Source organism: Ailuropoda melanoleuca, chromosome X, assembly GCF_002007445.2.
Source record: "Ailuropoda melanoleuca isolate Jingjing chromosome X, ASM200744v2, whole genome shotgun sequence".
Lineage (NCBI taxonomy): Eukaryota > Metazoa > Chordata > Mammalia > Carnivora > Ursidae > Ailuropoda > Ailuropoda melanoleuca.
Genome location: NC_048238.1, coordinates 96,903,539 through 96,974,927, shown reverse-complemented (window position 1 = coordinate 96,974,927; position 71,389 = coordinate 96,903,539). Strand labels below are relative to the sequence as shown.

At 44.6% G+C, this 71,389-nt stretch overlaps 2 protein-coding genes across 4 annotated transcripts in view; one reads left to right on the top strand and one right to left on the bottom strand.

Annotated features, from left to right (window-relative positions):
- Positions 1–30,190: 30,190 nt before the first annotated feature.
- Positions 30,191–52,174, top strand: MOSPD1 (motile sperm domain containing 1). 3 transcript variants are annotated; one of them, XM_019799177.2, is made up of 7 exons: positions 30,201–30,324; positions 37,145–37,354; positions 42,534–42,789; positions 42,900–42,975; positions 44,752–44,969; positions 49,502–49,663; positions 51,710–52,174. In XM_019799177.2, exons 3-7 carry the CDS (start codon positions 42,636–42,638, stop codon positions 51,739–51,741), a joined length of 642 nt encoding a protein of 213 aa, XP_019654736.2. In that variant the 5' UTR covers positions 30,201–30,324; positions 37,145–37,354; positions 42,534–42,635; the 3' UTR covers positions 51,742–52,174. The 3 variants fall into 3 exon arrangements, with proteins under 3 accessions (XP_002918789.2, XP_019654736.2, XP_019654737.2); XM_002918743.4 differs by lacking the exon at positions 37,145–37,354 and having other exon boundaries at positions 30,191–30,324; XM_019799178.2 differs by lacking the exons at positions 30,201–30,324; positions 37,145–37,354 and adding an exon at positions 32,080–32,243.
- Positions 52,175–66,063: 13,889 nt separating this feature from the next.
- LOC105237425 (protein FAM122A-like) overlaps positions 66,064–71,389 on the bottom strand; it is a 63,534-nt gene continuing 58,208 nt past the window's right edge. The window contains exon 11 of the mRNA XM_034649464.1: positions 66,064–66,380. Coding sequence (XP_034505355.1) covers positions 66,363–66,380 — 18 coding nt within the window. The 3' untranslated portion in view covers positions 66,064–66,362. The remainder of the gene's footprint in view (positions 66,381–71,389) is intronic.

Here is a 71,389-nt window from a genome sequence, read left to right as displayed (position 1 = left end):
TTGGACTTCCAACCTACAAAACTGTCAGATAATAATTGTTGTTTGAAGCCACCAAGTTTGTGGTCACTTGTGACAGCAACAATAGGAAACTAATATAAATGGATATTGAGGCAAGAGGACACACCGGGATATTTTTACTTTTCAATTCATACCCTTCTTTAAGAGCAAAAGAAACAAATTCCTCAAGTTTAAGCGCTAAGTGGTGACCTTAGACAAATGATTTTCATCCAAGCTCGGGAGCCTAGTAGGAGAGAAGGCTCTGGGTGGATGGGGCTCTAGGTGCACTCAAGCCTGCTGGAGCTGAAGCATTTTCACTATTATCTGTTATTTATATCGGGCTTTGGTGGCTGTATGAGTCCAGGTTCTCTAGGGAGAGAGAGAGAGAGAATTGGAAAAACCTAGTGTTCTTCTCTGTCTTTCCTTTACTATCATACAGAATACTCACTGCCCTTTCTGACACCACAAATGGTGGAGGGTTCCGCTACCAACCAACTCTCTGTGACACCAGCTGGGTGTCCTACAATGTAATTCAATTCTGACACCATCTGCCCAGAGACGGCGTTTTACCTCGCAGGTGAAGGGCTTATTCCTATAGGACTGCTCCAATCCCACTTCAGATACTGATAGCAAGTCTTACAAGTCACCTGTACATCCGACCAATGGCTTAGAAATTAGGGATTCCAAAGACCCCCCCACCCCTTGAGTTTGATTAATGTGCCTGAGTAGCTCGTAGAGCATAGGGCCAGGTTGGGGAGAGTCCTGAGCACAGGGGCTTCTGTCCCCGTGGAGTTGGGGTGGGTCACCCTCCCGATATGTGGATGCGTTCACCCACTTGGAAGCACCCCAAAGCCCCTACTACTGGGATTTTATGGAGGCCTCCTCATGTAGGCAGGATCAATAATTGACTCCATTTCCAGCCCCTTTCTCCTCTCTGGAGGATGTGGTGGGGGTGGGACTAAAAATTCCAAGCTTCTAATCCTGGCTTGGTCTTTCTGGTGACCAGCCCCCATCCAGGAGCCCAACCAGAGTCACCCCATTAGAACAAAAGATACCACCAGTGTTCAGGAGTTTCAGGAGTCCTGTGTCAGGGATGGGGGACAAAGACCAAATACATATATCTCATTATAAATCATGATGTCAGAGAAAGAGAGAGAGAGAGGTTTGTCATAAGAAATTGGCTCACATGATTATGGAGGCTTGTAAGTCCCAAGATCTGTGAGTTGGCAAGGTGGAGACCCAGAGGAGCTAGGTTTAGTTCTAGGGCGCGTACAAAGGCTTGAGAAGCAGGAGAGCCAACGATAGAGTTCCCAGTTCAAAGGCCAGCAGGCTGGAGGCACAGGAAGAGCAGCTCTTTCAATTAGAGTCTGATGGCAGGGAAAAAGCCAATGTCCCAGTTCAAAAACCATGATGTAGGAAGAATTCTCTCTTACCTGGAAAGGGCCAGCCTTTGTGTTGTATTCAGACCATCAACTGATTAGGCGAGGCCCACCTGCCCTAGAGAGGACAATTTGGTTTACTCAGTCTACCAGTTTAATATATGTGCTGCTGAAGCAAGCACTCAGTTTATCAATTTAAATGTTAGTCTCATCCATAAACATCCTCATAGCCAGCATTACCTGGATCCCCAAACCAGACAAAGACCCCACGAAAAAGGAGAATTACAGACCAACATCCCTGATGAACATGGATGCAAAAATGCTCACCAAGATACCAGCCAATAGGATCCAACAGTACACTGAAAGGATTATTCAGGGGCACCTGGGTGACTCAGTTGGTTAAGCAACTGCCTTCGGCTCAGGTCATGATCCTGGAATCCCAGGATCAAGTCCCCCATCAGGCTCCCAGTCTGCTTCTCCCTTTGACCCTCTCCCCTCTTGTGCTCTTTCTCTCTCTCTCTCTCTCAAATAAATAAATAGAAATCTTTAAAAAATAAAAAGATCATTCACCACGACCAAGTGGGATTTATTCCTGGGCTTCAAGGGTGGTTCACCATCCACAGGTCAATCAACGTGATACATCACATTAACAAAAGAAAGGACAAGAACCATATGATCCTCTCAGTAGATGCAGAGAAAGCATTTGACAAAATACAGCATCCTTTCTTGATTAAAACTCTTCAAAACAGGGGCGCCTGGGTGGCTCAGTCGTTAAGCGTCTGCCTTCAGCTCAGGTGATGATCCCAGTGTTCTGGGATTGAGCCCCGCATCGGGCTCCCTGCTCAGCGGGAAGCCTGCTTCTTCCTCTCCCACTCCCCCTGCTTGTGTTCCCTCTCTCGCTGCCTCTCTCTCTGTCAAATAAATAAATAAAATCTTTAAAAAAAAACCTCTTCAAAACATAGGGATAGAGGGAACATACCTCAATATCATAAAAGCCATATACAAAAAGCCCACAATGAATATCATTCTCAATGGGGAAAAACTGAGAGCTTTCCCCCTAAAGTCAGGAACATGGCAGAGATGCCCACTCTCGCCACTGTTGTTCAACATAGTATTAGAAGTCTTAGCCTCTGCAATCAGACAACAAAAAGAAATAAAAGGCATTCTTTTTTTTTATAATAGTTTTTTACTATGTTAGTCACCATACAGTACATCCCTAGTTTTTGATGTAATGTTCCATGATTCATTATTTGCGTATAACACCCAGTGCTCCGTGCAATACGTGCCCTCCTTACTACCCATCACCGGCCTATCCCATTCCCCCACCCCCTCCCTTCTGAAACCCTCAGTTTGTTTCTCAGAGTCCGTAGTCTCTCATGGTTCATTCCCCCTTCTGTTTACCCCTCCTTCATTCTTCTCTTCCTTCTCCTACTGATCTCCCTGCTATTTCTTATGTTCCATAAATGAGTGAAACCATATGATAATTGTCTTTCTCTGCTTGACTTATTTCACTCAGCATAATCTCCTCCAGTCCCGTCCATGTTGCTGCAAATGTTGTGAAATCATTCAAAAAGAAATAAAAGACATTCTAATTGGCAGAGAAGAAGTCAAACTCTCACTCTTTGCAGATGACATACTTTAAGTGGAAAATCCGAAAGAGTCTACCCCAAAATTGCTAGAACTCATACAGGAATTCAGCAACGTGGCAGGATATAAAATCAATGCACAGAAATCAGTTGTATTTCTATACACTAACAATAAGACAGAAGAAAGAGAAATTAAGGCATCGATCCCATTTACAATTGCACCAAAACCCATAAGATACCTAGGAATAAACCTAACCAAGGAGGTAAAGGATCTGTACTCTAAAAACTACAGAACACTTATGAAAGAAATAGAGGAAGACACAAAGAAATGGAAAAACATTCCATGCTTATGGACTAGAAAAATAAATATTGGTAAAATGTCTATACTACCCAGAGCAATCTACACATTCAATGCAATCCCTATCAAAGTACCATCAACATTGTTCACAGAGCTGAAATAAACAATTGGAAAACTTGTATGGAAGCCAGAGGAATGTTGAAAAAGAAAAACAAAGCTGGTGGCATCACAATTCCGGACTTCAAGCTCTATTACAAAGCTGTAATCATCCAGACAGTGTGGTTTGGGCACAAAAACAGACCCATAGATCTATTGAACCAAATAGAGAGCCCAGAAATGGACCCTCAACTCTATGGTCAACTAATCTTCGACAGAGCAGTAAAGAATATCCCATGGAGGAAGGACACTCTCTTCAAGAAATGGTGCTGGGAAAATTGGACAGCACCTGTAGAAGAATGAAACCAGACCATTTTCTTACACCATACTCAAAGATAGACTCAAAATGGATGAAAGACCTAAATGTGAGACAGGAATCCATCCAAATCCTGGAGGAGAACACAGGCAGCAACCTCTTTGACCTTGGCCACAGCAACTTCTAGCTAGACACGTCTCCACAGGCAAGGGAAACAAAGGCAAAAATGAACTATTGGGACTTCATCAAGATAAAAAGCTTTTGCACAGCAAAGGAAACAGCGGACAAAACCAAAAGACAACGGACAGAATGGGAGAATATATTTGCAAATGATGCTACAGATAAAAGACTGGTATCCAAGATCTACAAAGAACTTCTCAAACTCAATACGTGAGAAACAAATACATCATAAAATGGGCAGAAGATATAAACAGACACTTTTCCAATGATGGCTAACAGACACATGAAAAAATGTTCAAAATCATTAGCCATCAGGGAAATTCAAATCAAAACCACACTGAGATACCACCTCACACCAGTTAGAATGGCTAAAATTGACAAGGCAAGAAGCAACAAATGTTGGAGAGGATGCGGAGAAAGGGGATCCCTCTTACACTGTTGGTGGGAATGCAAACGGTGCAGCCACTCTCGAGAAAAGTATGGAGATTCCTTGAGAAGTTAAACGTAGAGCTACCTTATTCCCAGCAATTGCACTACTAGGTATTTACCCCCAAAATACAAATGCAGTGATCCAAAGGGGCATAGCAGCAATGTCCACAATAGCCAAACTATGGAAGGAGCCGAGATGTCCATCAGCAGACGAATGGATAAAGAAGATGTGGTCCATATATACAATGGAATATTACTCAGCCGTTAGAAAGGATGAAATCTTACCATTTACATCTATGTGCATGGAACTGGAGGGGGTTATGATGAGCAAAATAAGTCAATCAGAGAAAGACAATTATCATATGGTTTTACTCACATGTGTAATATAAGAAACAGTGCAGAGGATAATAGGGGAAAGGAGGGAAAACTGAATGGGAAGTAATCAGAGAGCGAGTGAGAGAAACCATGAGAGACTCTTAACTCTAGGAAACAAACTGAGGGTTGCTGGGGGGGCGGGATGGGGTAACTGGGGGATGGGCATTCAAGAGGGCACGAGATGGAAAGAGCACTGGGTGTTCTATGCAACTGACCAATTACTGAACTCTACATCTGAAATAAACGATGTACTATATGTTGGCTAATTGGATTTAAATAAAACAAACAAAAACCATCCTCATGGCAACGCCCAGAATAATGTTTGACTAAATATCTGGGCACCCTGGGGCCCAGTCAAGTTGACACATAAAATTAACCATCACAGTGACTAAAAAAAAGATTTGAACATCATTGGCCTACTCAACATCCTCCATTTGACTGATGAGAAATTTGAAGACAGAGATGGGAAGGCCCTTGCTCTTCTGATCTTCCTTACTGGGTTTACCTTTGCTGATTCAATTTAGGTGGGGGGCTTCGTTCCCTTGCGAAGGTTCCAGGGTGGAATCTGCTTTCTTGCTTTTTCCAGCGTCTAGGGCCCACCACATTCCTTAGCTTGTGACCCTCTTCCTCTATCTTCAAAGGTAGCAAGATGGGTTGAGTTTTTCTCACATCAAATCACTCCAACACAGACCCTCGTGACTCCATCTTTCACTTCCAAGGACTCTTGTGATTACTTTGGGCCGACCTAGATAATCCAGGATAATCTCCCCATCTCAAAGTCAGCTAATTAGCAACCTTAATTCTGTCTACAATCTTAATTCCTCCTTGCCAAGTACCATAACATAGGCACGGAGGCTGGGGATTAGGAAATGGACATCTTTGGGGGGACATTATTCTACCTACCACAATTCGACTACCCGAAGTCTCTGAAACAGCTTGTCTCTTCACACTGCTGACCTCTGTCCAGAGGGACACCGGCTCCGTGGATCAAGGCAGAACCCTCCCAGCTCTCTGGCATCCAGGTCCCTACTTAGCCAGTGTTATTGTCTCAGAATTTCTTCCTTTAGCGATTGCCTGCCTGGAATGTGGTTGTTTCTTTTGGGGCCAGGCGTATAGAACTCAAACGAACCAACCAATCTAAGGTCAGCTTCTCGTTTTTAAATGGCACATCTAGGGGCGCCTGGGTGGCTCAGTCAGTTAAGCGTTGGACTCTTGGTTTCGGCTCAGGTCATGATCTCAGGGCCATGAGATCAAGCCCTGTAACGGGCTCTGTGCTGGGTGTGGAGCCTGCTTAAGATTCTCTCTCTCTCTCTCCCTCTGCTCCTCTCCCCACTTGCTCTCTCTCTCCCCCTCTCTCTCTCTCTCTAAAAATAAAATAAAATAAAATAAAATAAAATAAAATAAAATAAAATAAAATAAAATAAATGGCACATCTAATCAAAACCTTGGCACTGAAGCTCTCCATAATTTGGTCCCTGTCTACTTGTCATTTGATCATGAAATAAGCAGTTCATGAGCACCTCTTCAATGCCAGATGCCATTCTAGATTCCGCAGGCACAAAAGTCAATGTGACAGAAAGCTCATATGACCAGCTCATAGGTCTTGTAATTGACAGGTCCCGGAAACTGAGAGGGTTGAGGGATGGAAGTGGGAGTGGAATAGCTGGGACAGAAGGTGTAGGAAACAGCATTTGTAACCAGCGACCACCCCAGTGACTGCTTTCTTAACAATGCAGAAAATCTACCTGGGGGGGGCAGGAATGAGTGCTGGAACAAGGGAGGGAGGCAGAACAGAGCCCAGGGTTCAGTTCTGACCTCCACAGCAGCCCCAGAACTAAAGAAGGGGAGAAAACCACGCCCAGGGATAAAATGCGCTAAGAATAAAGTTCACCATGCATCAGCAATGGGGGTGTTGAATGAGCTAAGCTGGCTCCTCTACCCGTTACCCAAAGGGAAGCCTGCTTACTGGGGAACCCCTTTACTGATCCAGAGGCTGCAGTCAGGTGGTCCATTCAAGGACAAGGATCTTGGGGTAAATAGTTCTATTCAAAGGCAAAGCTGTATCTCCTATTCATCGAAGTCCTCCCGTTATAAATATAAACGGCCAACTGAGGAACACCAAGTATTTGAAAGAAACAGCAACATAGAGAAGTCCAACATGAACAAAGAAATATCCTGAAGGAACCAGATCAAAGGCTCCAAAGGATCAAAAATGATCTTTAAAAAAGATCCTTTATTTAGTACCCCAGAAAGATTAGGAAATATATCACACACATAAAAGCAAAAAGAGCAGTCAGGAAATGAGAAAGGTCTTAAAAAAGGGGGGGGGCGCGCCTGGGTGGCTCAGTCGGTGAAGTGTCTGCCTTCGGCTCAGGTCATGATCCCAGGGTCCTGGGATCAAGCCCCGAGTTGGGCTCCCTGCTCAGTAGGGAGTCTGCTTCTCCCTCTACCCCTCCCCCTGCTCAAGATCTCTCCCTTTCTCTCTCTCTCTCAAATAAATAAATAAAAATCTTTAAAAAAAAAAGAAAATGTGGAAGTTCTTAGATAAATAAAGATATGATTAGAAAGTACAACAAATAACGGGACACCTGAGTGGCTCATTAGGTTAGGGTCCAACTCTTGATTTTGGCTCAGATGGTGATTTCAGGGCCTGCAGTCGAGCCCTGCGTAGGGCTCTGTGCTTAGCAGGGAGTCTGCTTGAGATTCTCTCTCTCCCTCTCTCGCTGCTCCTTTCACACCACCCTTGCACTCACGCTCTCTCTCTCAAACCAAACAAGCAAGCAAACAAACAAAAAACCCCAACAAAACGAATATGAAGGAAACAGCACAAGAGCTAGATTATATTCTCAGGGAGACATAGAAAGTATGAGACAGGCTTTACTTGTAATATCAAGCCCATAAAAAGGGAAAACATTTTCCAAGCCGTTGCCACGACTGTTCAGAAAATTCCGGCTTCTGCCTTCGGTGCTGACGGACTCTAGCAGTTCGGTGTTAGGCCTACAACTTGTTTCCACATCTGGCCCCGCAAGCACATTGTCACGAAACCCAGCGTCCCTTAAATCTGGAAGGTCTTTTTTTTTAAGATTTTATTTATTTATTTGAGAGACAGTGGGGACAAGCGGGGTGGGGGGAAGTACAGAGGGAGAGGGAGAAGCAGACTCCCCGCCGAGCAGAGAACCTGACATGGGGCTCGATCCCAGGACCCCGAGATCGTGACTTGAGCTGGAGACAGACACTTCACTGACTGAGCCACCCAGGCGCCCCTAAATTTGCAAGGTCTTTTTGAAAGTTTTGCTCTTCATATCATAGACAATATTTACCTTTTTGTTCCATAGGCAATATTTAAAATTAGTAACTTACAAAATAAAAATTAGCCCTTTCTAAGGAGTAGAATTATCCATATATCTAAGAGAATCCAGGAGTATTTCAATTTATACCATTAGAGCTGGACAGAATCTTATCTCAATGTTAGGAAAAGAAAGCTGAGGACCACGGAGAGTAGGTGGGCTGCTCGAGGTCACCCACAGTCTTAGTGCTGAGACTGGCCTTCTAATTTCTAGCCCACTGCGGACTGGAAATCAGTTTAAGGTCAGCTTAAAACTCTTCTCAGAGTTTCTAAAGTTACATGCTTTTCGAAACTTCGGGCATTGCTTCAGTTGAACAGAATTTTAGTGATAGAAAAACAATAGCTATCTTACAAAATAACTTTTATTTTATTTTATTTTAAAGATTTTATTTATTTATTTGACAGAGAGAGAGACAGCCAGCGAGAGAGGGAACACAAGCAGGGGGAGTGGGAGAGGAAGAAGCAGGCTCATAGCAGAAGAACCTGATGTGGGGCTCGATCCCATAACGCCGGGATCACGCCCTGAGCCAAAGGCAGACGCTTAACCGCTGTGCCACCCAGAGGCCCCAATAACTTTTATTTTTTATTTTTTAAAAGATTTTATTTATTTATTTGACAGAGAGAGAGAGCACAAGCAGGGGGACCGGGCAGGCAGAGGGAGAAGCAGACTCCCCACCAAGCAGGGAGCCCGACATGGGGCTGGATCCCAGGACCCCCGGGATCATGACCTGAGCTGAGGGCAGACACTTAACCCATTGAGCGACCCGGGCACCTCACAAAATAACTTTTAAAAAGGACCCATACAAATAGTTTTAGAGAAACACAAACAATTCAGGTCGACTGTTGTCAGGGTGACAGAGAGGCAGCAGTCTCGACCAGGATTTAAATGTGCCCATGGCAAATGACATTCTAGGGCTTTTAGACACAGCTTCCTATGCAGATATGATGGCCTATAGGAAATCCCTTGTCAGGGACGCCTGGGTGGTTCAGTCGGTGAAGCATCTGCCTTTGGCTCAGGTCATAGGGTCCTGGGATCAAGTCCCACATCGGGCTCCCTGCTCAGCGGGGAGTTTGCTTCTCCCTCTGCCCCTCCCCCTGCTTGTGCTCTCTCTCAATAAATAAATAAAATCTTTAAAAAAAAAAGACTTTGGACAAGTGACCTCTCTGAGGTCTTAGACAGTCATGATGTCGTTATATTATTATGACTATTATTACAGATTCCCACTTGAATATCAGAGTTCCAGATGTGAGCGTGCTACTTACAGGCCCCTCTGTCTGTCACTGTGTTCACAGGCGAAGTGACAGCCCATGCTGTCTGCTTTCCAAAGTTGTGGAAAAGACCCTCCTTGACAGTAACTATCACAGTAAAAAGACCAGTAATAGCTAACATGTAGCGAAAATGAAGTTATCTCATTTAATTCTGACAATGTTCTTGATTTATTTATTGTTTTTTTAAAAGTAAGCTCTATGCCCAACGTGGGCCTTGAACTCATGACCCAGAGATCAAGAGTCGCATGCTCCCCCGACTAAACCAGCAAGGTGCCCTGAATTCTTACAATACTTTTGAATATGGTAGTGCCTATAATTATCTCCAATTCACACCCAAAGAGCCTGGGACACCAGAGGGCGTGTCCCAGCACTTTGAAAACTTGACAGTGTTCTGGAAGTGTGGGGGATGATGACTGGGATGGACATGCTCAGGGATGGAAATACAAATGGGACCTTGGGCAAGTCTTATCCCCAAACTGGGCCTAGTGTTCTTATCAGTAGAATAGGAGGGTTGAACTCTTTCAAGTTCCATCAAAAACTTCAAGGGCCTAAATACAAAAGCTCGGAGTAAGGCCAACTGCCCATACACCATAAAGTAAATTATTTCAAGTCCAGATTGTAATAAAGTCACTGGTCCCTGTCTCTACAGCAGGTCTATTCAGTTCCCATGTTGAGGCATGAATGCCATTTCACCCATTGCCAAAGAGCCCCTTTCTTTTATGTTTAATTGACAAGCATGAATGCTTCGAAATGTTCTGCATATTTTCTCCTTCGAGCATAATGAAAGGACCAAGGAACATTCCCAGTAAAGCCTGCTTAGTGCTGGATTATACTTTAATTATATATCCTTGGCTCCTTTGGCATGCCTTCCTGAAATATTTATTGTGCATTTTTCCATAAGACCAACAGGACACATTTATTTTCCCACGTTTTAATTACAAATGTAACATTCAAATTTTTCAGAGAGAGAGAGACAGAAGGGAAGGAAGGAAGGGAAGAAGGAAGGGGGGAGAGTGAGAGAGAGAGAAGAGGGAGAGAGACAGAGACCCTCTGCTATAACACGTTTCCAATATTTTTTCATTCCCAGATGCCTCCTTTTTCCACAGTTCATTCAGTCATTCCACAGGTATTTATGAGGCCGTATCATGTACCAGGCACTCACTGCTCTAGGAACCGAATATGCAGCAGTGAGTATGACAAAGTCCCGGTCCCGTCCCAGCCCGGCTGCAAGCCCCGTGTCCATGTGCCTTTGCTCCCCCCACCACCTTTCCTGGGGCGTGGGGGGGCTTCACATTATATCTTGAGCATTTTTTCCATGTGTCTGTCTTCCAGGTCTTCCCTCAGGAGCTTTGGTTTGGTTCCATTTCTCTGTTTCTGAGGAGGGTAGGGAGTGGAAAATCCCTTTGCATCATCTTTTGCTCAATTCCGTAACTTCTTCCAGGTGTGGAAGGTGATAGCAGTAGACAGAGGCAATCACATGTAAGGTAGAGTGAAAGAAAATAGCAACTCTTCCTTTTTCTCTTTGCTCACCTCAAGCCTTGCCAGGGCATCATTTTGGTTGGGAGAAACAACAGAGAAAATAGTACACAACGCGAATTGCTAAGATAGGGTAACTCGACTCGGTAGTTAAGGAATGCCTGAGACGCACAGCTGCACTGTACATGCGTAAGTACCAGCGGTTGAAGAGAGACCAGGTCACCTTGAACCTTGGAGATATCTCCGAGGTAATAACAGCAACAAAAACAAAATTCCAATCACAGGAATCCCTGGCCAGCCATGCAGCTCTTCTGGGCCTTCAACACCCGGACGGCACTTTCTCAAATACAAACAATGTGTGGATGCTTCCTATGGGGAAAAATGCTTTTATTATAATATTACTTAAACATATGCTAACATAAAATGAGACATCCTCCTTATGCTTTTAATAGTTAAACAACTATAAAACCAGAATGGTTTTGCATGTTAAAGGCAAACAAAACCACAAAATCAATAAAATTCAAAATCACTAACATTCACTTGATGGATGATGTTGTTTTGCTGAAACTAAATCACCTTCCCCAAGTGAACATTGGTACGCACGGTATTAAAACAATGCCTCTGGGGGCGCCTGGGTGGCACAGCGGTTAAGCGTCTGCCTTCGGCTCAGGGCGTGATCCCAGCGTTATGGGCTCGAGCCCCACATCAGGCCTCCTCTGCTGTGAGCCTGCTTCTTCCTCTCCCACTCCCCCTGCTTGTGTTCCCTCTCTCGCTGGCTGTCTCTATCTCTGTCGAATAAATAAATAAAATCTTTAAAAAAAAAAAACAAAACAATGCCTCTGAATTGACTGTGGTATTATCTGCCTCGGTTTGGAGCAAATACATCACTTATGCATTAGATCCCTGTTCTTTTGATCCAAGAGGATCCAAAGCAATTAAAGCAGTACTCTTTGTTTTCTTTGTGTGTGTGTTTTTTAAAGATTTTATTTATTTATTTGAGAGAGCAGGCGAGCAAGAGCACGAGTGGGCGGGAGGGGGTGAGGAGCAGAGGGAGAGGAAGAAGCAGACTCCCCACTGAGCAGGGAGCCCCACGCAGGGCTCGATCCCAGGACCCTGGGATCATGACCCGAGCCAAAGGAAGACGCTTAACCAACTGAGACATCCAGGCGCCCCAAAACTGTACTTTTTGCATTACTATGATTGTAAATAGAAACGCGAAGTCGGAGGCTGAAATTGCATGACAGTATGGTTGACCCTTGAACAACACAGGGGTTTGGGACACCAATTCCTTGCATGGTTGAAAATCCACATATAACTTTTGATGGCCCCAAATTTAATTGTTAAGAGCCTACTGTTGATGGGAAGCCTTGCCGTTAACAGGAGCAGTCCATTAACACATAGTTTGTATGCTCTATGTATTATATAGTGTATTCTTACCATAAAGTAAGCTAGAGAAAAGAAAACGTTATTAAGAAAGTCCTAAGAAAGAGAAAATACATTTCCAGCACCACACACAGTATTTATCTGGGAAAAAAATCTGCGTATGAGTGGACCGGTGTTGTTCAAGCCCATGTTGGGCAAGGGTCATCTGTACTTGGTTATAAGGTGACCACCCACTTAATACAATTCTGGCAGATGACCTGAGGACCGCAGGTCTGGGAACACTAGCGATTAAGAGCGTGAGATCACTAGCTCTGACTGTGTATGCCGGCTCTGGCTTTGGCGCTTTCCAGTTGCTGCTTTCCACTCGGGCGAGTTATTTAACCTCTCTGTTCCTCAGGGCTCCTCCTCTATAAAATGCAGATGATAATAATAGTTCTTTAATTTTGCCAGCAGAGACGGACGCCGTGACCCACTTTCTAGGCATGATGTGGAAGCCTGGCCTGGAGAGAAGCTTCGGAGAGCAGCTCGAACTTATTTCAGAACTGCTCTGTAACCTGAGAAAGGCACGGAGTTGGGCAAGTTGAAAAAAAACCGATGTTTCTCTGGCCTCCCCCCACCCTCCCAATAACTGCATTTACTGTCCCAGGTTCCCGCTTACAGAGGGAGTGGAAAGTATGATTGGGCCTAAAAAGGGAAACAGTGGCAATGCCAGTAAACAGACGATTGAGAATCGGTTGAAGCCAGGCCACAAGACAGCTGTTTTTATCTGAAGCCCACCCCGATAAGGGCTTGCTTCTTGGCTTCCTGGTCTGGCATGAATCTCCTGATTCCTGAGGCCCCCAAGGTTGAAAATAGCCTAGCCACCTGCCAATGGTCGGTATATTTTTAGGACCAGCAGGGTTGGAAACAGGGCTGGAACCTGAGCCAGGCGGCTGGGTGGGTCCCTCACCTCCAGTGGGTTGCTAGGTCCCGAGCTGCTGGATCGAATCCAGCAGCCCGACACTGAAGAGAAGAGGGAGCTCCGAGAGGAGCAGAGTGGAGGAGGGAGAGGAGGTGAGGTTTGTTCATTTTAGGGGGGAGAATACAGGGAGAAGAGGGTGAGTGGGAGCCCTCAGCTGGAGGGTATTTGGATAAAGGATGTAGGAAGGTTGTGTAAAGTGTAGGACCTCATAACAAGCAAAATTCACAGCACTAGACACTTCTTTCTTTTTTTTAAAGGATAGTTAAAATTGATCTTATTGTCTTTTACCAATCTCTCAAACAAAAAGCCCAATACATTTGAATTTATCCAAATACTGTGTATTTGTCAAATTATAACAGACAGATCCAAAGATCTTGTTCTCCGCTTCCTCTTATCTCCATCTCACTCAAGAGAAAAATGAATTCGGGGCGCCTGGGGGGCTCAGTCGGTGAAGCATCTGCCTTCGGCTCAGGTCATGATCTTGGGGTCCTGGGATGGAGCCCCACCTCGGGCTCCCTGCTCAGCGGGGAGCCTGCTTCTCCCTCTCCTTCTGCCACTCCCCCTGCTTGTGCTCTCTCTCTCTCACTGTGTCAAATAAATAAATAAAATCTTTAAAAAAGAGAGAGAAAAATTAATTCTTCTTGTCTCACTGTGGGTCTCACTCTCTCCCTCCTGAGTGATTTATCAAAGTCATTCTTCCAAACCAACATATTCCTCCCAAGCAAACACACATATACAAAAAGAGAAGAGATCACTAAACGAGAGAGCAGAACAGGAGAGCCTCACTTAATCTGGGAGACCAAAAACATTTCCAAGAAAGTAATACGATTAAAGCTAACTGCACACACGTTCATCGCAGCTTTATTTGTAATAGCTGCAAACTGTAAACAGGAGAAATGCCCGTCGACAGGTGCAGAGGTAAACAAGCTGTGGTGTGTACGTACAATGACACAGTACTCAGTAATAAAAGGGAATGAACTACTGATACACACGACACAGATGAATCTCCAAAGAATTATGCGGTCAAAGAAGCCAGACCAAAATAAACACAGCTTACTCTATGATCCAGTCTATGTAAAACTCTAAAAAAAGCAAACTATAGGGGCACCTGGGTGGCTCAGTGGGTGAAGCGTCAGCCTTCCGCTCAGGTCATGATCCCGGAGTCCCAGGATCGAGTCCCGCATCGGGTTCCCTGCTTGGCAGGGAATCTGCTTCTCCCTCTCTGCTCCTCACCCTGCCGTGCTTGCTCTCTCTCTGTCTCAAATAAATAAAACCTTTTTAAAAAAGCAAGCTATATATATTAAATATGTACAGTATTTTGTATGTCAATCATACCTCAATAAAGTCATTTTAAAAAATTTTAATTCCAGCCTCATTAACATACAGTGTTATATTAGTTTCAGATGTACAATATCAATAAAGTCATTTTTCTAAAAGCGAACTTATCTATAGTGACAAGAGGCAGATCAGTGGTTGACTGGAGAGCGGGGTTGGGGGGAGGCGGTGACTAAACAGGGTCATGAGGAAATTTGGGGGGTGATATATGTTCACTATCTTGATTGTGGTGATGGTTTCATGAGTCAAAACTTACCAAACTGTACACCTGAAGTCCAGCTTGTTGCAGATTCATATACTGCAATTAAACTATTTGAAGATTTTTTTTTAAAGATGGTATTTATTTATTTGAGAGAGAGAGAGCAGGAGTGGGGGTGGGACAGAAGGAGAGGGAGAAACAGACTCCCTGCTGAGGGTGAAGCCTGATGTAGGGTTTGACAGGGGGCTCGATGAGGGACTCGATCCCTGGACCCTGAGATCATGACCTGACCCAAAGTCAGCCACTTCAGTGACTGAGCCACCCAGTAGCCCTGAAGAATATTTTGTTAAGTCAAATTTGATACTCAAAGGATGAATAATGTGAAATCATGGTGCTGATGTGGGGCAAGGGGGTGGCAAGGGGAAGAGAGATGCGAAGTTTCTGAGTGAGGGAAAGGGTATGACACGTTCAAGGAGTTCAGAAAAGTCCTATTTGGGGGCACCTGGGTGGCTCAGTTGGTGAAGTGTCTGCCTTTGGCTCAGGTCATGATCCCAGGGTCCTGGGATCGAGCCCCACATCAGGCTCCTTGCTCAGTGGGGTGTCTGCTTCTCCCTCTGCCTGCTGCTCCCCCTGTTTGTGTGCTCTCTCTCTCTCTCTCTGTGTGTCAAATAAATAAATAAAATCTTAAAAAAAAAAGAAAAGCCCTATTTGGAAGGAGTTGAGAGATCTGAGGGGAAAGTGGCAGGAAATGAGGTCAGAGAAAGCAGCGGAGATCGGATCATGTAAGGCCCCATGCTCACCTATTCTCTGAGCAAATATTTTTTGAGCGCTTTCTATGGGCCAGGAGCTCTTCTGTTAGGGATTACTTTAGTTTGCTAGGGCTGCCATAGCCAAGTACCCCAGGCTGGGGGGCTTAAACTACAGAAATGTAATTTCTCAGATTTTTGGAGGCTCCAAGGTGGAAGCAGGCTTGGTTCCTCCTGAGGCCTCACTCCTTGGCTCGTAGACAGCTGTCTTCTCCCTGTGGCCTCACATGATCTTCCTCTGCATGTGTCTGGGTCTCAGTTTCCTCTTCTTGTAAGGGTACGAGTCATACTGGATTAGGGCCCACACACGTGACCTCCTTTTGCTGTAATTGCCCTGTCTCCCACACGGTCATATTCTCAGGTACTGGGGGGTTAGGATTTCAACCTATGAATTTTAGGCAGGGCACACTTCAGACCATAACAGGGATATAGCTGTGTACAAAACTAAGAAGCATGGGCTCAGGGAGGGGGTCTCATTTGAGAGGCAGGAGACGGAAAATAAACAATAGTCATAATAAAGTATACAGACTGTTGGAAAGTGGTAAGTACTATGGGGAAAAAAAAGTAGGGCATGATGAGGGTTTGGGAATAGGAGCCGAGTGACAGAAGGTGGAGGGGGGGATGGAAGTAAGGAAGGAGAATGACAAGTTTTGGTTTTCATCCTGGAGGAAAAAGGAAAGCTATCGAAGGGTTTTAAACAGCGGTGTGATGTGATATTTGTTCTTGAAAAAGATCACTGTGCTTATGGGAAATAGAATAAAGAGTTGGGCCGGCAGGGAGGAGGACATGGCAATGGTTCGGGGTCATACCCCCCTGAACTAGGGCAGTAGTAGGGGATGGGATGAAGTGAATCGATTTAAGATACGTTAAGAAACAAATAAGACAGATGAGAATTTTGGGGTGGGGGGATGGGCCAGCCCGGTGATGGGTATTAAGGAGGGCACGTATTGCATGGAGCACTGGGTGTTATACGCAAACAATGAATCATGGAACACTACATCAAACACTAAGGATGTACTCTTTGGTGACTAACGTAACATAATAAAAAATTAAAATAAAAAAGAAAATAAATCTACCAGATAAAACACACACACACACACACACACACACACACACACACACACACGATTCATTAAGAAAATACAATCAATAGGATTTGATGACTGATTGAATGGGAAGGGTGAGGAAAACAGACAGAACGAGGATGATTTCTAGGATTGTGTCTCACGTAGCAAGCTGACTGATGGTGTCACTCCCTGGGATCAGGGACACTAACAGAGGACCTGGTTTGGGAGAGAGGAATCATGAGTTTGCTTTTGCACGTGCTGAGTGAAACGCCTGTATGATCCCCAAGCGGAGATAACCACTGGTCGGTGAGGTAGGTGGGCCTGGAGCTCAGACGGCACGCGTGGGCTGGAGGCACAGGTCTGGGAACCAGCAACATAGAAGTGGCAGAGGCCATGGGAGTGGATGAGATCAAGCATGCCTGGTAAGCCGACTTTGTTTCTCTACTCCGTTTGCTCTCCCATCTTCGCAATGACAACTTCACTTTCTCCACCTTCTTCAAGACTTCTAGTACCCCTGCTCGACCAACACACAAACACACCACCTCTATCACCAGCTGAGTCCCAGATGCCAACCTCTTCTCATGAATCTTGCCCATGTCTGGATTTTCTCTGTCCCATCATCGTTGATACACACTCACTCTTTCCATATGTTAATTTTTAAAAAGATTTTATTTATTAATTTGAGAGAGAGAGAGGGAGAAAGTAAGCCTGAGCAGGGGGAGGGACAGAGGGAGAAGACAGCTCCTGGCTGAACAGGGAGCCCGATGCTGGGCCCGATCCCAGGACCCTGGGATCATGACCTGAGCCAAAGGCAGATGCTTAACTGACTGAGCCAGCCAGACGCCCCTTTCACATGTTTAGAACAATTTTCCTGGACCCTACTTCCCCCTCCAGCTATTATTCTGCGTTTTCCCCTTCATTGGTTCAACTTCTCCGAGAGGGGTCTATTCTCAAGGCCTCCTTTTTCTTTGCCACTCACTTCTCAACCTCCCTTTTTCCTTTTTTAAGATTTATTTATTTATTTATTTATTTATTTGACAGAGAGAGAGACAGCAAGGGAGAGAGGGAACACAAGCAGGGGGAGTGGGAGAGGAAGAAGCAGGCTTTCAGCGGAGGAGCCCGATGCGGGGCTCAATCCCAGACCGCTGGGATCACACCCTGAGCCAAAGGCAGATGCTTAAGGACTGTGCCACCCAGGTGCCCCTCAACCTCCCTTAACCTGTATTCACCCCCCTCCCCATCCAATTACACTTTTCAAGAGGTTGGTAGGACCTCTATGTTCCTAAAACTAATGGGCATCTTTTCATTCTGCTCTTCCTTGATATCTCAGGAGCGTTTGTAACAATTGATAGCAGTGGAGAACAAAGGTTGTTCTCTTCAAGCTCCAGGCTCACACCAGTCATTTATGAAAAAAGCATCTGATAAATACTCAAGTCTAAATGACCGTAGTTTGTCTCTTGTTCTTTCAGGTGAAAGTGGAGTTCCATGAGAAAAGCGGCGAGTTCCGTGAGTAACTCCACTGAGCACATTATTATCTTTTTTTTTTTGAGACTACCATCATACTTTATTTTTAAGAGATTTTATTTTTTATTTTTTTTAAAGATTTTATTTATTTATTTAGACAGAGAGAGACAGCCAGCGAGAGAGGCAACACAAGCAGGGGGAGTGGGAGAGGAAGAGGCAGGCTCATAGCGGAGAAGCCTGATGTGGGGCTCGATCCCAGAACGCCGGAATCACGCTCTGAGCCGAAGGCAGACGCTTAATGACTGCACCACCCAGGCACCCCAAGAGATTTTATTTTTAAGTCATGTCTACACCCCATTCGGGGCCCAGACCCACAACCCTGAGATCCAGAGTCGCATGCTTCACGGAGCCAGCCCAGGTGCCTCTGACATAGGAAACTGGTTAGGGTCGGAGCCGATGGCCAAGAAAGAGTTCTTGAGATGTCTTTGGTGCAAAAAGGTGGCTTTATTAAGCCGGGGGACAGGACCCGTGGGCAGAAGGAGCTGCACTGGGGTCGGGAGGAGTGGCCCATTATATTCTTTGAAGTGGGGAGGGGGTGAGGGACAACACAAGCTTCCAAGGCATTTTGAAACAAGGTTTCCAGGACCTTGAGGGGGGTCAGCTGTTGTTAGGAAAAGGTCGTTTATTACTGTTTAGTAAAAACTAAGTCATCTCAGCCAAGAGACCCTGTAGATGTGTTTCGGTGGGTCTTAGGCTTGGGGGATGATTGCCAACATGTATCTTGCGGGGTGCGGGTAGAGATAAAGGAAGTTTCCAAAGGAATTTTGATATGTTTAAAGTATATTCACAGGATCCTGGGGGGTCGGGCTAAGATGGCCTTTTGCCCTCAGCAAAGTGTCAACAGCGAGGCAGCTGAGCTCCTAGAGGAAGGTCACGCTGCCTGTTTCAAGGACTTTCAATGGGCTATAAGTAGTAAGGAAATTTAATTTTTTCTTTCTTTTTTTTTAAGATTTTATTTATTTGACAGAGAGAGAGAGAGAGCCAGAGAGCACAAGTTGGGGGAACGGCAGAGGGAGAGGGAGAAGCAGGCTCTCCACTGAGTAGGGAGACCCACGCAGGCTGGATCCCAGGACCCCGGGATGGTGACCTGAGCTGAAGACAGATGCTTAACCGACTGAGCCACCCAGGTGCCCCTAATTTTTTCTTTTGCCTTTGTTTCCCACATCACCTCTGCCATCATACTGAAGCAGAAAAGTGAGGTTTTTATTTCACAGAGTCAAAAATGAATCTCGTGGATAATGGAGAGTGAGCAAAATAATAGAATTTTATTAAGCAAAGATACGGAAAAAGCTCTTAAGAGTGAGAGGGGTTCCGACCGAGTTGCCAACGTGGATCTCCACTGACAGTCTTATTTTTTTTTAAAGATTTTTTATTTATTTATGTGACAGAAATAGACAGCCAGCGAGAGAGGGGACACAAGCAGGGGGAGTGGGAGAGGAAGAAGTAGGCTGGCAGCGGAGGAGCCTGATGTGGGACTCGATCCCGGAATGCCAGGATCACGCCCTGAGCTGAAGGCAGATGCTTAACGACTGTGCTACCCAGGCGCCCCTCCACTGACAGTCTTTTATTTAAAACTGACCAGGGAGCTTGTGGCCTTGACACTCTTGTGACGTCTTAATTTGAGTAGACTAGTGATAACATCTTTCATGGCTTACTTCTTTGGGGTCTGGTCATTCTTTGTGGTCACAATGTGACAGCTATAAAAAGACCCCACCTCTGATGCCCAGGGCAGGGTGGTCTGGTTTGTTCCCTTATCTCTGGTTTCCTTACACCTCAGCGTTCCTGGGATTTTTGGTGAGCCGAGTCATGTAGTCCCCTACCATTCCCTCCCTACCTAGCTCCGCCTGCCCCTTACTCAATACTTTTTCACACAGAAGTGCTCTATGCATACTTCCTGTTTAGTTGCACAGAATATTAAGAAGACCTGTACCCAAGGGTTGAGATTTAATAAGATCAATAGTTCTCGCTTTTTTTTTTTTTAAGATTTTTAAATTTTTTTAAAAAAGTAATCTCTAGGGGCGCCTGGGTGGCACAGTGGTTAAGCGTCTGCCTTCGGCTCAGGGCATGATCCCGGCGTTGTGGGATCGAGCCCCACATCAGGCTCCTCTGCTACGAGCCTGCTTCTTCCTCTCCCACTCCCCCTGCTTGTGTTCCCTCTCTCGCTGGCTGTCTCTATCTCTGTTGAATAAATAAATTAAAAAAACTTAAAAAAAAAAGTAATCTCTATACCCAACATGGGGCTCAAACTTACAACCCCAAGATCAAGAGTCACGTGCTCCACTGACTGGGCCAGCCAGGGGCCCTGTCTCACTGCTTCTTCAGGTAAAAGTGAATTTGTCTTTTTTCTTCAAGTGTGTGGTGACAAAAAGTACAATGACTATTAGTACAGCCTAATGCCGCTGCCTTGATTCATGTCAGGGCACCAGCAGGTTCGCCCACCATTGCTTTTACACCATCAGTGAAAATGTCCACACAGGAACCAAAGAAAAAAAGGCTATTATTATGCAAATAGTTTTGACCTTGGGGGGGCCTTGGAAAGGAAGGGGAGGAGGGGATAACAATTTGAAAATCACCCTTTTAGATTCATCAAGATTTACCCCTAACCTGATGAATCACATTCCCTGAGAGGTGGATAGTGGAAAAAAGTGGGGTTCTGTTAACATGGAAGAGGAACAGGATCAGGCTGATAGTGTAAAAGAACAAAAATTCAACCGAGTAAATTCAAAGATGTAATTGGATTTCTTCAGCGATTCATGAATCAGACAGCAGGCCTTCCAGCAAAGAGAAGCAAGGTGAGTAGTTATACAAAAATGGAAGGCTTTTAGAGGCAGGAATGGGGTGGGACAAGGAAGTTACTAGCGAAAGAAAAGGGAAAGAATTATTTGCAGGCAAGCTCACCCTCCCCTAAAGGGAAGGGCAGGGGGTCTAATTGTGGAGATTACCTCACTAGTGCTGATCAGGAAATTCCAGATCGATTGGTTTTAAAGTCCACCCCTAGGAGAGGCTGAAACTGCAATTAGGAGTTAAGTCTTGGTGGGGCTTAACATTAAGTGACTCCATTTTGGGCCTTTGGGCTTTTGTTTCTATTTAACAATAGCCAGTCAAATGTCTCTTCATTCACAAAACAAAACAGGTTTAGTGGGATAATTAGGGGGGGAATGGCATGATGAAAGTTTGAATTAAGATAAAGTTTTGCTGATGACAACGGTTATCTAGGGTATAACTGTTGGAGTGGGTGGCTGAGTGGAGGAGAGGGTCTTTGGAAACAAGAAGATCAAGGATAATGGGTGGGTTGACTTAAAGTTGGGAAAACACCTCTGAAAATAAGCCTGTAAACTACCCTAGATTTAGCCCTGACAGCCTCTGGGAAGATCCAATGATAAAAACTAATAAAGGGAAACCTCACTAAAATGGAGCCTGGAGGTTGGACAGGGGAAGCTCTCACACCCTACCATTCCTCTCAATTGTAAACCCAACAGAAAGCGAGGGACCTGGCACACAGATAGCATTTTGCCATCGCCCCAGGAGGAAGAAAGGCTTTCCTCTTCCCCCTGGCAACAGCCCAGCCAATCAGAGACAGCCACAGCTCAGCTAATGAGAAGCCACTATACTTAGAACTCTCAGTTTCCTCCAATGGACTTCTTGTTTACAGCTGCCCCCCCCCTCTCTATAAAAGAGCCTTCCTCTCCTTTGAACTCTGGACTTGGCTATGATTTTGCTGTGCTTTGCTTGGCTCAGATTGCAATTCTCTGCTATTGCCAAATAAACACACTTTTTGCTGATAAAGTAACTGGCAGTTTATTTATATTTTTTTAAAAGATTTTTATTTGATAGAGTGAGTGAGAGCAGGAGCAGAGGGGAGAGGAAGAAGCAGGCTCCCTGCTTCGGAGGGAAACTGACGTGGGGCCGGATACCAGGACCCTGGGATCGTGACCTGAGCCAAAGGCAGACGCTTGATGGACTGAGCCATCCAGGAGCCCTGGCAGTTTATTTTTTAAGGTATACAAGACAGACCTCCAGAATTCAGGCTAGATTTGGGGAAAAAAGGCCATGAGGTTATCAAGTCTTGAGGATACTGGGGCAGGATGGAGTGGGGTGGATGGGAACTGACCTGACCATCTTGTATTTTGTTAGACTAAAGGACACTTCATTTGGTTTTTTTATTTGTTTGGTGTTTTTTTTTTTTTTTTTCAGAACAAAGGTGTATCTGCCTGTAAGTATGCAAATCCATACCTCTAAAGAGAAAGAAACGATTCCACCTTTGAAATGAACTCCAGTTTCTAACAACAATCTCGTTAAAGTTATTTAAAATTGTAGGGGCGTCCGCCAGAGCACCTCTTCACTTACAACAAATTGCCATTAAGTGCTATAAATATTTTTTTTAAAAAAAAAAGACTATGAGATTGTTATCAATGGGACCAAAAAGAGCTAGGATTGTTCTTGGTTTGGATATTTTAAGATACTGCTCCAACTAAATGAAAAAAATGGGATTTGTTACCTATACCTAAATAATCTTTACAGTTTTAATCTGAATAAAGTCACTTGGTATGTCATGATTTTTTAAAAAGATTTATCTATTTATTTGACAGCGTGAGAGAGAGCACAATGGGGGAGGGGGCATCAGGTAGAGGGAGAAGCAGGCTCCCCTCTGAGCAAGGAGCCTGATGTGGGATTTGATCCCAGGACCCTGGGATCACGACCAGAGGCAGACACCCAAATGACTGAGCCACCCAGGCACCCCTGTCGTGATGTTATTAAGATACCATGACTACAACTAATTACTTCCGTGGTGGTCAATTTTACCTAAAATGCTGCAGCACTGTTAAGTGAGTGAAGGCAAGGACGTGGTTAGAGCTGCCGATGAGCACATTCCCATAGCGGTGTTCTCTTGCCTGTTTTCGGAGCCTTGTTAGTGTGGCCGCCGATGAGTAGCACGGGACCCAAAACTCCTTGGTCCTTTGAGATCACATAGGGATGGGCAATCATGGGCTCTCCTTCACTGCCAAGAATATACAGTTTCGCAAGCTTACGCAAGCTCAAATATCACGGGCCAATCAGAGTGTCCTTTGATGACAGAATCATTTGTAATTTAGTTTTTATGGGTTCAATACGGTTTTATTTGGAGGTTTTGCTTCAAAGACGAGGAGCTCCTTTGGGTGTGTGTAACCAGATTAAACCAGAATTGGCTTCTTCAGCATGGAGTTGAGGTGTTTTAAATGTTGGAGTTCATTTATTTAGTAAAGTTACTGATCTCAATATATGTCTAACTTCTGATTCTACTCCAAATGCCAACATTAAAAATGACCTTTGTAGCATTATATGGAGAACGTCAACATTTATAGAATCGCTCCCATTTTACAGGTAGGCAAACTGAGACTACAAGAGCAAACTTGCCCAAGGTCCCATACAGCTAGTAGTTGCCAAAGGTTAGGTTTTAGCCCAGATCTGAATGCTTCTCGTCAATGCTCTTAACCCCTGCAGTGCAGTGGAGTGTACCTCCCTTCTGCAGTGGACCTTTGGAAAAGTACTTAGAACTGGATTATAGGGCTGTCACTTTTGAAGTATGAAATCACATGGGCTGAAGTGAAGTCTAATTATATACAAGCTACATCTTAAGTAGCTGTTATTGCAAGATCTCCCTGCTGTGGTTTTACTCATCCCAGTCATTAAAATCATCGGTGCCTCTGTGATGAAATGTTCCCAGAAGGACCATGGCGTGCATGCTTACCTTAAAAACATTGTTTTCAGGTATATTATGTTCAGTCTGCCTTCTACGTTTGCCCATGTAGTGAGTAGGTAAGTAGGTGAGTGTGACGAGTTATACACCCTGGATGCTTAGTAAAATTTTAGTGTTGCCCTTTGGCATGTTCCTTCGACAGGGTGTCCCCAAAGTCTAACTTAAAAAAAAAAATAGAAGTATTTTTTTAAATATTTCTTAAATTTAAATATTTAAGTTAAACAAAATAGAAATATATTTTATGGGGCACCTACCAGATTCCTAGATAGAAAATCCCAGATTGGTGTGCCATTTATGAGAGAAGCCAAGGAGTTAAAGCACGAAGGGTTGGGTCACGGGGAGTGCAGGTGTTGGAAAGGAACACAGCAAAAGGGTGAAGACAGCAGGATAGCAGGAAGCTACTTAGGGTATGATGTGGGATCTTCCTGACAACCCTTAAAATTTCCAGGAAAGTCACCAAATTTAGAAAATGCTGAGCGTGTTAGGATTTCTTGTGGGAACTGGTGAGACTCATCTGGGTTTGACGCAGGACAGAACCAAAATGGCACTCACAAACGTTAGAGAGCGTAGAGACACTGACGTATGAGGACGTAAAAGCATGAAAATCCCCTGGAGAACACTGACATATAAGGTGGGATTGGGAGTGACCCAAGCCAGTGTCGGGGCTACACCGACATTAAATAGTATGGACTGCCCTTGAGTTTTTGTGATCGGGTTGACCAGTCTCAGTGGCCCATGGTCTTTCTTCCTTTCTTCATCAGCTCTCAAATTCTTCATAATAATAATTGTTATGTCCCGAGTGCCTTCGATGTAGTCCTCTTTACAAGCATGGCATTATTTCCTCTCTTCAGGCCATCATCTGAAGGAAGGTTTTACAAATGAAGGCTCTGAGCCCAGGGAAGTGAGGCAACTTACCCCAGTTTCCACAGCCTATGACTCCATGCTTCTTGCCGTAAACCACACTGTCTCACACACCCCGTTCCACAGTCACCTTCTACAGTCAAAAGGAATTCCTGACCTTTGCTTCTTTCCCCTGAACACTATGCCTAAGACCATCTCCCTGTCTTGGTCAATGTTCTCTAGTGTGGTGACTAGAGAGCCTTGTGTAACAGTGTTGTAACCCGACAGGTGCAAAGAGTACAGGTGTCCTGGCTGCCACAACCATCCTTAGCTCTGCCCACAGGCTCACAAAGTCACAGGCTCCTCTTGGTGTCACTGAGGCCACCTCAGCCTCCTGAAGCATGAAAAATGCTCCCACCATTTAAAGAATAGAACAAAAGCATCATACATAGTGTTGACATCTAGCAGGCAATTCAGCCAGTGTTCTTGACTAATTGGTCATTTCGTAATTTTTATTTTTCTAATATGGATCGCTGGGTGAAGGGGATGAGAACTACGGAACCATGTTTCTGGGGTTGATTCTGTAAGTTTGGGTGAGGAATCAGGGCAGGAGAACATCTGTTTCCAGGACTTTGAACAGATATCTTTGGCCAGGCCTGCCACAGACTCGTCGTAGTCCAGCAACCTCATTGTACAGATGGGTGAATTTTGAGGCCCGGGATGAAGAAAGGATTTGCCCAAGGTCATATAGCTAATTGGTGGGACAATGGACATCAGTTCCTTCTTTCGCAAAAAGTACGCTAAGCAATTCAAACTGTCTCTCTTCTCTGTCACCGAATGCCTGCTAGTATGATTCCTATTACTTCCCCCCCCCCCAAAATGAGCTATGAATGAACAGGAAAGGAGCTCTGGGCGAAAGCTTCCAAAAGGAATAGCAATGCAATATGTCTGAACAGTCTAGAACTGAAGGCATGGCCTTGATGCCTTTGTCGGCCTGGATTTGCCATGTGTCTGGATTGCCAGCTGAGGAGAATGCGGTTGAAGCCGTGTTGATGTCCCCCCTGTTTTAGCTACATCTTCTAGTCCCAGCCCAAGGTAGTGGGAGAGCTAAGCAATATCCCCCACTCCTTTCAGAAGGCCCTTCTCAAACTGACTTGGGATCAAAAGTTGCTCACCTTTACAAAGGCTTTGAGCAATCCGTGCTCCCTGAGTCCTAATCCCAAGACTGTCCGTGTCGACGCCTAGCAGACCGCCTCTGTCCTGAAGCAGCTAACATGGGCTCTGCCAAAAAGGGAGATCATTCACTCTTCAGTAAACAGCTGCTGACCCATGCCTCTGCACGGCGTGAGGTGAGGACTTGAGGATACAGACTGGATCGGGCCTGCCCTCAGGGAGCTCCCAGCCAAGTAGGTGAGGCAGACAGTCAACGATTTCGTAGATCAGCCCACCACCGGCACTTACCTATAACCCATCAGGCACAACACTACATCCCGGGGAGGGGGGGCAAGGATGGACAAGACCCAGTCCAGCCCTCATCACCTCAGAGACAGAACAGTGGCAATAACAGTGTTTAACTGCCCGGAAAGTGTGTAACTGCTTTGGAGTGGGGGAAACTCTGAAGAGAGGGATCCAAAGGGAGTGTTGGTCCCAAAACCATTTTGCCACAGAGAAATTCCTGGGAAACCACCAGTTGGATTGAGGCAGCAAAGGCCTCAAAGTGAAAGGATTAACACTCGGTCTTTGCCTGGTAAATCAGATCCCCTGAGCTAAATAGCCTCCAGCCAGTTTCTTAGAGCTTGGGGCCAGGACAAGGACCTTCAAGGGGAAGGTTTTGCCAGAAGGTGTTGCTGACGCAATTGTAACGCAGACTGAGATTCGGCCTTCGGGAACCTCCAAAGTTCTGCTCCCACGGTGACTTCTATCTGGGAAGGCCTTTCCCAGAAAGGATCCTGAACTGTTTCATTCCCATAGGTGGATACCTGGTCGTGGCAGTGTCTCCCAGACTTGCCTGAAGAGAATAATCCCTGGTGTCATTCCTAGTTGTACTGATGACCTTGTTTTCCTCCTGGTGTGATATTGTGAGTTAGAATAAGAAATACATATTTGGGGGGCGCCTGGGTGGCTCAGTCGTTAAGCATCTGCCTTCGGCTCGGGGCGTGATCCCGGGGTCCTGGGATCGAGCCCCACATCAGGCTCCTCTGCTGGGAGCCTGCTTCTTCCTCTCCCACTTCCCGCGCCTGTGTTCCCTCTCTCGCTGGCTGTCTCTCTGTCAAATAGATAAAAATCTTAAAAAAAAAAAAAGAAATACATATTTGGTCTTCCCAATTCTGGCGCAGAGCTCCCTTGGAATTTCCTAAGTGAGGAGAGTGCTAAAGGCGTCTTGATACTTATAACAAACCCCCTTCGATCACACATGAGCTTATGTTAATGATATAACTTTTGGAAAGCAGGAGGATGGGGACCAGATGCCAGGGGAACCAACCCCGTGATTAGAAGGTTGAACCTTTCAGTCCCACCCTGCTGACCTCTCAGGATGGGACAGGGGCTGGAGGTTGAAGCAAGCACCAATGGCCAGTGATTTCATTAGCTATGCCTATGTAAGGAAGCCTCCAGAAAAATCCAAAAGGAGAGGGTTCGGGGAGTTTCCGGGTTGGTGAACCAGAACACTTCCACACGTCACCATGCTGGGCCCCCGACTCCACAGGGACAGAAGCTCCTTTGCTCGGGACCTCTCCTTATGTGTCCTTTCACATCCTTTGTAAGAAACTGGTAATCGAGTGAGTCAACTGGTTTCCTGAGTCCTGTGAGCTGCTCCAGCAAATTAACTGAACCCAAGGAGGGGGGCGTAGGCACCTCTGATTTACAGCCAGTTAGTAAGAAGTATAGGTAACAACCTGTACTCGTGATTGGTATCTGAAGCAGAGGGCGGTCTTGTAGGACTGAGCCCTTAGCCCGGGGGATCTGATGCTATCTCCAGGTAGATAGTGTTACCCTTAAAAAAATAAAACTACCCATTATTTTTACCAGCAAAAAGGGGGCTTATTCAAGAATAGCAGAGAATTGCAACCTGGGACAAGCAAGCTGTGGCAAAACCATAGGCAAGGCTAAAGGTGGAAGGACTGGAAGGTTCTTTTATCGAGGTAAGGGGGCAGTTGAGAGGGCTCTTGTAAACAAGAAATGCATTTGGAATAAAGTGGGAGGTGCAAGTATTGTGGCTTCTCATTGGCTGGGCTGTTGCTGGGGGAGGAGGAAGCCTTCCTTCTTCCTCCTGGGCTAGTAAAGCAGTATCCACCTGCAAGGTCCTTCTCTTCATGTTGGTTCAGTAATGGTTCACGAGGGTAGGGTGTGAGAGCCGCCCCTGCCAAATGCTCTGACTCCATTTTAGTGAGGTTTCCCTGTATTAATTGTCACAACAGTGTCAGAATTGAGATGAATTGTAGGACAGTGTCAGAGAATTGTTCCAGTGGTGTAGAAAAAAACCCTACACTTTAGAACTGTTGGAGCAGAGTCTTACCTGGAAATTTTTATTCAGTAGGTCTGGGGAGGTTCTGAGAATGTTCTAACAAGGGCTCCAGGTGATTCTTCCCGTCAGGCCAATTTGGGAATTCATGAGGTAAGCATTACCCCCAGGAATTTGCAATGAAGGCTTTGATTCCTAACGTGGAATCTCAAACACACATACCTAAGTAGTGGAGTGTAAAGGCTTTAATAATAAAACAGACCTTACGTTTGAAGAGCATCCTGTAGTTACGTTATCACAAACACCATAAATATCACCACATCAGAACTCCTAAAAGCCCAGCAAACTGGATAGGCCAAGGATTCTTGTCCCCATTTTAGGGATGAGGAAACCTGCCAGAGTGTAGCTTTGTCATATAATTGGAGAAAAAACAAATACACATTAAATGATGCAAGAACAACACAAAGCAAGATGCCTACTTTTGCAAAAGAATACTTCATAACAGGACACACAGACTGAAGGGATTTGGAGCCCAAGGGTAGCTGGAGGCAAAGAGGAGTCCAAAGCCTCCCAAAGGAGGACACATTTCTGCCTTCAGAGACTCGGTTATTTTCTGTCACCATGAAATTTGTCTACATTGGATTCTTATGTGAACTGTACCAGTTACATTTTCCACAACCACATATTATAACACAAACCAGTCTGACCTGCAAGGGAAGTACATGCTTTGGGCCTTTTGCAATTGCAACGCTCTGCTGTCTAACCAGTTTGTTTGCAAAATGACATGTGGCTGGGCCAAGATGAAGATGTCCTAGTGAAGCCTGGCTTGGGCTCCTTTCTGGGCCTGCTTAGGGCTTCCCATACAGTGGAGTCGAAGGATTTCATTTCATCCAATTATACTGATGCCTTTTCTGGATTAGGCATTGTGCTGGCAGCCGTGGGTCACTTTGAGGAATTCCTAGTCTAGGTAGGAGAGAAAGGAAGACCTAATGCACAGCTAGTGATTACCTAAGTCAGGAAGAATTGCAGAGCAGAATAAGGAATGCTCTATGGTGACGGAGCTGGAGTTACTAGTTCTCGTGGAAGATCCTGACAGGTTTGCTGGAGGAAGTAGCATTTCCACTGGACCTCAAAAGACAGGTAGGTATTCCAAAGACAGAGAAGGGAGTCGATGAGCAAAGGCATCAGAAGCCCGAGCCCAAGGGAGATCTACTGGCCGCCCATTGCTCGTATGGGGCAGTCGAGGAGAATTCTCTGGGCCTTCTACTTGCAGGGAGGGAAGCTGTGGCAGCCGCACCTTACTCTGCCTTTCTGAACAGCATTGACATTTAATTCTGAGTATTCCATCTTTAATGCTATTTCAAGGGGCCTATGAACATTACCGACAGTGCAGCTTCCTTTCGAGGGCGAGTATTTGGGGCAGGCAGCGTGGTCCGGGGGCCCCGCTGTCCTCCAGGGAGGCCTAGTTTATTGCGTTAGAGTATTGGGTGCATCAGAAAAGGTTTACAGAGGACCGTTGATACCATGCTGAGGGATTGCAGGCACTTCTGAGACACTGAAAGGTTTTAAGCAGCAAAGTAAGAGGTCACCTGTACATCTTACAGACATCCCTCTGGTTGCCGGTTGCCGTCTGGGAGATGGTGTGGGCAAAGGCAAGAGTGGAAGCAGAGAGCCCAACCAGGAGGCTACTGCGGAGCCCCAAGCAAAAAGTCACGGGGCCTACACAGTGCTCGTAGCACAGCGGGGGGAGTGGAGAAAGGGGGTTAAGAAGATGTGTCTCGGTGGTAGAATTAACTAGCCTTAGGTACTCACTGTATGTATGTGTGTGTGCGTGTGTGTGTGCGCGCGCGCGCCTAGGGGAAGAAGGAGGGGGAGGGAATCGAAGGTGACTGCCCGACAAGTGCAAAGAGAGAGATGACCCTCCGTAAGGGTCTCCGGTCTCCTCCAAGGGCGGCGGGAGGGGAGGGGAGGAGAGGAGAGAGGAGGGACAGGTCCTGGACTGCAGGAAGAAGTTCGGAGCTCGGAGAAGCAAGAAACCCGAAAGGCCAGGTGGCAGGAAGGAGGCTCCGCCCCCGTCCCGGCCCCGCCCCCGGCTCCACCTCTTCTCCCTCTTCCCACCCACCCCCAACCGCAGCTCATCCTCGAGGGCGGAGAGAGGTGGCATTTGAGTCCTCCCGTATCCCAGCAGGCAGTGCAGCCTAGAGACGCTGACAAAGGACCGGAGGAGCAGTCGCAGCTGCTTTCCGAGGAGCCGGTGTTGCCGAGGTGAGAGTCCCCCCACCGTCCCGTCACCCACTTCCTCCGACTTCGGGAAGACGTGGAAGTTACGTTGCCGAGAGACCCCGCGCAGGGACTGAGCCGTACCCAGCCCCCGCGCTTGGCTCTGTGACTGACGGCGGGGCTCGGCGGCGCCGGGCTGCGGGTGGGAGGTGGGGAGCGGGCAGATGGAGCGCTTTCTGCCCCATCTGTGACTGTCAGCTGCCCCTCCGCCCGCGGAGCCCGGCCGCAGGGTCCGGCCGGCCCGTGCGTGCCTTTCCCGTGCCCGGGCGGAGGCAGCAGGCTCGGGATCGTCCCGGTGCCCGCCCGGCAGAGTTCGGTTGCCCCGGGGATGAGACTCCAGGGACAACTCTTTGGCGGATGTGGCGAGGAGGGCTATAGGGGAGGGAGGCTGACCCTCCATTCGGGGTGACACCGTCCTCGCCCTCACTTCTTCCCCCAACCCAGCCGTCCCCCACCCCGCCCCGGCGAGCAACTGGAAGGAAATCGGCGGGGCTGGAGCGAGGCGTCCCGGGATGGCTGGAGGGTGGTGAAAGTGGGGTGGCGAGGCAGACAGGGAGAGCGAACGCCTTCGTGGAATAGTGGCCGGGGGTGGAGGGGGTACGTGGCCTGCATCCGTCCCCCTTCCTGGACCTCTGCACGGATCCTGATGGTTGCACCAGCTGCTCGGCTGTAAACAGGCTCACATGACCGGTTTCACATGGAGCCGGCCGGTGTGGGGACGAAGGCTGGGAAGGCTGGGCCCCAGTCAGGTGGAGCTCCAGTCCTAGGACGGACCGTTTCACACTCCCTCTCCTGCCCTCCAGCCCTTGTTTCATGTTCCGCGGTTTCCCCTCCGGGTAAAGTTAAGTGACATCTGCCCTCTCGGGATTGAAGTTGCTTTTCTGCCCCAGTAGAATCCAAGAGACCTCACCTCGGGGAGCGAGAGGGCAACATATTAAATGAAAGCGATCCCAGATTTTTGACCTTTGAGGGAGATAAAGAGATGGACGCAGACCTGGACAATGGGATGCTTTGGATCTTGCCTAAAAAGCAGTCCTGTTCTATCGGAATGCATTGCGTTCTTAATGTGAATTCCAGAGAGAAGGGGGAAAGTCTACTGTTTCAGCCAGGGCACACCTGGAATTTAAAATATTCTTGCTGATGGAAATCTTGTCCATGTTTCCTTTAAGTGCTTGGAAATCTGCCTATAAAATGCTGTATACAGGATATTGACCAGGGAGTGGACACCAACTTCTAGATTACATATATATGTGGTAGAAAGCAATGGGAAGTTTGGAAAACAGGAAATGGGGCCAAATGTGCCTTTCAAGTTGTTCACGTCTACGTATTCAAACAGGATACAAGATTAAAATAGTTTTTGAAGCATTTCTAGAACTTTCAAAATAAAAGGTTTACTCAAATACCAGGATATTTGAAAATTTGGAGTTTCTCAAGTCTGTAAGGGATGGTGGTGACAGATTCCCTTTACATGTAATATATAATTAGATGTAATGGACAATACTCAGTATAAAGTTACCCCTTTGTAGGTGAGGACCAAAAACAGAACAAATAGCTTATAAAATAATGCATGTGTCTACCCCTAAATTGTTCGTGCACATTTTCTTCCCCAATTTTTTATTTTTAATTGTTTTCTCCTGAAGCTTTGACATTTAATTCTAATTTCTTTTTTTTTTTTTTGAGAGGGTGGGGGGAGAGGGAGAGGAAGAGAATCTTAAGCAGGCTCCACACTCAGCATGGAGCCCGAGGTGGGGCTCGATCTCATGACCCTGAGATCATGACCTGAGCCAAAAGCAAGAGCCAAACGCTTAGAGGACTGAGCCACCCAGGTGCCCCTTACTCTAATTCCTGAAAAACAATTAAGAAACTACAAGAAAAGCTTCCCCATCCTCTAGTAGCCCAATAAAGTAAGTAATTTGCTACTCTTCTTTTTCTGTTTTTAGCATGTTTAAGATGGAAAATAGAGGAATTTTAAATATTGTCTGAAATTTAAATGGGCAGATGATCTGTGTTGCTCTGTTTCTTGTTTTGCCACCTTGGAATATTCTAGAGAATCTTGCCCTACAATAAATAGATGAAGTGATTTACTGTTTGAGGCCTTCTGTTTCCTCATCTATAATATAAAAGTTTGTTTTAATCTCCACGGTCCCTTATAGCTCTCCAATTCTGTAAAATAGTGCAGTTTTTGATTGGGAACTACTCTTGGACAAAATGAGATGGTTAAATAAGTCCAGTTGTTGGTGTCAGCCGGAAGAACGTGCAGTCCATAACAGGCTAGCCAGAATCCAAAGAGGAATAAGGATTGTGCTCTGCAGAATTCTCATTAGGTAAATTAGCCATATGGGTTGACCTGGGCCCCTCCGTCCTCTTGATCAGGAAATTGAAGATTGCCTCAGCTAAATCCTGCCTCCAAAATTAGAACAGTTACACCCGACTTTCTTACCCTTCAGGGCATAGTACAGAGTGATTCTTTTTTTGTTGTTTTTAAGATTTTATTTATTTATTTGACAGAGACAGCAAGAGAGGGAACACAAGCAAGGGGAGTGTGAGAGGGAGAAGCAGGCTTCCTGCCGAGCGGGGAGCCCGATGCGGGGCTCGATCCCAGGCCTCTGGGATCATCACCTGAGCCGAAGGCAGATGCTTAACGGCTGAGCCACCCAGGCGCCCCTGGAGTGATTCTTTCATTCATCCCAGCTTCTTCCTGAATTAAGTGGGCTGTGTGACCATTGATGAGTTAGGATGAGAAGAAGGCTCTAGCAGGGTCTTGCCTTGGCAGTGCGTTGGTTAGATCCCCAGGACCAGTGCCCTTTTCCCACTCTGCAGCATTTGAGCTTTAATTTTGCCAGCACATCCCGAAATCGTCAGTCTCAAGGACTGATTGACACTAACCAAACTCACAAAAGATTTTTATGTTAATATGAGCGCCAGTTGACTAACTTCCGTGAGAAGTCAAACTGCCAAGCTGACCAGAAGATTCGTGGATAAGCCTGGGGTTCCCTTTGCTTCTGACACTATGGAAACACAGACGTGGTGCTCCATCTCTCCCCTCTTTCTAGGGACCATGTGGAACACTCCTTTCTTAAAACACCTAGTGGTTGTTACCTTCGACAAGGTTACAGCTTTTATGTGAAAACCCTTGCAGTCACACCTCTGTATGGATAGATCCTGTCACTTGATTGAATCTGGGCCACCTGTAAAACAGCTCTAAAATTGGTTTCCTCTCCATTCCTGCTGCCTTCATCTAGGCCCTCACCTCTTCATGCCACGTTGATTCAAAGGTGACTTGGTTGTTCCCTGTCACTCCTCTGGAGTCGGGTGTTGCACTTAACTGGGCAGCAACAATGAGATTCCTACTTCCGGTCCCTTCTTCGCGTAAGACCCTTCAGAGGTTCCCCATCGCAGTGGTTCTCAGAGTGCAGTATGCTTTAGAATCATCTGGAGGGTTTGTGAAAACACAGATGACTGGGCCCCAACCCCAGGATTTCTGGGGCAGCAGGTCTAGCCTGGGACCCAAGAATTGGCTTTTCTAGCAAGTTCCCAGGTGAAGCTGCTGCTGCTGGTCTGGTACCACATTTTGAGAATCACTGGCACCCAGAAGCAAATCTCCACCCCCGAACTTGGCTTCCAGGGTTTTTCACCATCTCTCGCCACTCCTCCATACAGCCTATTTTTTAACCACACGCAGTGCCAGAGCTCATCTTAAGAGTCCCTTTCATGCTTCTACACATCTTCCTGGAATTCACCCCCCTCTCCACTCCTACTGCAAACTCCTATTTAAGGCAGCCTGGCACTTTCTTTATGCTCCTAGAGCTTTTTTATCTACCAGCATTTTAACACTTGTCACATCGTATCCTAATTACCATGTATATCTGTTTTTCCTGCTAGACTGAGTTTTTCAAGGGCTGAGACAATGTTTTCATCTTTTTTTTTTAAAGATTTTATTTATTTATTTGACAGACACAGCCAGCGAGAGAGGGAACACAAGCAGGGGGAGTGTGAGAGGAAGAAGCAGGCTCATAGCGGAGGAGCCTGATGTGGGGCTCGATCCCAGAACGCCGGGATCACACCCTGAGCCGAAGGCAGACGCTCAACCGCTGTGCCACCCAGGCGCCCCAATGTTTTCATCTTTTCTCCATATTCCTCAGCACAAGGCCTAGCACATAATAAGTGCCCAGTTGATGTTCCGTGAATGAATTTGTGATTCTGAAACTCTGGAGAGGGCCATAGGTAGCGACATATGTATTTATTTTTTATTTTATTTTATTTAAGATTTTATTCATTTGTGAGAGAGAGCACAAGAAGGGTTAGCGGCAAGCAGAGGGAGAAGCAGGCTCCCCGCTGAGCACGGAGCCTGAAGTGGAGCTTGAGCCCAGGACCCTGGGATCATGACCTGAGCGGAAGGCAGATGCTTAACCGACTGAGCCACCCAGGCATCCCACAACATGTATTTCATATAATGAGTTCATACGGATTTTGCTTTGAGAATCGCACATTCATCTTGAAATACCTGAAGACATTGAGATATTATAAAATAAAGATGGGAAATAACTAGTTTTAAGAAAAATGCTTTTAAAATTGATGCTGCTGGAGGGCATCCTTATTTTTTTTAAATCTTAAAATGTACACTACTCAACTTTTCCTTCTTGAATAGATAATAGCCTGTCTTCACTTTATTTATAGCAGGTCAGTCCCATTGGTAAGACATCAATTTACATGAAAAACCTAGGAAACGTGTAGAAACCAAAAGGCCTAATACTGCACAATGAATGATTGAACCTGTAAAGTGGACATTAGAACTTTGCGAAAGACTTGACTTTTTTTAAAGATTTTATTTATTTGTTTGACAGAGAACAAGCAGGGGGAGCAGAAGAGGGAGAAGCAAGCTCCCCGCTGAGCAGGGAGCCCGATGCGGGACGATCCCAGGACCCTGGGATCATGACCTGAGCTGAAGGCAGACACTCTATCGACTGAGCCACCCAGGCGGCCCCTGAAAGACTTGACTTTAGGACTATACCAGCCATTAAAAAATCCTAATAGACCATACTGGAGATTTAAAGAGGAAGAGAGCAGAGCCGATGAAATGGGAAGGTTGAATAATAGTGAGACTAAAGCAGAAGAACTTATTGCTCTTAACTGTTCAGTATTTCACTGGCCATTGGCAGACCACACCGAGTATGGAGGAAGGAGATAGTCCTTGTGCCCAGATAAAAGGGAGCTGGCCTGGAGGTGGAGCTGGGAACCCTAATCAGAGTAAACACAAGAGGTAGGGAGAGGCAGTAAGGAGCTGGTGCACTGTGACCTAGCAGATGGGTCACCCGTTTCTGGGGAATCTGGACTTCAGATGTCCTTAGCTGTTTCAGGCTTGAAACTCCTTCTGCACCAGAATCCCCAAGGACCACTTATCTCATTTGAGTTTCTTGCAGCCTCTTTCCNCCCTTTTCAAAAAAAAAAAAAAAAAAAAAAAAGGGCAGGGGGGAGGGCAAATGACAATATGCTTTCAAAGTGCTTTGTTTCTGTTTTAAATCTCCATTTTGAATCTGTGGTGAGCAAAGGTATTGAAACTCCCATTTATCTCGGAGTCTGATCTCTTCCTTCTTATGGTCAATCTAAAGTGAGGGAAACAGAAAATGATCACATTTTGGGGTCCTCGTTTCCCTGGACTGATGGTGGAAAGTGTGAGGACTTCATGTGTGTAGGTGCGCGCGTGTGTGTGTGTGTGAGTGTGTGTGAGAGAGAGAGTAGTTTGCAAACTGGTCACAAGGTGGTGCACACACATAAGATCATCTTTGAAATTTCTTTTCTTTTTTTAAAAGATTTTATTTATTTATTTGACAGAGAGAGAGAGACAGCCAGTGAGAGAGGGAACACAACCAAGGGGAGTGGGAGAGGAAGAAGCAGGCTCCCAGCAGAGGAGCCTGATGCGGGGCTCGATCCCAGGACCCCAGGATCATGCCCTGAGCTGAAGGCAGACGCTTAACGACTGAGCCACCCAGGCGCCGCTCTTTGAAATTTCATTCACGATTGCATTTCTGTGCCTTTGGTCCAGAGGGAAAGGACAAGGCTGCTCCCGCATCACCAGCTCCCAGCGGCACTGTGTCCCTGGGAGGTGGGGCTACGTTGAAGCCCAGCTGGGCACTGAGGAGCCAGGGCTAATGATGAGGGGGAAACGGGAGGGGTGGGGAGCGGCAGCTGGGAGTGCGGCTTCTCTGTTCTCCACTTACCCCAACCCATGGTAAGCAGCTCCCATAGATTGACTGTCCCTTTAATTGGGCTCCTTTACCTGTCTTCCACGGACAACGTGTGTTCAGCCACAAGGAAGGGGAGCGCTCCTTGATGGAGGAAACCGTTATTTGTCAACACCTGTAGGCAAGCCGATAAGCTCAGTATCTGCTAAGTGCCTAACACCGAGCTTGGGTCTATGTAGGATGAGAAAAAATCCAAAAACCCCACAGAAAAACAATATGGCATGATGCTTGAAGTCTGGGGAGTCCAAATGAATCCACACAGAACAAATGTCTGAATATTCAGTCACTACAGTAAGTACGTTAAGAGATAATGTAATAAAATTAGCGAGATTATGTAGATCAGAAAGTAGAGGAGGACCACGAAGGGGAAATCTGAAGGAGGTGTTGAAGAAAGGGACATTTTGGTGTCCGGAGAGGTAGACTAGGAAATAAACTTTGGTTACTAATGCTGTCATGGGTAGTTCCTGACAGCCGTAGGTCTTTCACAATCAGGAAAAGAAAGCACGCCCATCTTAGTAAGTGAAACTGTCTCTCCATTGTTTTTCTTTATAAAAACTGAAAAGGAAGCACATGTATCAAGACTTGAGTTTTGGATCATCCTTTGAGAACTCTCCTGGAAAAGCAGGGACCTTTCTAGAGACGAGGGCATGTGTGACAGTGTGACAGCATCACAGGCAGGACTTTTGAAATGAGACACGGAGGAAATGGTACCGTATAGGGAAGTGTGAGTCTGGAGACCAGAGATCCGCCACCGGCACCTTGTATGACCTTGGGTAAGTCCTTTAACTATCCTGGGCCTGCTTTCCTCAGAGGTAAAATGAGAAGGGCTGGGAGCTCACATTCTTTGACTTGGTGTGTGTTCGACTTTTGGAAAGCAACCTCATAAACCGATTTGGAGTAAGGTTTTACTGGCTTAGTATATAATCTCTCCCCAGAATGTTTGCACTTTTGTCATTTTGCAGTACGGACAGGAGCAAAGAGAAAGTGTTGGTCTCCGGAAAACCATCCATTAGAGGCAGGTGTCCCGGTTCATTACGTTTGCGGGCAGAATCTCTAATATTGCTCCGGTGACCTGGTGCTAATTTGGAGTTCAGGAGGCGATTGATATCTTAGCCAAGATAAGTGAGACATGGGAACAGGGATACAAAAAGAAAGAATAAGCTGCACAAAATGGATGAAACCTGTCATTAACGGTGACCGGGGGATAGACAGTCTATTTATTCACAATTCCTGGGGAAATGTGTACGTATTCAGCTCATAAAGAGAAAGCTTCAAAATGGAAAGAATAAGAATTCTCTACAAAACCATTATGGAAAGCTAGCGAAATTTCTACTCTGACTTGTGCCAACGACCTTCCCCCTTAAGGTTGGAAGCGAGTTCAGTGCTTGTTCTGTGTGGTTAATTTTGACTTCCCAGTCAGCTTTGTAAACCGTGTCATGCTCCTTGGTAACAAAAAGTTGCACCTTTCCCTCAGTTTGCAAGTCCTCTTAAACCTTTGTTTTTCTCACTGTAGTGAGTTTCTGTTGCATCTAAAATGATTTTAAAAAATTGAAATCATGGCATTTAACACATCGTTTTAGGCTTTCCATGTTATTAACAGATCATGAATTGGAAAATGCAATTAACAGAGATTTTTCACACATTGTTTCTAAATTCCTTCTTGAGTTTCCAGACTGGCACCTTTTCCAAATTAGGCGCTGGAGGAGTTGTTATTTAATTCGACTTAAACACACACACACACACACACACACCCCACACACACCCCAAAACGCTTGAATAGGTGTTCATAAGGTTCAGAATTCAAAAGATACAAAAAGGTATCCAGAGGAAACTGCCCTTCCACCCTTGTCCCTAGCCGCTCAGTTAGTTTCTCCAGGGGCAGCCCTGGCCATCCTCCCGGAGGTCTTTTCCGCGGGGCGGGGAACCCTCTCTCTCCCACGCAGGTGTGGCGTATTCGACTCCGCGTTGACCTTGCCTTTCTCACGCAGCACTGCACCTGTAGCACTGCACCTGACCGTCAGTCCGTACCTACACGACACAGAGCTTCCTCTTCTTGACGGCTTCCCGGCTTCCCAGCGAATGGCTCCGGCCTCCTTTATCTCATGACCCCCCTTATGAAGGGACAGTTTGGGCTGTTTCCACTCTTTGACTGTTGACAACAGCTAACGCTTGTCGCGTGCCAAGCTTTGTTCTGTGTGCCTCCCATAAATCATTGTATTTACTCGTCGGTACTGAGGATGAAAACTCTTCCACGTACGGATTTCACCCAAGAGGGATATTTATGCCGCTGAATTCCTAGAGGTAGAATCTCTAGGTCCGAGGACGTGTGTGTTTACTTGTGGCAGGTGGAGTCAGCGTGCCAGTTTACAGCCGGTAGGAACGTGCCTGGTGCCTCCCACCACTTGCTCTCGGACTTGTTGACTTTCGCCAATCTGGCGAGTAATAACACGTGCAGCTTTCGTTTGTGTTTCTCTTGCGAGTGCAGTTCTCCCTCCTCTGGGAAGTTTAAAAACAGTTTGTCCTTTTCTAGAAAATATTGTAGCATTTGCTCATTTTTACGATGAGTGCTTTTTCATATTATTTGTATTTCCTCGACATCTAGTAGGGAAATTAGACCTGGCCTGTGACTGAAAAAGTTCATTGGCTTTGCCTAGGCGTTTTTTTTTTGTTGTTGTTGTTTTTGTTTTTGTTTTTTTTTTTTGCCATGCAGCGTTTTAAGAGTTTTTAGATAGTCAAATTTATGAATATTTTTTGGTTTCTGGTGGTTAGAAAGCCTCAGATTAGAAAAGAAAAACAAAGATTTCCCATGGTTTCTTAGTGTTTTACGGTTTTCTTTTTCTACATTTAAAACTTTGATCCATTTGGAATTTACCCTAATAAAGTTTTGGACTTTTGTAAGGAATAGGGGATAAATTTAGTTTTTTTTTTCCCTAGGTGGATGCCCGGTTTTACCATTTATTGACTAAATTGTTTTCCAGGAATCAGAGATGCCATGCCACCTTTTATCCTAAGCTAAATTCTCATCCTTTTTTTCTTTTTTAAAGCGTTTATTTATTTATTTGAGACAGAGCACAAACAGGGAGGAGGATTAGAGGGAGAGGGAGAAGCTGAGCAGGGAGCCCCATGCGGGCCTCGATCTCAGGACCCCGAGATCATCACCTGAGCCAAAGGCAGACGCTTCCCTGACTGAGCCACCCAGGCGCCCCTAAATTCCCATCCTAACAATGTTTTAGAATGAGATGTTGAATACTATTTAGTGATGGCAAACTCGGATGTTGTGTTTCTGATAGCCAAGCTTACTAAGAAAGTAATAGAGGTAATTACTTTCTGTTGAGAAAAATATACCAGACTTCTGAGAGCACATTATCCAGATAGAAATGTGTATGGCCCTTAGCAAAAGAAAGAAATATGTGGCAAATAAAAACTCAAAATCAGAATGATTCCATCAGATGCTCTTCAGAATGATCTTAGTTTTATTGTATTACAGTGGAGAGTTCGTTAGCTAGAGTGGAAATGCTGGACTGCAGGCGGGAGGCCTGCTGACTTTGTCTCTGTCTCTTCCTAATTTAATAACAACAGCCAACACTTAGAACATTGCCTGGCCTACAGTAAGTGCTAAAAGCGTTGCATGTCTTAATTAATTCAGTATATGTAATTAATAAAAAGTTTGCAATCTGTTATGAACAATACACATATTACATGTTATTACTAATAAAAATGTCAGTAGGCCCTTGTAGCTCGGTCAAAAAAACCCAAACCCCAGCCCAACACTGTCATGAGCTGCATGCACGGGTCCTGTAAAATACATGGATAGGAAGTAACGTGATGATCCGGGACAGCTTGTGGGTGATAATCTTGCCAGCGTTGTGCCTCACCTTCACATCTCTGTGCCTTGGCTTATGCTGTTCCCTTGGTCAGAATGCCCTTCCTACCTGTGCCCCTCCCCCAGAAGTATATGCCTTTTTTTTTTTCTTTTTTCTTTTTAAGATTTTAATTATTTGAGGGGTGCCTGGGTGGCTCAGTCGTTAAGCGTCCGCCTTCGGCTCGGATCATGATCCCGGGGTCCTTGGATCGAGCCCTGCATTGGGCTCCCTGCTCAGTGGGAAGCCTGCTTCTCCCTCTCCCACTCCCCCTGCTTGTGTTCCCTCTCTCACTGTCTCTCTTTCTCTGTCAAATAAATAAATAAAATCTTAGAAAAAAAGGTTTTAATTACTTGAGAGAGAGCATGTGAGTGAGCATGAGCAGTGTTGGGGAGGGAGAAGCAGGCTCCCTGCTGAGCAGGGAGCCCGATGCGGGGCTCGATCCCAGGACCCTGGGATCACGACCTGAGCCGAAGGCAGATGCTTCACCGACTAAGCCACCCAGGTGCTCCTGCCTTTTTTTTTTTTTCTTCCAAGACTACCTCAAATGTCATCTCCTTGCCTGTCTTCCAGGTAGAATTATTCATGTCATCTTCTAATTCCCTAGCACTTTATATATAATGGTCTGCATTATAATAGAGGTAGCTTAAATATTGTTTTGTCAGTTAGATTTGAGTCTTTTTTTAAAGATTTTATTATTTAGAGAGAGCACAAGCAGGGGGAGAGGGAGAGAGAGAACCTCAAGCAGATGCCGTACTGAGCACGGAGCCTGACACGGGGCTCGATCTTACGACCCTGAGATTGTGACCCGAGCCAAAACCAAGAGTCGGTCCCTAAACCGACTGTGCCCCCCAGGCGCCCCTCAATTTGAGTCTTTCGAGGGCAGGGCCTGTGGATAATTCATCTTCGTATCACCGCACAGCTCTTGACATAGTTCCTGGCTTATAACAGGTGTTCAGCTGAAAGAAAATAAAAATTCGCATATGTGATTATACAGTATCTTACTTGATAAAAGCTGGGAGGGCCTCAAGCAGAGTCACACACCAGCCCCTGATAGCTGGTAAAACCAAACAGTTCAGTCTTGTGTTATATTGCTCTTTGAAGGTGTGGGAACTTGAACACAAAGTAGAAAATGGTTTATGGCCTATTTTAAAGGTGTCATCTACAGAGTGGAAATCAGACATTTTCTCGGATCGTGTTGTTTTAGCTTTGCATTTTCAGAAGCCACATTCGTAGGATGCTCGCTAAATAAGAATGTTGTTGATTAAAATTAGACTAGGAAATAAACACAGCAACATCACACCTGTCAGACTCCTGCTAGCTCCAGCTATTTACAACATATTCAAGAACTCCACAAAGAATCCAAAAGGTCTCTAAGCTGGAAGAAAATAGTTCTCCTGAAGCCTGTGTACTTGATGTAGGAGGGGAAGGCACAGAGCCACTTGCCTACGGACTGACTTGGAATTTTCATAGAAAACTCCCAAGGACTCCTTAACAAGTTTAGATATTCGGCTTCCTTTCAAGACATTTTTGCTTGTCTTGGGTTTTTGGTAGAAAAAAGGACAAAAAGAACTCTCCCACCCGTGCTCCCAGAAGGCAGTAACTAAGGCATTGTTGAAATGAGTGTAAAAGTAAGTCTCATGTTTTTCTCCCTTAACTCATGGAAACTTACTTTGTTGTTGTTGTTGTTTTTTTTTTAGCCTTTGAGAATTCTGAGTAGCTCACATAAGATCAATTGTGACAATATTTAATTTATTCTACTTTTTAAGAAATCCAAGGTTTTAAAAAGAGTGATGGCCCTTTGATCTTATCTCTTTGAAACAGGGTGATTAATCCAAGGTAGAAAGACTTCTTTATTCTAGTATTTATGTAATTTATCATAGGTTGAAATCTTGAGTGTGAAAGGAGCATGTGTAAATTTCTTGGCATAGTTTGGAACAAGCTATGTAAGTAAGCCACGAGGAAAAGTCCAGAGGCCTATTTAAATGGTTTGGGGAGCTATTTTAATGCAAGCTGAACATGCTTTTGGTTGGAGGGACAGCAAATGAAAACAGGTATCATTTGATTTCCTTCTCTCTTCTTCTCTTTCTAGATTGCCAAAATGCTTTGGAGTTTTTAACTAACTGACTTAAGAAAAGTCCAAAATAGATTTGAGACTAAAAACAGAAGCTGCAGCAAGGGGGATTCAGTGCCAATGCATCAACAAAAAAGACAGCCAGAGTTAGTGGAAGGAAATCTTCCTGTTTTTGTGTTTCCCACGGAGCTAATATTTTATGCAGATGACCAGTCAACACATAAGCAAGTGTTGACTCTGTATAATCCCTATGAGTTTGCCTTAAAGTTCAAAGGTGAGTCTCCTAGGTCTCTTTTATGGATTGTAACTAGTCCCTACTAATTGTTTACTTGTAGAAACTAATTTTTAAAAAACACTAATGGCCATTGTGACTTTTTCTTTCAGTTTTGTGTACTACTCCAAATAAGTATGTTGTCGCTGATGCTGCAGGTGCAGTAAAGCCTCAGTGTTGTGTGGATATGTAAGTCAAAATCCCTTCCTGGTAACATGTTTCAAGTGTGTTAATATTTATGTGTTAAACTTGAAAAGGATCTCGTCTTGAAGCCGTTCCCACTTAGGCATTTATTACATCTTGAATTTTTGCTGGAAGTTTTAGTCTCTCACAATTCTTTTTAAAATTTCATTTATTGTTTTTTAAAGGTTATTTGTTTATTTGAGAGAGAGACTGCTCATGAGCCGGGGGTGGGGGGAGGGAGAAGCTGACCCGGAAATAGATCCTGACCTGAGCAGAAGGCAGACGCTTAACTGACTGAGCCACCCAGGCACCCCGGTCCCTCGCAATTTTTTTTAAAGATTTTATTTATGTATTTGTCAGAGAGCACAAGCAGGGGGAGCGGCGGGCAGAGCAGGCAGAGGGAGAAGCAGACTCCCCGTTGAGCAAGGAGCCCGACCGGGGACTCGATCCCAGGACGATGGGATCAGGACCGGAGCTGAAGGCAAACACTTAACCGACTGAGCCACCCAGGCGCCCCAGTCTGTCACAATTTTTAAGAAGCCCCTAAGATTCTCAACAGGTTGACCAAATCCTTAGTAATATTTCACGATGCTGCAGCTGACTTGTGTGTTAATATTTCCGTGAACATCTCCTCAATTGTCGTGTTCGTAGTTATAGTGGGATCGCTTATAAAGGTCAAGTTCTAACTCATTCCTTTAAATTTCTCTAGCTATAACGGAATTTAGCTTTCTTTGGAACATCCTATTATAGTGATATCTGGGAAACTAGTAATACTACATTCACAGAACAATGGTAATGTAAATTCATCTGAAATGATTCAGCTAATAAGCCTGGAAGTTAATCTCTACAAACAGGAAGCAAGTGTGTTATCTGAGCTCTTCCAGATAATTTCGTCAGAAATTAAGTGTCAGATAAATGATTGTTTGTTCAAGCTGTTCATATTTAATTTTCACTTTAGAGCTTGTGACCAGATGGATTCATTGACCAGCTCTTAATTTAAGCTACCAAGTAAACTGTAATTGTTTAAACCTATGACAATGAGACACAGAAGTGTTTTCTCCTGAATACATTTTCATCCTCCCGTAGCCATAAAACGATGCACCTTTAGAGAAAGTGTTTTCACAGGTTTCGTTTGATTTTCATTCAATACATAATAAGCAAGGACTATTCCAAAGAAATGCAGTCTCTTGCCAAATAAATGTATTATCTTTGACCTAATTGGTTTGTGTTCTCTATTAAGAACGAAGTAAGATAAATGGAATTGTAGATCGCTCTCGGAAAATTGCGAGTTCTTTATACTCTTTTCAGAGGAAGACAGAAGTATATTGTTAGCCTTCTGTTGCATTGGTCATACTGGTTACTTACTTATTCAATTGCTTGTTTTTACCTGCGAGCACGGACTTTCAGTTTCGAGTCTAGGTGAGGTTTGTTACTTGAACAATAATAAGCGGCAGTAGAAATCCACGAGACTTTGGTAACTTGCTGCCCGCAGATCTCAAGGAGGGAAAAAAGTCCTTGCTCAAAGGAATTTTTTTTACCTGTCGTTCTTTTACTTTAGACTTTTATTCTATTTGTAGAGTATGTGTTTTCATCAAGTATTTTAGAATCACCCATTTCCTTCTGGGTTATGCTGTGACTTTTTTTTTTTAAGCATCATTAGTAACTTTATATTTGAGCATTTGGTTACAGTTAGTTAATATTCTCCTGTATGAAATCTCAGGCTGAATTCTGTTTGACGGGCCCCCAGAAACCTAAACGGCATTTATTTTTTAATGTTTTCAGTGTGATCCGTCATAGAGATGTTCAATCCTGTCACTATGGCGTAAAAGACAAGTTCCGCCTCCAAGTTTCCGAGCAAAGCCAGAGGAAGGCTTTAGGAAGGAAAGAGGTTGTGGCTATTCTTCTCCCATCTGCAAAAGAACAACAGAAGGAAGAAGAGGAAAAAAGGATAAAGGAACATTTAACCGAAAGTTTATTTTTTGAGCAGTCCTTTCAACCAGGTAGTTTTGGGGTTGCTTTTAAAGCCCGTTGGTGCTCTTAACGCATTTCTAACTGGAAAATCATCAGGGAGCTAAGAATCATTACTAGAAAAATGATCTGCCACTTTCCACCTAATTAACTACTTCAAAACGGAACCAAACTAGAGATCAGGTACCTAAAATCAAGCAAGAGGCTTAGAGTTGGACTTGAAATGGGCAGAGAAGCTCTCGGCCGCCGAGGCTGTAAGGAGAGGGCGAGTGTTGCTATCTCCTGTGAAGTGTGTCGACCCGAGAATGCAGCCCCCTGTACTTTTGAAGGCTAGCACAATTTGGCAATTATATACTTTTGTTTCTGTGACTTTTTTATCCTTTCTCATTTAATTAGTTCGAAGAAGGAGAGAGATTGTGTTTGGCAATAGGCCAAGCTTGGTGCACTGTTCATATTATTTTGAAAAAAAAAAATCTCATTAAAGTTGAAGTTAATTAAACTAAGTAGATTATAATATCCCCTGTGGGCTATTAATTGAATCCCTCTCCATTCCTCATTTCCTTCCAGCTTAGATATTCAGAAGTGTTATGATATATTCTTTCAACATTGACACTATCCTCATATTCAACTCTTTGGACGTCATTCCTCCTCCCTCTTAACGTCTCATTATTTCCTTCCAACCCCATTATAAGAGGAGGAAGATAAAATTTTCCATAGAAAAACATGGAAACTTTTTGATAGTGATATATGAATGTGATAGCAGCTGTCCTTGAAATTGCAACATTGTCTATGAGGAATTAAAAACAAATCTACTTGTCATTACATTAATTCACAGATCCCTATCAGTTTGTTCATCTTACAGTGTTTATTTGGATAAAACAGGGAGTCATGCCTCTTTGATTTACTGTGGGCAAGAGTCTTCTCTGTCCATGTACGGAGTGCCCAGATTTTCTGGTGACACCAAGACTAGGGACTAGCTAGTAGCCAGTAGATTGCTTCTTCTCAGCAACTGTTATTGACCAATAGGACCAGATTTTCATCTTTTGAAGCTGAAAGAGAGTCTCTGGTAAATGTCACTTTGATTTCCAATCAGTATTGTGAAGTTGGCTTATACAAGTTTATGGAAATGCAAGATCCCCCTTTAAGATGCCTCCTCTAGAATAAGAAAAGTCATGTAATGAGTATTTGGTTTTTGATGTTAAATTCGTAATTTAAAGGAAAATGGCCATTGGCTCATTCCTGTATGTAACAGACCAGTGTAATAGCCCCTCCCCCCAATAATAAGGATTGAAAGTTTAGTTTTATATATTTTTTTCCTTTATTTTAAAACTTACTAGAATTCAGGTGAAAATCGTCCTAAAAGGCTAAATAATTACAGTGTGTATAAATTGAGCATTTTATTCTTACTTTCCTTGGACAGTGAACCTTTGGCATCCGAATTCTATTAGAGAATTCTTCTAACTGTAAAGTCGAAGTAGGTAGATGAATGAGGTGATTTCTGTTTTGGGGAAAAAACCTCTCTAAGCCAGCCCTGTCAGGAAGCTCAATGAAGGCAGGCACCTTGTCTCCTCAAGTCTCACGTCCTCGGCCATAGGCGGAGTGCCCAACGCAGACTAGTGTGTGCGTGGGTTTCACAAGGAGGGCTGGACTTCTCATCCAGTAGGGTCTGTTGGATTGCTTTGCTTTGTCTTACAAGGTTTCCATGTCCAGTTTGCCGGGAGTTACCCCCATGTTTCTGATCACGTGGCAGGAAACTGAGGAAAGTTGTCTTCTTTAATAGAGTACTAATGGTGCCTGATTTAGTCTATGTGGACAAAGTGGTATTTGTCACTTCTGTTAAATGAATAGTAAATTATGTGTGGTTTCCAGTATGTAAAATTCTGTGGTTTTTCATTAAGTGTCTCTGAACTAAAATGTTGAAACGAATCGAGATTGTTTGGGGGGATGTTTTGAAATGTCATTTTTGCACCTCTTTAGAGAAATGATTATTAGACAGTGTTGTGAGGTTCTGTGAACTTGTCAGAAAATGGTCAAGAGGCTAGATCGTGAAAGATTCAGATTTTATAAATGTATTTTTATAAATGTATCTAAAGGCAGGAAAATGAGAAATTTCTTCTCGAGTTGATTGTACTATAAAAGACATAGCAGTAACATTCAAAAAGGAAAACAGCACCTACAATCCCACACACTTAACAAATCTGCTTATATAAGTGTTCCGTGTTATTTTCCAGACCATGTCTATGTGCCTAAGTACATTTATATATATATATATATTTTTTTTAATTTAACAGAAATTTAAGAGAAACCCACAGAGCATACTTTAACAAAATACCAAAGCCCAGGTTATTAAAAAGTTGTTTTGAAAAGATGCAGCTGAATCTTACTGGGTTTGTCTTAATTACATTACTAATGAACTGCTATGTCTATGCAATGTTTTGAGTCCGTGCCCTCTGGCTTAAGAAAATTACACTCTATTATTGTTTATAATAATAAAAGATGGAAAATGACCTAAAAGTCCATCAGTTGGGGATTGGATTAAATTATGAATAATCATAAGGTGCGATGCCAGGCAGGCATTTTTTTTTTTACGAGGACCTGATAGAATGATAGATGATTATACATTGACGCAGAAAGAGGCTCATATATATTTCTGAGAGGAAAAAACAGTTATGGAACAGTATGCATATTATGGTCTCATTTATGTTAAAAAAATTTTTTTTACATGTTTATGTGACTGTTTGTAAAATCTGAAAGTTTCTGTACCAAGCTGTTTAACAGGGTTCTCTCTAGGACGGTGAGACTGATAAGAAACCTTTATGTTTTCTATAGCTGTATAAAATTTTTACAACAGTCTTGGAGTATCAGAAGAAAAGCCATTTCCTCTTTGAAAAATTTCAAGCATCGATGCAAATGTCTTTGGAATTTCTCTAAATACTGAAAATTCCTTGAAATTCTCTTTATTGTGTGCTTCAGCCAGTAAGGTAGTAGTCACAAGTAAATGTTTGCCTTAACGCTTATCTCTGCAGCAAATATAAATGCAAAGATGCTTCATTTACTCACTAAAATAAGACTTGTTTTTAGGTGTTTGTGCTGTTGTTTTGTCTCAAGCAATAATCACTATAAAATTTGAATTTGTTTTCACCTCTCTGGCTTTGGCAAGGCTCAATTAAACTTCGCACAACAGCTAAGGTATTAATAATTTAGAAAAGCTGCATTTAATAATAAAATGAACAGTGTTATTTCATTAATAAAACACAAGATTGTGTTGCTGTTGGCTATTCCTTTTAATGAAAGAAGGGTAGTGGGAAAAGCTGTATGACAGAATATGCTGTTACCGGGTTTCTTAAAAATACGGGTATGAATATAGCACACATACGGCGAGCGCTGTGGGATAGCAGGCCTGATAATGTTTTTAACATTTTCTTTTATTGTAGTAAGAACACTTAACACAGAATCTGCCCCACTCACAAATGTTCACGTGTACAATACAGTATTGTTAACTGTAGGCATGGCGTTGTACAGCAGGGCTCTAGAACATACTGGTCTTGCTTAATTGAGACTTTATGCCCGTGATTAGTAACTCCCGATTTCAGCATACCCCCCGGTCCCTGGTAATCACTGTTCTTCTCTCTGATTCTGAGTTTGACTGTTTTTTAGATACCTCATGTTAAGTGCAATCATGCAGTCTTTGGCCTGCTGTTACTGGTTTATTTCATTTAGCATAGTACTTGCCAGATATTGTTTCTGCTTCCTTCTTTGCTGTTTAAGTGGAATAGAGCAGGGGACAAGAGTTTCCACAGGTAGCTTTTTTTTTTTTTTTTAAAGATTTTATGTGTTTTGAGAGAGCGAGAGAGGAAGAGCACGAGCAGGGGGGAGAGGGAGAGGGAAAAACAGGCTCTCTGCTGAGCAGGGAGCCTGTCACCGGCTCGAACCTAGGACCCTGGAATCATGACCTGAGCTGAAGGCAGACACTTAATGATTGAGCTGAGCCACCCTGGCGCCCTGAAAGTTAGCTTTAAAACCCTCAAGTAGTGCTTTTCTGCTGCTTTTAACTATTTTCAAAAATAGTAGCAGGATGCTACGGTTATTAGGACCAAACCTGTCTGCCTCAGATGCTCTCAGAAGGCAGCAGGCTCCAAAATGGCGGAAGACAGAAGCCACCCATTGGGGTCCAGGAAGAAACTATCAGAACTTCAATTTCTATTTCTAGCCCGTTCTTTACAAATTCTGCTTGTATATTTGATAAACATATACACAAGCTTCTTGCTTGAATTCTTCCTACTCATTGGGGTGAGGTGGGGGGAGGGTAGGGGTGGTGACCTCTCAGTAGGAACTTGCTACCTCACAATGCCGTTTCAACATTCCATTCTGTAATGACTCAGAGAAGTTATGGGCCTCCAGATAAATCCAGCAGATACGTTCCTATGGCATGGAAATGATGGGCAAATAGTCAGAGAAGTAAGACAAAACCTGCATCCTGGTGAGTGGTAGACAGTATATGCAAATGAACTTTGGTCTTGGGGCATTTTTAGAAGCAGACTCAGGAGTTTTTGTCTTCTTACAGAGAACAGAGCTGTCTCCTCAGGACCTAGCTTACTAGCCGTCTTCCTGGGAGTGGTGTGCATTGCAGCTTTGATGCTTCCTACGCTGGGGGATGTGGAATCGCTCGCGCCTCTCTACCTCCACTTAAGTGTGAATCAGAAATTAGTGGCTGCTTATATCTTAGGTAAGTGTACCGAAGCTGCGTGTGGGACATGTGTGGGGCGTGTGTAGGCCTGGAGGTGGTCGTGGTGGTCTTACGTGGGTACGGGTAATGGCGGTACTGGTGCTGGTTTAGGGTTTTTTTTGCTTTTGTTTTTTGTTTTTTGCTTGTTATGTTTGTTTGTTTGTTTAGAGAAACAGTTAAGATTGCTTCAAAAGCACGTGTTGAGGTAAAGTGCATTTTAAGATTTAATTTTTGCCTTATGTTTCATTCTCTCTTTTTTTTTTCTTTTTAAATGTATTTATTTAAGTCCTGTCTACACCCGTGGGGCTCGAACTCACGACCCCAAGATCAAAAGTCACATGCTTTACTGACTAAGCCAGCCAGGCCCCCTACAATGAGTTCTTTGTAGCTTATGGATCTTGCACCTAAAGCGTAGCCAGTTGTTTTCATTTTGCTGAATTGCGGTGGTATAAAGTGTGTATAAAATGTAAAATGCGTATATTGCACGATCCAGCATTTTCTACTTCTAGGAATTGATTCTGGGAAACACCAAGACAAAGCGCATACAGTGATAAAAGGTGAACAGTGCAGCCTTGTTTAACACTGTGAACCTTTCCCTTTAAACCAGTTCCCAGATTTTCTTTCAGTTATCCTCGCTTGAAATCTTGTAATTAGTTAAAGTGAACAAACAGTGACTCAGTCCCTGCCATGTGTCAGGGATTAGGGTTCCAGTCATGACTGACTGTCTTTGTAGTCTCCTGTCACCTCTTCTGAGAGGCCAACTCTTTTCAGTATTCTCTCAGTACTCCTTGGTATGCTCTCTTTTTAAATTTTTATTATTTTTAAAGATTTTACTTATTTATTTGACGGAGAGAGTGTGCACGAGCAGGGGGGAGAGGCAGAGGGAGAGGGAGAATCAGACTCCCCACTGAGCAGGGAGCCCCACGGGGCTCAGTCCAGGCCCCTGGGATCATGACCTGAGCCAAAGGCAGACGCTTAACCCACTGAGCCACCCAGGCGCCCCTATGCTCCCCTTAAATTTCAAAATTGTCTTCTCAGTTGACTTACTACCTTCCATCTGTGCCTCTTCTCTTCCTATTCGCACCCCCCCAATCCGCTATTTTAACCCCCCTGCCAAATGCTCCATTGCATTGCTGGCAGATGAATTTCCATTCTGGCTTGGTTTCTCCCCTGCCACTCCCTACTCGGGAGCCGTCAGGGATGCCCCATAGGCCAGAAAGAAGTATGACTCCGTAGTTGGGCATCTGAGGCTCTCCACCCTGAGACCTCTTTGAGCCGATCTCATCTCGCTGATTCCCTCTGTAAATCCTTGATCACAGCCTGGGAGGTTCGTTAGGGACCTCAAAAAGCTCATGGGGAGTCCGGTCAAGCTCCTTGTCTCGCTTTGCCATCCCTGCGCCTGAAATGCCTGCTGATCTCCTCGTTCTTTATCATTCCTGTCCGTCGTTTAGGCTTATTTCAGCTTTACCTTTTGGGGCATCTTTTCTGACTGCCCTGGTCTTACGTGATTGTTCTCCTCTGTACTTTATCACTCACTTTTTTTTTTTAACCACTTATTTAGGACTGAGCGTATTCTTACATGATTAAATTTTTACGGTTTTATGTATGGAGTCTCTTCGAAAGAGACAAGCCCAGAAGGAATACTGTGTCTCTCTGTGGTCCTAGAGCCCTGGGATACAAATAGGTTTGACATGTTTTTGTTGATGAAGTTGGCTGGCTTTACTGACACTTTAAAATGCCACGTCTGCTATTCTTATAGCTGATGTGACTGGATCAAGTGGGAGGTGTATTTGATGGTTAAAAAATTAGGTATGGCCAGACATTAGTGATTTAATTAAATCTATCCAGTGACTGCCCATTGTTATAAATTGGATTTCTTCTGTATAATATCAACTAAATTCAAACTGACTTTGAATTCTTGGTAGAGTGCCTGTCTGTGTGCTGTATTTTATTTGCTCATCGAGATCTAAACAATTGCTTATTGAACATGGAAGATTTTGTAAAATGCATGGCTTTAACTGTTCTGCAATTTTTTTTTTCTTTCAGGTCTTATCACAATGGCTATACTTAGAACATGAGCAAGGAATTCAGTTGACTTCTGAAGTAAATTTATCTTGCAAATATGAATGTGGACTGCCTTTTATCTCTCTTTTACTCCATTAACATGCTACAAACTATTGAGTGATTTACAATAATTGTGAAAGTATAATATATATTTTAAATTACTCTATAATTTTATTGGAAGGACTCCAGCACATTCTGTTACAGACAGCAAGGATGCTTCTGAGTGACACCTAGGAAATTATTTGAAGAAATTTTTTTTATACCTAAAGCTGTTGCACAAAAGACTTTAATTAAAACATCTGCTATTTTCTCATCTTTTTTTCTGATTTACTTTGATTGTTAAGGTCGTATGTTCTTCCACGTGAAACGCCTGAAAGAACAAACTGACCAGCCTAAACATAAAAAGACATTTATTTCCTAACTACAAACATCTGTTACTATGTAAATTATACCTTGTCCTCTTGTCATTATAAACACTTGCCATGGTGTTTCTCAAGTAAGTTTTGCCGTTAATGTGTGGAGGGTGAAAAAAAAAGAACGAAAAAGTGTGAAGTGTGGAGGGATCATGCTTATCCTGTCCTAGGATCTCCCGGCGGACCAGACATATTTGATTCCTCTGGGGAACTACAGAATAGGTTGTGGTCCAGACGCCAAGCGTCTGGGATTTTCTTTAACCCTCATAGAAGCAGCACGACTCCTCTGTTTGGTCTAAGACTTTGAAAGGAAGGGAGGCATTTGTTCAGTGATTTGGTTCACCCTGGCTTTACCTCAGGATCATGCTTTATGTTAATAGGAGGAGAAAAATCACTTTATCATTTCTTCCTAACCCTTTGCCTGACTGTCAGCAACTAGCCCAGACTGGGATTACCAGAGGCCGGGTATTGTATGTGGAATGTTATTCACCTTTAAACTCTAAGCCAAGTATAGAAAATCCTTGATATGTGTCTATTTTATATCAGTCACTGAGACATTTTTTAAGTTTCTATTTATTAAAACAACTTTACCAAAAAAAAAGTCCCCAAAGCACAACTATTTACATTTCTTTATAGCCTCTTCTGACCTTTAACATATATATGCAGTTTCAGCTGTTAATTGTCATAAAAACTGATCTTTTGACTTAGGATTTTTATCTGACAGCACAATGCATTGAGTCTCTTGAAAATCGTCTTCCAGATCTTTCTATAGAACGAACTTATGCACTGCTACTGTAGTCTTCTCAAGGAGTATACATAAACACAACATGTATGCCTGAGGTTGGATTTTGCAGGAAATCGTACTTTGCTTCTAAAGCGAAAGCTTTTACGTATCCTCTTTCATAGAAAATCCTCATTGTTTAACAATTTGGGGAAGATAAATCATTAAATGGATCATGTCTGCACATTGTGTAATGACTGAAAAGCACAGAAATGTAATCTATTTTAAACTTTGTAAAAAAAAAATTATGTTCGGCGGCGATCCCTTTTTCTCTGTCCGTTTCAGGTCCACTGTGTGTGCGCGCAAGTGTGTGCATGCATGCGTATGCGTGAGTGCACGTGCGTGCAAGTGTGTGTGTGTGTGTGTCAGATAACACATTGTAGAGGACAGAAATTACTTTTAAAAAATAAATGAAAATGGAGGCCTCAGTTTCACACTGACGTACACATTTTATTCTGGTTACCTCTGAGGAACTCCGTTTTAGTCTCCTGTGCCCTAAAGGTGTCTCCTAGTCCTGTGAGTTCAACAGGAAAAATAAGAGGGGAAATATATGAGCTAAAATGTCTTAGGTTTCCTTATGTACCAAGGGAATTAATTTGTTTAAATTTCTGAATAGGTAATAGTCACGTGCTTCAAAGATCAACTATAAAAAGCTATTCAGGGGCACCCGGCTGGCTCAGTCAGTGGAACGTGCGACTCTTGATCTCGGGGTTGTGAGTTTGAGCCCCACACTGGGGGTAGAGATGACTTTTTTAAAAAAAGAAAAAGGTATACAGTAAAAAAAAAATACTGCTTGCCTTCCCCGTCCACTCAGGCCCTTTCCAGTGACCACCGTTGTTGGTTTAAATATGCTTCCATTGTTTCTTTATCTAATTACGTATTTTTGGGACGCCTGGGTGGCTCAGTAGGTGAAGTGTCTGTCTTCGGCGCAGGTCATGATCTCCGGGTCCTGGGATGGAGCCCCGCATCATGCTCCCCTCTGGGGGTTGGGGGAAAGTCTGCTTCTCCCTCTCCCTCTGTCTGCCACTCCCCTTGCTTGTGCTCTCTCTCTCTCTGTCAAATAAATAAATAAATCTTTAAAGAAATAAATGTGTATTTTCATTTTTATGGTTTTATATATGAATGGTAGCTTGTTCTATATACTATACTGTACCTAGCTTTTTAAAAAATTAACATATGTATTATTGGTTTCAGAGGTAACAGGCCTGTGATTCATCCGTCTTCTATAACACCAGTGCTCATGACATCACTGCCTTCCTGAAAGTCCAGCACCCAGTTACCCCATCCCGTCACCCCCCCTCCACTCCAGCAACCCTCAGTTTGTATCCTGTGATGAGTAAGGGTCTCTTATGGTTGGCCTCCCTCTCTGGTTTCATCTCGTTTTATTTTTTCCTGTCTTCCCCTATGCTGCTCTGTTTTATTTCTTGAGTTCCTCGTATCAGTGAGATCATATGATAATTGTCTTTCCCTGATTGACTTATTTTACTTAGCATAACCCCCTCTAGTTCCATTCACGTCATTGTGAACACCTAGCTCTTTTTCACTTAACACTATATCCAGGAGAATTTTCCAGATCAGTAAAGAGGATCCTCACTCTTTTTCTTAACAGCGGCGGAGTGTTTTCTTGTGTGCTGTGTCACATAATTCACTTAGCCAGTTCCCTCCTGACCGGTTTTACCAGCACTGCCCGAGAGTGTCTGTCCTTCCACCGTCCCAGCTCCCAGCGGCCACGTAGCAGCCCTGTGTTCTGCCCATCTGATGGATGAGAAACGGCTTCTCCGCGTACTTTCTTTATTAACTCCAAAGTGAGGTTGACCACGTTTTCATAGAGCTATTTATTCATATCCTCTGTCCCCCCACCCCCTGCTCTCTGGTGGGTAGGTGGTCTTCTTATTGGCTTGTAGGAGCATTTTGTGATCATGAGTTGCGAAGATTTCCTTCTAGTTGCTCATTTTTCTCTTGACTTTGCTTATGGTATGTTTACCATGTAAAACTTATTCTGGGGTAGTTGAATTTATGAATCTTTGATGACTTCTGGGTTTTGAATCTCAGAAAACCCCAGACCGTTCCAAGGTTACAAATCCTATTTACGCATATACACACAAACACCAGTTTGAAGATTGAATGAAGAGAAGAATCCATTTGTGGTAGCAAAAAAATTAAAATTCGAAAACCCTAGGTTTAAATTTAAAGTTCAAAATCTTTTATGAGGGAAACTATAAGGCACTCCCAGTAAACAGAAAGCTAGACTTGAGCAAATGGAAAGACATCTTACTGTTCTTGGACATACAGTCTTGACGTCATTAAAATTTCCCTTGTTTATTTTTTAATCATCTTTTTTTTGTTTGTTTAAGGTAGGCTCCACGCCCAGTGTGGAACCCAACATGGGGCTTGAACTCACGACCTGGAGATCAAGACCTGAGTTGAGGGACGCCTGGGTGGCTCAGTTGGTTAAGTGTCTGCCTTCGGCTCAGGTCATGATCCCAGGGTCCTGGGATCGAGTCCCGCATCAGGCTCCCTGCTAAGTGGGTTGTCCTCTTCTCCCTCTGCCTTCTCTGCCTGCTGCTCCCCCTGCTTGTGTTCTCTCTCTCTGACAAATAAATAAAAAAGACCTGAGCTGAGATCGAGTCAGACACTCAACTGACTGACCCCCTAGGTGCCCCTCCATTTTTTTCTAAGTTATATAAATTTAATATGGTTCCAATAAGAATACCAAGAGGTTTTGGTGTCCCTTTTTTTCTTTTAAAGATTTTATTTATTTATTTGACAGAGATAGAGACAGCCAGCAAGAGAGGGAACACAAGCAGGGGGAGTGGGAGAGGAAGAAGCAGGCTCACAGCAGAGGAGCCTGATGTGGGGCTCGATCCCATAACGCCGGGATCACGCCCTGAGCTGAAGGCAGACGCCCAACCGCTGTGCCACCCAGGCGCCCCTGGTGTCTCTTTTTAACCTAGACAAGTTGATTCTAGATTCATATGGAGAAATAGGCACAGCTAGGGAAACTCTTCAAAAGAAGATTAATGGGAGAAATTCTTCCAGAAATTAAAACATTTATATAATCCCAATCATTCTAACTGTGGCATTAGTCCATGAATAGACCAATGGAAAAGAACTGGAAGTACAGAAATAGACCCAAAATCATCTGGGAATTTAGTGTATGCTGGAGGTGTCCTCTCAAAACAGAAAAACAATGTACTGGTCAATACATGGCACAAAAACAACTGAATAGCCATCTAGAACAAATTGAAGTTGGACTGATGTATGCTACCAGGATGAATGCTAAATTGATCAACAATTTAAATGTAAAAAAAATGAAACCATAAAGGTGCTAGATAACAGTATGGGAGAATTTATTCCTTTATAATCTTGGAAGGGGTTTATTCTCGATGACTCAGTAGCAGTCTTTCATATCAGACGAAATTTGTAACCAATGTCTCTCCTAGGCAGCTCTCCTCCTCTCTGAAGTGTGTCATTTCCCCATTTTGTAAAAGGGCCCCCCTCCCAAATGAGTTTCTAAAGTAGATTTCCAGAATCATCAAGCAGTTGGATCTTCCCTATCAGAGATCACTTAATTCAACTCCCTTAAGTCCTTCCCTTTAATTGGAAACCTGTCACATGTGGACAGGCGGTCATCCTCAAGAACTGGATGACTGGCAAGTGATCCGAGGTCCACTGTGTGTCTGCGCTGCTCGGAATGACGGGCCACGGTCCCCGGCCGAGTGTGGGGGCACGGGGGAGGGGCAGAGCAAGTGCCCCGCGGACGGACAGCCTTGGCCTTGGTTCCCCAGCGGAAACGTGTGGCCCGCCCCACACCTGCTGCCCCCAGTGGGAGGGGCCTGAGCCGGCTCTTCAGGGGTGGGCTGGCGTCCTACCCAGAGCGGGGCTGGGCTCACAAGAAAAGGCAAGGGTGAGTGTGCCGTGAGGCGAGGCAAGTGGCTTCGAAGCAATTTCCGGGGACACGGTGGAGACCCCGAGGGACGTGCCAGTATGTCCCGTCGGCTGTGAGGACACCATGTTCCCTGCCGTGATTACAGGGGCTACACGTGGGCGGCTGAGGGGAGACCCAGACTTCCCAAAGGGCCACAGGTATGACTAAGCTTAATCAGGAACAGGGTAATGAAATAGCTGTCACCGTGCAAACAAATATGATTCATCCCCCGAGCAGCCAGCAAACAGGAAATGCACGGCAAGAGGCGCGGCAAGGGCTGTAATTATCTGTCTCTTCAGGTGTTCCGGTCACCTCAAAATCGGTAGGCCTGCAGAGTACCGCCACCCAAGTTAACTACAAAAGGAGCGGGGCAAAGGCAGCCTGTAAAGTTTCGGCGTTCTAGGAGGGCTTGTGCAGACGAGCGTCCCTCCTGGATGTGTTCATTCCGGGAACACTGGAGTGGAGAGAGGACAGGGCAGCTGCCCGGGGGACAGGTACGGGTTTCAACACACACACGGAAAGAGAACACTGACATTTCAAAACTTTGTTATTATGAAAAAGATTGAAGATTGCCAGTAGCACCTAAAGCCCTGACATTTCGAGAGAACACAAAGGGAACAATTTAAAACGGACCCAAAGGACATTGGAGAGTGTTGGGGGTGGGACTGGAACCACGCGGCTCTGTTAGAAGGTTCGGATGGAGAGCCCCGCAGAGCCTGGTTGTGTTCTGCCAGCAGGAGAATGCCAAGTTAGTGATTATTTCATTAGGAAAATATTTGCTACACCTATAATCTGGAAGTGATAAACAACATACCAGCGCAGAACATTACTCTCCAGGATTAAATACCAAACAGAGTAACGAAGAGTTATACAGCTATACAGGCCACTGGGATGAGGCCTCGTCCAGTTACCACATCAAAGACCTTTTAAGTAAGCCATAGGCAGAAAAGAGAGGAATCAATTAGGACCCTGGTTTAGACAGGCTTTCTATAACCCAGAGAAAAAGAGGATTGCAAATAGACGAAGCTTGAGGTTTGTTCATTTTCTTGCTTTCTGATTTGCCACTCCCCCCCGGCCCTTGGTTAATCAAAAGATGTCCAAAGATTTCATGACACCTATGCTGAGCTATGTCAGCTCAGTCCCTCATAAAAACTGGGCCCAGTTCAAGGTAGATGATGATGGGGAATGCATTTTCCAATTAGCTTGGCCGTTGCTTTGTGAATCACTGGCGTAATGACCACACAAGCTGGGCAGTTCAGGACTGAGCCAGGTAGGTGGAGGAAAGCCTTGATTCGACGCAGTGAAAAGAAAAACTGATTTTAGGAGGACGTGGATGGATTTTAGTCCACCACGGCAGAGAGAAACAATGCACAAAGAGCTGTGATAAAATGAAGTGTGAACTGTGCTAATGGTACGGAAAAAAATGTGCTAAGTCCTGGGGTGGATGGGTCAATTACTTTTATGTAATCGTAGGTCACAGAAGGCAAGGTTGGGAATGGATTTATTGCAGAACCGAAATGAGAGCTTTCTCTCGTCTAATGAACATGTTTTTGGAGGTAATCACTGTACTAGGTAACCTGGATCTCCCACCGTTCTCAGGCTGTTAGGAAACAGGTGTTTTTTGTTTGTTTGTGTGGTTTTTCTTAATAGGCTTTATTATTTAGAACCATCTGGGTGCACGGCAAACTTGAACGGAAGGTACCGAGAGTTCCCACCCTCCCCCTGCCCCCCCACCACATGCATAGCCTCTCTACCATCCACGTCCCCCACTGTGCATTTGTTACAATGGATGAACCTACACTGACGGGTCATTATCACCCGAAGTCCACTGTTTATGTTAGGGTTCACTCTTGCTGTATTTTCTGTGGCCTTGGACAGATGGGTGGTGATGTGATCCACCATTACGGTATCGTACAGAACAGTGTTCCTGCCCTAAAAAATCTCCTGTTGGGGTTTTCTTTTTTTAATTTAAAAATGTATTTTAGAAAATGTTAGGGGCGCCTGGGTGGTTCAGTTGTTAAGTGTCTGCCTTCAGCTCAGGGTGTGATCCCGGCGTTATGGGATCGAGCCCCACATCAGGCTCCTCTGCTGGGAGCCTGCTTCTTCGTCTCCCACTCCCCCTGCTTGTGTTCCCTCTCTCGCTGTCTGTCTCTCTCTCTCTCAAATGAATAAATAAAATCTGAAAAAAAAAATGTTAAACATGTACAAAGGAAGAGAGAAGAGTATAATGAACCCCTCCCATGTACCCATTACCTGCCTCCAGAAATTACCGACCATGGCCAATCTCAAAAGAGCCATTTTGCAAATGGCTCTGGGAACATAGCTCTAGGCAGACCAGTATCACGTTTGAGGAAAAAGGAATTTAAAAAAATTTTTACTTATTTATTTGAGAGAGAGAGAGAGCACACGGGGGAGGGGCAGATGAAGAGGGGAAAGCAGACTCCCTGCAGAGCTCGATCCCAGGACCCCGGGGATCGTGACCTGAGCCGAAGGCAGACGCCTCACCGACTGAGCCACCCAGGCACCCCAGGAAAAAGAAAATTTTGAGGAAATTTCTTCTCAGTCATTATTAAGTGAGTTGGTCCAATTATTTTGGGGCAATCGTGTATTAAGCACTAACTGTGCGAGGCGCTTTGCAAATGACATACTGGCTACTCCAAGTCTGGTCCGTGGACCAGCAGCTGGGCTTCCTCTGGGAGCTTATTGGCAGTGAAGGACCTCCCGCCCCACCCCTGACCCACTGAGTCAGAGTCAGCCGTTGAACGAGATCCCTGCGTGATCTGTATGTGCACTAGAAGTTAAGAACTACTGACTGCCTGACCCAAGGTAGACACTTAAAATAGCCTCCTGGCCATCCTGCAACAACACTTTGAGGCAGATATTATCTTGCCCAATTTACGGAGATAACTGAGGCTCAGATATATTATTGGCCTCCCCAAGATCTCGCAGCAAATACATTTTGATCAGTCTGGCTTTACAGTTGATGATTTTACCACTTAAATCATGCAGCTTCCCCACTAGGGAGTTGGCTTTTGGGGCAACGCAGTAAAAAAAAAAAAAAAAAAAAAGAGAGAGAGAGAGAATGTGTTTACACAACACAAACCAACCAGCCATCCTGGCAACCACAACAGCAACAGAAAACCACACCGTCTGCTATCATGCAAGTGATTGCTTACGCCACTGAAAGACCTTTTCACTTTTCGATCCATTATTATGGCATCATGTAGACAGCTCAATGTTTCAGGGAAAAAAAAACTGGAGCAATTATCAAAGTTCCTCCCTCTTGACAGTGACCTTTGACCCAAATATGAACCAAACAGCGACCACAAGCTCTCCCAGAATGAAGGGAAGATAGGTCACAGACCCAAACATCTGGGCAACGCAGGGTAAAAAATCAGCCAGACGGGTTTGACATCGCACAGCCCCAAAGGGTAGATAGTTGACTGACTGCGATCGTGCTCTGCCACCAGCTGGGTCGTCTGAGCCTTGAGCTCTGGGCAAGAGTGCGGCTTACGCGGAGGGGGACCTCTCCGTGGCTGAGCACTGCGGCCCAAGGCCACTGGCCCTTCTGTTTGCTGACTAGCTTTTCTGAAGCATTATTACAGGAAAAGGGAGAAAAAGCATCATTTCTGGATCATACCCCCAGGTTCACAGGGACTCATCAGATCTCAGGAGCTTCTCCCCTGTAATCCTGGGAGGAGATCAGGCCATTTCCTCCTCTTTCGCTGTCCTAATGACTCTGGGGACCTGCATTAATGGATCAGCATGGCCACTTGGTTTTGCAACGAGTTGATTTGATGATTAATTAGCAGGTAGCAGGAACCTGATGAAGTTCTCAGCTCAAAGCCCCAGGGATCCAGTTCAGGGCAATCTGCCCTCACAGAAAACACGCCAGGTGAAGAGGCACGCACACTGGCCCTGCTCATAGACGTCACAGGGGCGACTCTGATTGACTTTGCACTTTATAGCCCAATGAACTGGGTTGTGCAACAGTAAATCCTACTGAAAAGTGGTAAACCTACCGGCTTAACACAGCGAACTGTCTTTATGCATGAGATCAAATTCCCAGTATTGGGATCACTTTATCCTACATTCTTTTTTTTTTAACCCCGCATAAATAACGATTTCATAATATTTTATGGCCAACCTCACCTTCATGCTAAAAAATATAATGAATAGTAAGAACTGAGTCCAAATAGGCCAAAAAACCAGGCCTGAAGTAAAATAGATAACACTAAGAGTTATTTTAAGAATGTTTTTCTTTTTTTCTTTTCTTTAAAAGAGTTTATTTATTTATTTGTCAGAGAGAGAGAGAGCGCAAGCAGGGGAGCAGCAGGCAGAGGGAGAAGCAGGCTCCCTGCTGAGCAAGGAGCCTGATGCAGGGCTCGATCCTAGGACTCTGAGATCATGACCTGAGCCAAAGGCAGACACTTCACTGACTGAGCCACCCAGGCATCCCATTAAGTTATTAATTTTAAAAATCAATGCTTTTTATTTTTTTATGTTTTTTAAAGATTTTATTTATTTGTTTGACAGAGAGAGAGAGAGCACGCGCACGCACAAGTAGGGGTAGTGGGAGAGGGAGAAGCAGGCTCCCTGCTGAGCAAGGAACCCAATGTGGGACTTGATTCCAGGACCCTGGGATCATGACCTGAGCCGAAGGCAGACCCTTAACCGACTGAGCCACCCAGGCGCCCCTTAAGAATGTTTTTCTATTTCAAGATTGCTTTGGCTGTTCGGGGTCTCTTGTAGTTTCACACAAAATTTAGGATTCTTTGTTCTAGCTCCGTGAAAAATGCTGTTGGCATTTTGATAGGGTTTGCATTCAATCTGTAGGTTGCTTTGGGTGGTAGAGACATTTTAACAATATTTGTTCTTCCAGTCCATGAGCATGGAATGTCTTTCCATTTCTTTGTGTCCTCTTCAATTTTTTTTCATCAGTGTTTTATAGTTTTCAGAGCATAGGTCTTTCACCTCTTCGTTAAGTTTATTCCTGGGTATTTTATTATTTTTGGTGCAATTGTAAATGGGATTATTTTCTTAATTTCTCTTTCTGCTGCCTCATTATTAGTATATAGAAATGCAACAGATTTCTGTACATTGGTTTTGTATCCTGTGACATTACTGAACTCATTTATCAGGTCTAGTATTTGTTTGGTGAAGTCTTTGGGTTTTCTATACAGAGTATCATGTCATCTGCAAATAGTGAGAGTTTTGCTTCTTCCTTACCAATTTGGATGCCTTTTATTTCTTTTTGTTGTTTGATTGCTGTGTCTAGGACTTCCAGTACTATGTTGAATAAAAGTGGTAAGAGTGGACATCCTTGTCTTGTTCCTGACCTTAGGGGAAAAGCTCCCACAGAAGACCCCAAATAGCCAAAGCAAGCTTGAAAAAGAAAAAAACTGGAGGCATCACAATTCAAGACTTCAGGTTATGTTACAAAGCTGTAGTCATCAAAACAGTATGGTACTGACACAAAAACAGACACATAGATCAATGGAATAGAATAGAGAACCCAGAAATAAGCCCATAATTATATGGTCAATTAATCTTCAAGAAAGGAGGAGAGAATATGCAATGAGGAAAAGACAGTCTCTTCAACAGATGGTGTTGGGAAAATTGCACAGCTACATGCAAAAGAGTGAAACTGGACCGCTTTCTTCCACTATACACAAAAATAAACTCAAACTTGATTAAGGACCTAAATGTGAGACACGAAATCATAAGAATCCTAGAAGAGAGCATGAGCAGTTATTTCTCTGGCATTGATTGTAGCAACATCCTTCTAGATATGTGTCTTGAGGCAAGGGAAACAAAAACAAAAATAAAGTATTGGGACTACATCAAAATAAAAAGCTTCTGCTCAGCAAAGGAAACAATCCACAAAACTAAAAGACAACCTACTGAATGGGAGAAAATATTTACAAACGGTATATATATAACTTGTACAACTTAACACTCCAAGAAACAAATAATCCAATTAAAAATGGGCAGAAGACGTGAACAGATATTTCTCTGAAGAAGATGTCCAGATGGCCAACAGACACATGAAAAGATGCTCAACGTCGCTCATCACCAGGGAAATGCAAATCATAACTACAGTGAGATATCACCTCACCCAGGTCAGAGTGGCTAAAATCAAAAATACAAGAAATGACAGGTGTTGGCGAGGATGTGGAGAAAAAGGAAGCTTTGTGCACTGTGGGTGGGAATGCAAACTGGTGCAGCCAGTAAGGAGCTTCCTCCAAAAATTAAAAATAGAACTACCCTATAATACAGTAGCTATACTCCTGGGTATTTCCCCCCAAAATACAAATGCACTCATTCAAAGGGATCCGTGCTCCCGTATGTTTATGGCAGAATTATTTACAATAGCCAAACTATGGAAGCAGCCCAAGTGTCCGTCGATAGACGAATGGATAAAGAAGAGGTGGTGTATATACACAATGGAATATTACTCAGCCATAGAAAGAATGAAATCTTGCCACTTACAGCATGGATGGAGCTAGAGAGAATTACGCTGAGTGAAACAAGTCAGAGAAAGACAAATACCATGGGATTTCACTCATATGTGGAATTTAAGAAACAAATGAGCAAAGGAGAAAACGAGGGGGAGAGACAAAGCAAGAAGCAGACTCTTACCTATGGAGAGCAAACTGATGGTTACCAGCGGAGAGGTGGGTGGGGGCTGGGCGGACTAGTGACGCGGACTAAAGAGGACACTTAGGATGAGCTCTGAGTCAGGCACAGATTTGTTGAATCGTATACTGTACACCTGAAACTCCTGTAACACTGTAGGTTAACTATATTGGAATTAAAATTTTAAAAAAGTAGTAAAAAATGAATAGAAGTAACCATCTGAATTACAAAAAGAGAACGTTTTCCTAAACATTGAAGAACATTTTAAAACAATATATTTTTAAAAAGGTTTTATTTATTGATTTGACAGACAGCGAGAGAGCACAAGCAGGGGGAGCAGCAGAGGGAGAAGGAGAAACAGGCTCCCCGCTGAGCAGGGAGCCCGACGTGGGGCTCGATCCCAGGAACCCCCGGATCATGACCTGAACGAAGGCAGATGCTTCACTGACTGAGCCACCCGGGTGCCCTAAAACAATATTTTTAATGCTGCATTTGAATGTGTTGATCACTACATTTTCCCTCTGAAACTTGCACAAAGATGCTGCTAGTGGGTTTATCTAAATGACCTCCTTTGTCAGGTTAGGAGGGCAGTCGTTATTTATCCCTCTTTCGCAGATGAGGAAACTGAGGCCAGGACGGTGGAAGTGACTTGCCTCCCAGCAGGAGGCCTCCCAGGGAGCAAGGGGCAGAGCCCTAGCAGCTTGACCGTGAACTGGCGGGGTGGGGGGGGGGCTAGCCAGCTCCCGAAGGTTGAAGATACAGCCCAAGAGGAGCCACAGAAATTACCCCCTAAAAAAAACAAAGCAGCCAAGCAAATGTGAGGATTATTAAAGCAGTTGGAGATATGTTTTCACTTTGGAAATGACAAATTACACACGCAGGTTATTTGGCAAAGGTGAAAACACTGAGCCGCGAGTAGCTGCGTTCGCCGCGCAGGCTGCCGGCCGCTAGCCTTCGGGAGGAAAAGAGCAATGGCACTCGGGGTGCGACACACAGCTAGCTGTAGTCTCTCCTTCCCCCCCTTGCTGCTCATACTCTCCTCACCTAAGGGGAAGTGCGGAATGTTCTGGAAGGCAGGAGCCCCACTCAGAAGGTGGGGAGCTATGGTACTTTCAAGAAGGAGGAGGGTATTCCTTAGCTTGGAGTGTCTCCCGGCCCCCAAATCAGGTGCCCTCCCCACCTCTGTCCTTTGAAGTCATCTCTTCTAAAGGGCACATCTTAATGGGTCTGAGTCTGGACTTGTGTTTGTGCTGCTCTCCGGGGAGGAGAACAAGGTGCTCTTTGTGAAGAGCAAGTTCGGTTTGTGCAAAGTGGAAAGATTTTAAAACAGTCCAGGGGAGAGGAGGTGGGGGAGCCAAATTAATCCTAGCCATTTTTGATGTGCCGGGCTGCAGAGTGCCCTGCGAAGCTCTCTGAGGCCCTTCGAGTGAGTCCTGGGGAGTTGGGCTCCGGGGCAGTTGGGCTCCAGTTTGGATTATCTCCCCCCAGGATGACTTGTAGATAGATCATGGAGATAACACAGTTACAATCAGATGGGAAATTAATTCCACACATGTGCCACTTAGATTTAAAAGGCCCCAACTGCTGGAGGCCAGACAATTGAACCTATCAGTAAGGAAAGGATTTCTGGAATTTTCTGTGAGGCTTCCTGCCTCTCATCCCTCTCAGTAGGTAAAAGAATGGAAAAAAGAGATGCTTGTTTGGGATAGAACAGCTTGTGATGGGAAAATCAGCACACGGGCGAGCCTTTTGTAATAATCTAAGGGTAAGAGTTTTGATAATTACAAGTTTGTAGGAGGAAACGATGTCCTTGCTCCAAATATTTATATCACATACCTCAGGATCCTGGAGAAGGTTCTGGTTTGCATGCTGTACTGGCTGGGTGGGCATTTGGGAGAACTGTAGAGGGAATTTGGGCATGGGGTGGGAAATCAGGCTGGAGAAGTCACTCCTTCGAGCCCGAGATTCTGTGAAAGCTGGAGGGGCCAATTCATTTTGATAATGGAACTGTAGTTTTTAAAGTACAAGATTATAGAGATGGGAGAAGAAATTAATGGTTCTCAGAGGTTAGGGATGGCGGTGGGGGTGGGGATGGCGGTGGGGTGACTACAGAGGGATACACCGGGGAGATCTTTGTCGTGACAGAATAGTTTTTTTTTTTTTACCTTGATTGTGGTGGTCGTCACACAAATCTATACATGTAACAAAAAATACGACTATACACACACATCGTGCCTGTGTCAATTTTCTGGGCTTTACATGGTACTACGATTATGTGTGATGTAATCAGTGCAGGCGACTGGGTGAAGGGCAACTTCCTGTGAATCTATCCTTATTTCAAAACAAAAAGTCTAAAAAAATCCGAGCACAATTCTGCATTTCTTTTATTTTTTTATCCTTTTTATTTTTTTAAAACATATTTTTTAAATTTCTTTGTCAGAGAGAGAGAACAAATAGGGAGAGAGGCAGGCAGAGGGAGAAGCAGGCTCCCCGCCGAGCAGGGAGCCCGATGTGGGACTCGATCCCAGGACCCTGAGATCATGACCTGAGCCGAAGGCAGACACTTCACCGACTGAGCCACCCAGGCGTCCCTCTGCATTTCTTTTAAGTGGCCTATGAAACCTTTCATTTAGCCCATTTTTCTTTTGAGAGAACCCTACCCCACCTCCCCACCCCCAAACACCGTAACTGTTGAGAATCAGAACTACAGACTTAAGAAGAAACTTTTCCTTTTCTTCACGGGGGCGGAGGGGGGGGAACGGGGGAAGTCCGAGATGGAATGTGCCCTTCTTTTCTTTTACTCCACAGATCTGATGTCTCAGACCCAGGCTGTTTCGCAATGCCTTGAGCAGACCAGGAAGATTCTATGTCTGACTAGGCCAGCTCTTCTCCCTGCCATGGAAAAAAAAAGCAGAAACACGTTAAATTCCTTTCGTGCCTTCTACGTGAACAGAAGCGTAAGGGTAGGAAAGGAGGGAGAGGGCAGGCCAGGGGGGTGTGGGGGTCTTGCGGCTCTGGAATGAGAAGCTCCTCTCAGCTCAAAGGGAGCTGTGCTTCTGGGTTGAGAAAGGGCCCCAGGAGGTCAGGCACTTGGAAGAGAAACAGTTCAGCTAGCCTCAGGGAGGGGCCAGTTTGAGTTGAAGGGAGAAATGGCACCCAGCTTCTCCTCCCCACCTTCCCAAATACACCAGAGGAAGAGATGGGCCGCGCCTGGGCCCTTCAGTGGGAACAGGTGGCTGTAATGGCAGGTTCTATGGGCGTTTGGCATGGGAGCACCTGCTGCTGGCTGCCAGTTTCCTGACACCCCCTATCTCCCAGAGGCCCCCACTCGGCCTTCTTAGATTCCACGCGTCTCACTGAAATTTCTTGAGTGCATCTCATCCGGCCCAGGCAACCCAACGCTTGACTCGAAGCCGTCTCATCTTATTCTCTTAGGGTTCAAATCCTAGTTCTACCACTTACTGGCCATGTGATCTTGGGCAAGTTGTCTTGACCTCTCTGTTCCTCAGGTTGTTCATCTGTTAAATAGGGGTAATACCTGCCTTACAGGGTTTGTCCAGTGCTTTAGCAAGTGTCACCTTCTCTTTGCTCACGGTTTCCCATGGGGATGCCACGCGGTTCACTAGACCGGAAGCTCCTTGAAAAAGCTGCCTTCTCTTCCCCCCCACCCCTACCCCAGACCTAGCATATGGGTCTAGCACCGTGTTAATGAGTCCTTGTTGGCTAGGCTGAAGGACCTTTCCTGGCTACCTCAGTGATGCTGACGGAGACTCAGAAATGGGTGTAAGGGAATATCGATATTCTTTTTCAAAGATATGAGGGTAACATGCTGAATTCTTTACTTCCTTGGTACATTGTTACAGTAAAAACTGTGTATGTGCTAAGGCCTGCCTTTAGTGCAAATATAATTTTATAATTTATATTTTAAAATACAAAAAATTTTATAATTTTTATTCTTATTTATTTATTAAAAAATCTGATTTTCTCTTACCTATTTTTAAAAATTAATTAATTAATTTATTTGACAGAGAGAGAGGCAGCGAGAGAGGGAACACAAGCAGGGGGAGCGGGAGAGGGAGAAGCAGGCTTCCCACTGAGCAGGGAGCCCGATGCGGGGCTCCATCCCAGAACGCTGGGATCATGACCTGAGCCGAAGGCAGATGCTTAATGACTGAGCCACCCAGGTGCCCCCCAAATTTTATAATTTTTCTTTTCTTTTTCTTTTTTTTTTTTTAAAGATTTTATTTATTTATTTGACAGAGATAGAGACAGCCAGCGAGAGAGGGAACACAAGCAGGGGGAGTGGGAGAGGAAGAAGCAGGCTCACATCAGAGGAGCCCGATGTGGGGCTCGATCCCATAACGCTGGGATCATGCCCTGAGCTGAAGGCAGACGCTCAACCACTGTGCCACCCAGGCGCCCCCCAAAATTTTATAATTTTTAGACAACTATGTAGCTCAAGCAAAATTAAAGCCAGTGCCTAAGTATCTTGACAAAATGGCGTCTTGATCAGTTTATCAGAAGTGGAGCAGGAAAAGAACATTAGACTGACATGCTCTTTACCACAGAATTCAGAAGGTTATTAAATAGAGCAAACGAATCTGAAATCGACCCAGTCACTTCTATACTCCATTGTCTTGGGACCACACCTCAGTCTGCAGTCATTTGTGAGGGATGGTGGAAAGAAGAATGGACAAGAAAATGAAGACCAGAGATACTGCCTCAGATTTAGTCATTCATTCACTCATTCAGGCAACAAATCTTTACTGAGTGCCTGCCATGGGGCGAGGCTTTATGCTTCATAGACATGATCCTGCCCTGTGTGAAATTTCCTATCAGTCACTTCATCTCTCTGGGTCTCATGCTCCCCATCTGTCAAAAGGTAACAAATCTATTTCTATCACAATTATGAGAATTCTAGGAATGAGTGCAGGAGCCAGAGCCTTGCACACTGTTATCGTTCTCTACTGTTGTCCTCTATGTAATGGCCACATAATGAGCTCGCGATCACTTGAAAATTATGTCCAAACTCTAGTTCAAGGGGGCTGAGGATGCTCTGCCTATCTCATTCTCCTTGCTCACATATTGGCAAGCCAACCTAGACCGAAGTGAGCAGCACGGACGGAGAGCTCTACGGTACTGGGTGAAGCATTACAGTGAACAGCACTCCACTTCCTGTTCTCAAATGGGTTGGATTTCACACATGGTTCTTGTGACGGGTTGAATCAGGTCCCCCAAAAAGATATGTTGAAGCCCCAACCCTGGGTACCTGTGAATGTGACCTTATGGAAATAGGGTCTTTGCAGATGTAATCAAGTTAAGATGACGTCATTAGGGTGGGCCCTAATCCAATATGACTGATGTCCTTATAAGAAGAGGGAAATGGGAAGCAGACACAGACACCAAGAGAATGTCACGTGAAGACACACACAGACACAGAGGGAAGACAGCTAGAGGAGGATGGAGGCAGAGACGGAAGCCATGTAGCCACAAGCCAGGAAACACCCGGGGCTCCCAGAAGCTGGGACAGGCCAGGAAGGATCCTACCCTAGAGGCTTGCGAGGGAGCATGCCCCTGCCACACCTTGATTTCAAACTCTATCTTCTGGAACTGTGAGAGAATGAATTTCTAGTGTGTGATACCACCCCGTTTGTGGTAATTGGTTATGGAAGTCCCAGGAAACAAATACAGTCCCCAAACAAAAATAGCTCTACCGTGTACTTCACTCTCCCTTCCATGTAGACATGGCGACTTTCCTTTTCTGTATAGGAACCCACGTGAAAATGATGCCTTGATCCCAGTGCCTAAAAATGTGGGTCTCCAGAATGGCGGAAGAGGTTGGGTGGAATCCTGAGTTCTGTTTTATGTTTTTCAAATAAGTCAAAATGGAAGGCAAGAATGCCCCCCAATGTTACCTTCTGTGCTCCCAAGTTTGATGGAAAATAATAAGAGGAGGCAGGCCTGGGGCCGACTAGCAAGCCACTGCTATGGGCCCTCAGGATGGAGACCATCCTGGGAAGGCCATGGAGTCCATTTGGGGTCCCGACAAAGGCCAGCAGGGCTTAGAGGAGAACTGACCTCGGTTAAGGTTTCCAAGCACTGCCGGCTTGTCTCCACTTAGACTTCACTCTTGCAGCCAACCAGAGGCTGCTGTCCTAGCAAAGGAGGCGTCCCTTCTGTAGGACAAATGAGCCACCACCATAGTAAAAACTGATTCAGGCAAGAGTCGTCAATGATCCTAACATTAGAAAGTTTTATGAGAAACATGTTATTTATGTAGTCTCAAAGTATCTCCTCATACATTAGTTATTAAGTATGGAAAAAAAAGTTGTATCTTTTTTCTTTTTAGACAGGAAGGGGGGTAGAGGAGCAGAGGGAGAGGGAGAGAGAGAATCAAGCAGATTCCACACCCAGCACAGAGCCCGATGTGGGGCTTGATCTCAAGACCCTGAGATCATGACCTGAGCCAAAATCAAGAGCTGGACTCTTAACCGACTGAGCCACCCAGGTGCCCCGTGAAAAATCATATCTTTATGGTGGAAAAACATGGAGGCATTTAACCAATTAATCAAAGTTAACATCACCAACAATCATCATACGGCCTTTTATGTTTTACTCTCATCATGAGGACACATCAGGCAAATCCCAACTAGGGAACATTCTACAAAATAACTGGCCCATACTCTTCTAAAAGGTTGATGTCATGAAAGACAAAGAAAGGCTGGGGGCTGTTCCAGATTGAAGGACACTTGAGAGAATCAAGAGACACAACAAGGAAATACATCGGACCAGAACAAAAATAGCTATGAAGGACATTCTTGGGACAATGAGCACAACTGGAATATGACCTGTACAATGAGCACAATTGGAATATGACCTGTAGATGATATAATAGGATGGTGTATCAGTGTTATATTTCTTGAATTTGCCAGCTTTACTGTGTCTATCTAATAGAATGTCCTTGTTCTTAGGAAATACATATTGAAGTACTGGGGGCAAAGGAATATGATGTCTGCAATTCACTCTCAGTGCTTCACACGCAAAAATGTGTGTGTGTGTGTGTGTGTGTGTGTGTGTGTGTGTAGGGAGAATGGTCAATATTAACAAGATGCCAACAACAGATGAATCTTGATAAAGGGCATGCGAAAGTTCTTTTTACCATTTTTGCATACAATTTCCTGTACATTGAAAGTATTTCACATTAAAATTGTAAAAAAGGATTATTTTGAGCATTTAACCACGTGCCCAATGCTGTGCTCCGTGTGAGCTATTCAAGGGAGCGTAACACGTGGTCTTGATCCTTAACCCAGGAGCTCATAGTCTGAGACGGATGGGACAAAAAAAGAGGCCAGCACATTTCGGTGTGATAAAGGAAGCTGCGAGAGCACAGGGAAGGTATGCTAAACCCAGACTGCCTGGGCAAGGGGGCCAGACGAGGCTGTCTCCAGAGGAGGTAAAGGGGAGGCTTCAAGTTGGGGGAACTGGTGGGCTGGGGTGCTGGTGAGCTGTGAAAGCAGGGCTGATGGACAGACTGTGGGACATAGGGAAGATGCAGGCAGCAAGGGGAAGCCACCTGCCCCCTGAGGACAGACAACAAGGCACGGATTAGCAGGTGTTGGGGGCCAGGCCAAAGCCACCATAGCTTCTGAGGTAACAGAAGAAGCACAGACATAAGCAAAACAACTTAAGGCTGCAAGGTTGAACACAAGTGTGCTTACTGATGGCATAGGATGAACTTGGCAGGGCTGTATACTGAATGTCCTGGAGACATCAGCCCCCAGATTGATAACTATACGTAACTTGGGTAAGGGCATGGCCCCAGATGAGTTGGGTTGGCTAATAATAGACTGCAAGGAAGGAAGAGAACATCAAGTGATCATAAGAAACTAAAGAAGTGATTT

Coding starts and splice junctions, on each gene's coding strand:
- MOSPD1 (XM_002918743.4), top strand. CDS start 42,636: ATGCATCAACAAAAAAGACAGCCAGAGTTAGTGGAAGGAAATCTTCCT. Junction 42,790..42,899: donor GTTTGCCTTAAAGTTCAAAG/GTGAGTCTCCTA, acceptor TTTTTCTTTCAG/TTTTGTGTACTACTCCAAAT. Junction 49,664..51,709: donor AGTGGCTGCTTATATCTTAG/GTAAGTGTACCG, acceptor TTTTTCTTTCAG/GTCTTATCACAATGGCTATA.